The 54130-nt window shown below is 27.1% G+C and overlaps 3 pseudogenes; all 3 read right to left on the bottom strand.

Moving 5' to 3' along the window:
* LOC110648148 (uncharacterized) overlaps window positions 1-1819 on the bottom strand; it is a 1957-nt pseudogene extending 138 nt beyond the window's left edge.
* Window positions 1820-16229: 14410 nt separating this feature from the next.
* LOC131178618 (putative disease resistance protein At1g50180) lies at window positions 16230-19259 on the bottom strand (annotated as a pseudogene).
* A 12694-nt stretch (window positions 19260-31953) lies between these two features.
* Window positions 31954-35104, bottom strand: LOC110647296 (putative disease resistance protein At1g50180; annotated as a pseudogene).
* Between the last annotated feature and the right edge of the window lie 19026 nt (window positions 35105-54130).

The following is a 54130-nucleotide window of genomic DNA, read 5'->3' as shown; positions in this document are numbered from 1 at the left end:
GGTAGGCCATGCTGAATCCATGCATCTCACTGTAAGTGGTTAAAAACACAACAATTTCATAGCATTGCTTATCTCTAGCACATGGATTTCTTTCTTCCACTCCTAAATCCACTTCATTTTAAAGTGCCCATACTGAACCCTTTTTCGGATAAATTCTATAAACTTCTCTTGCTGCCCTTTCACAATCAACAATGTGTGAAAAGATATCCAGGGAGTTAATGGTTGTCTTCCTAGAAACCTTAAATCTCCCACAAGATACATGAAATCCTGTTTTCTCCCAACAAATCAATCTTTCATCCCCGTTACATTGAAGATCCCCATTCATAGCATTGCTTATCTCTAGCACAAGGATTTCTTTCTTCCACTCCTAAATCCACTTCATTATAAAGTGCCCATACTGAACCCTTTTTCGGATAAATTCTATAAACTTCTCTTGCTGCCCTTTCACAATCAACAATGTGTGAAAAGATATCCAGGGAGTTAATGGTTGTCTTCCTAGAAACCTTAAATCTCCCACAAGATACATGAAATCCCGTTTTCTCCCAAGAAATCAATCTTTCATCCCCGTTACATTGAAGATCCAACAAACTCAACACCACCTCAAAAGGATTCACAGAAACAACTTTGTCAATCAAGCCATAATTCCTTGGCATTTTGTCATCATCATATGTAGCATTGTAGCCCACACTTGCCCTTTCTTAAAACTCCTCTCCACTCTATCTCTATTAAAGTCATAGAAATCAGAATCTTCCACTGTCATTATCTCAAAATCTCCACTTCTTAAACCCTTATGGTGCCCAATTTTCAAATTTATACTCTTCCCTAATGCAACACGCCTCTTAATTCCTACTCTCATCCGAGGTGCCTCCTTCTTCAAGTTCCATCTCTCCACCCTTCTTTGAAGCTGCACTTTTCTTATACTTTATATTCCTAAGCTTCTTCAAGACCCCAAGTTCTTCCTTCTCTTTCTCACTTCTCATCTTTCTTGCATCCTTCTGCTTCTGCTTCTCCTTCAATTTCTACTTCTCTTTAAAAGCTTTCTTCTTTGCTTCCAACTTCATCTCTGCTAGAGTCATCATTTCCTCTCCAACTTTCACCCTTTTTGGCTTTGATCGCACCAAGACTTCATCAACAGTACTAGTTTTCCTCTTCAAACCTCCAGTCCTCAATCTCCCACCAACCCATTCCACAGAACCACGCTCTTTCACCTTCAAGTTCACATTCCTCATTGTCTGACCCTCCATTTGACCAACGCCTAATTTATTCGTCAAACCTACGCTACCTTTCTTCTCACTGCTCCTGATATTTCCCATTGACCTCAACTCCTCAATCCTTCCACCATCACTCAGTTTTATCCTTGAAGCAACACTACCCATTTTTTGCTTAGACCCCAAGTCTCTGAATCCCTCAGCACTAACCACTTTTCTCCTCAACCTTTCACTCCTAACTCTAACGCTAGCCACCCCATTGTCCTCCTTATCCCCTTCTTCCACCTCCACAGCCTCAAAACTCTTCTTACAACTAGGACACACCAAATTGTGCCCCAAATACCTTCTCTCAAACTGATGCAAAAGCCTACACCTCGAACAAGCAGTCCAAAATGTCTCCACCAAAGTGCTGTCATTAATCCTCTCCTCCTGAGGCTTAATCCTCAACCTCATATCATATTTTTCCTCCTAATCTTGTCAGACAAAACCCTAAACCCCTCACCCACAAGCTTAAATGCCTCTTCACATCCTAAATAAGGGTTTTTATCAGGATGAAAGATTAAAGGCAACTTCTTGAATTGCTTCTTAATTGTGTTAATATGAGAGAAAGGCTCTACCTGGAGGATCTTGTACCAGTCCGTGATGTCAGAGTAGGTCTTGGAGGCCACACTGAGGATTTTGAACGCTGTAAGCATTGATGAGAGACCTTCTATGTTTGGAGAAAGACGGTGGGCTTTCTTGGCGTTTTTAAGAGCAGATTTGATATTGGAGTTGGTGTACTTCGTCTCGGCTATAGTTTTGAGAACAAGGGCTTCTTCCTTTAGGTCTGGCTCCACATCCATTGCTCCTAACGGAAGGAAGAAGAAGGAAATGGAGATCAAGGAGAGAGAGACTTGATAGTCCTTATTACATATAAATTAGTACGACAAGTTGATTTTTTTTTTATTTACACTTTATTGTATGAAATTTGATCCTATATATATTAATGATAGGTCAATTAATTTCATTTTTTTTTTAATTTCAAATAATTTAATTTTTAAAAAATTATTTTATTAATAAAATAAAATTTTAAGAATTAAATTATTTTAAATTTAAAAAAGTTTACAAAGTTAATAATTAATTTAAATGAACTAATCCATTAATAAAATCAATTTTAAAAACTAAATTGTTATGAATAAACTAATGATTTTTAAAATATTTGAAAGATTAATTTATAATTTACTTTAGAAATGTTTACATAAATCTAATTAATACATATACATATATATGAATTTTTAAAAAATATATATATAAAGTAAAATTTATTTATTTATTTATATTTTAGATTTATAGTGGGTTAAGTTTAAATATTTTTTTCATAATTTTATATGATAAAACATATATGAAAATTTTGAATATATGGTGGAAATATATAATTTTATTTTATATTTTAAAGAGAAATTCTCATTTATATCTAATATACTATATACCTAAAATATAAATATACGAGACTTATATATTTTTTTTATAAAAATTACTCGATATTCGAAACTCACTGGCTCCACTAATCTGGATTCGCATCGGATAAATTCACAAAGAGAGTTAAAGTGCTCTCTCCAAAATTTTAAAGATGCTATATATTCAAGACTCGAATCCAAAATCACTGATTAAGAAAAGAAGAGACTTTTATCATCCCATCTCACTCATTAAAAATTAAAATTCATATATTTAATAAATAAATTCCATCATATATTTTATATTTTTATTTATAATAAATCAATTTTAATAAAAAAAATTCTATTTTATATCACAGCATTGAAATTTAGAAAAACTTAGAAGATACTTTTGAAATGGATTGGATTGGGTTTGTCTAGTCCAGCATGAATTTTATGAGTCGGATCGGAAATGCAAATGATTTTTAGAACCGACTGGGGCCTCAAAGTTCATTCATACATGTTCAAACCAAAACTAAACCAGACAACGTTCTTCAAACATCAACCGAGATTGATTTTGGGCTGGACCAATAGGCTCGATTTACTTATTGGAGCCCAATGCATTATTTAGGTCTAACCTATTAACCTAAGTCTTTTATTATGCTACTTAACGATTTTTTAAGAAGTCAAATGGCTTATTTTTATAGTCTATTTTTTAAGATTCAACTAGACAGGTAAAATGAAATTTTAATTTGTATTAAAATTTTGAATAATTATATATTTATGAAAATCAAATTAAATCTTCATTTATTAATTGATTATTAATTATTTTTTACTAAATATATTTTTTATAAGAAAGTAATAATATAGTATCTTATAATTTTAATAGCAACTGATTTAATTTTATATTTAGTAAATGATATAAAGATATATACTATTTAATTTTTAATTTCAAAAGAAGTTATTAATAGGTTTTTTCATTATTATTAAATTATCTTAATTTATTTAATTTATTGCGTGTTGAGAAAGTGAAATGGCTAATTTTTTAAGAAGCCAAATAATTTATTCTTTCTTTAGAAGAGCATACAAATAGAATCAATGGTATGTGTATAAAAAAGGATAAGACAATTCCTTTTTTAGGCTTCGTTTGTTGTAACGTATTCAGTAATTACACACTCTGATTAGTTAATATGGAGATTTTGGTTAATAAATATATGAATTATAATAGTAATTTTGAGGATTACATACTATTATAGGATATTGCTTATAATAGTAAAATTTAAATTTTTGGAATGAGGTAAGAAATTAGCATTTCAAGACAAGATAATACATAAAAAAAAAAATCCAAATTACTTATTTAGATGCCTATAAATTGGAATTTCATAATTGAGCAAAGAATACAATATACAATTGAGAGAGAAGCAGCAGTAGCAGTAGTGCTGGAAGAAAAGATGATGAAGTCGAAAACTCTTCTCTTTATTTCTTGTCTCATGCTATTAGCTCTATCCTGCCTCGCTCAAGGTAAATTCTCATCTTCATGATTTATCTTTATATATATAATGAAGCAATTAGGAATTAAATTAAATAAACCTATTATTATTAATTTTTTTTTTTTTTTTATGTAGAGAATCCCACTTGGTGCCCTGCGAAGGAGGTGGTGGATGGGACCTGTGATTTATTCACAGGAGCGTATTTGTGCTCCCTTCATTATTTAGAGAAGTATGGATTAGAAAGTAGGCCAAAGAATTGCAATTGCAGCCCTTCAGGATCTAACCAAAGATTGTGCTCTTGCGAAATTGTTTGTAAATTTACTCATCATTGACTGCTTCTAAATTTGATATGCATGGATGTTTCATCAACTTGTATTGCTGAAGCTTTGGAAATTGTTAGCAATAAAATATTACTAAGAAGAGTTTTATTATTACAAGCTATAAGTTACTATTTATCCATCAATAAATTTTTATTTAGATTTAATTTATCACTGATACAGTGCCACCCTAAAATATTTGAGTTCTAATTCAATATAAATATAATTATTCCACTATATTAGGATTATGAATCTCACTCTTATTATATTTTCTTCAAAATAAGAATCGATTTCAAATACTAAATTGTACCATAAATAGGAGTATAGGAGTTCAAACCTCCTATTCTTTTCAGTCAATTTTACATTTTACTCAATATTTACACTAATTAGCAGGAAAAATCGGCAAACAACATCAATCATAGATCTGAAAAATAAACATGTGTGATACATATATTTAATAGATAAATCTTATCATGCAAGGAACAATGTAATTATTAAAAGTATTTTACTTTTTATATTATTTATTATATTAGATTTTAATATAATAAAATAATTTGATTAATTATAAATATTCTGATTAGGAAACATAATATTATTTATAAAAAAAAACTCAATTTTCATCATAGATAAAAACATATGATTGGATATAAACTAAATGAAAAAAAAAACAATGGTAATAAAAAAAAAGGGCTAATTGTATTAAATTTAATATTTCTTCATAATTTAATGTAATTTATTTTTTTTAATACTAAACAAAAATTTTCCATTTCAATGGTTATTTCGATTTCAATTAAATATTATTAAATCAATTAAATATTATTAAGATAATATTATTAAATTAAGTGTTATCTAATATCAATAATTTAATTTGTAATTTAAAAAATAATAAATTAAATGAAATTTCAAATTCAGTTATGTTTTAACTAATAAAACTAATTTCCATTTAACAAAAATTCAAATATTTATATTTTTTAAATTCTATTATTATAAATGTAGTGTTTAAATTTAATTATATTATGTTTCCAAAAAAATCATAAAAAATTGATTTCAGCTTTAATTATTTATTTAATATGATTCTCGATTCAATAAACTATATTGACACAATAAAATATATTTAGTAGACACGGTTTGGTTCTTCAAAGAATGAGAACCATGAACACTACTATTTTCAATACTAAAAAGAATAATAATAAGAAAATATTAATAACGTAATAATATAAATATAAATATAATTAATTAATATATTATTAATATTACCTCTTTATTTATTATTATTGCAAGAGATAATATCTTATGAATGGTATAATGCTAACTCTGTAATAACAATTTTTAAAAACTCACACTTATAATAATATAGATATACTTAAGAATAAATTAATTAAATTTAAATTTAATTGTCCTTAATAATTTTTTCTTGTTAGCATTGTTATTTAATTAAAATTAAAAAATTCATTTTAAGTTGTTGATTTAACAAATTTTAAAACTAATAATAATCTTTGACGATTTATATTACAAATTTTAAAACTAATAATAATCTTTGATGATTTATATTATTCTTATTTTTACTTTTATAAATTATAATTATTCAAATATTTAATTTTAATTAACATTCAAAAATTTTATAAACATTAATATATTATTTCATTAAAATAAAAAAAAAATCTTAGATATAACTTAACTTAAAAAATAATATGCAACTAATAAAATATTTTTAAATATATATAATAAATATTTAAATTAAATATAATTTTCAAAAAATAAATACTAATAAAAATATTTTAATATTATAATATACGATTAAATTATATATATTTATTTTTTTTTTATTTTTATTTTTTTATATAATATATTTTAATTAAATAAAAATAATAAAAATATAATATAATTAATTTTAAAAAAAAAAAAAATCTAATGCTTGGCCTCATAACTAATTATAATTTGAAGGTGATAAAGATACATGAGTATATAATATACAATTATCGAGAAAGAATCAATATCAATATTAAAATAGATTTAAAAATGATGCTAGTTTTTAGCGTTAAATTAGTGATTAATAATTGAATTAATGATATAGATGATAATAAATAAAATCGTATATGCTGATTTGATGTAATATATAATCAGAATATAAAAATAGAATCATTATCAATAGAGGAAAAGAAGATGAGACATTTCCTCTTTTAACCATAATTCAAAATGTTTCCTCTTTTAGCCATAATTCAAAATGTTAACATATCTATCTTATGAGATTTATAATTTCATTCAAAATTTTAAGATAGAATCATTTAAGATATAATTAGCATAATCATTCAAAATGTAATTAGCATAAATTATAAAAGTATTGTGGCCTAATTAAAAATTAGATAAATTATATAGACAATATCTCAACTTAAAGATATATGTAACAGCGATGTATATAAATTTTAATTTGTAATATAAAATCTCTTGATTTTTAATTTAAGTAACATATAATCTTTGTAACATTCAGTAGTAGTCGGTAGCAATTATAAAGAATGTTGATAGCAAGGTAAATTATAAATTAGTTTATTTTTTTAAATTCAATTACATGCAAATCATTCATATTAAAATTATAAAGAATGTATTAATGAGTTTCACCTCTGATATTAAAATCGTTTTCAGAACTCTGAGATTTCCAATTCGAGTTTTAATTGGAGTAATTGTATCAAAAAAATTATAGAGATTTTGGTTAAGGAATCTATGGCTTATAATAGTAGGATTAAGGATTGATTATTAATGAGAGGATAAGTATGATTTAAAGTTTTTAAATTAGATAAGAAGAATTAGCATTTCAGCACAATTTAAATTAATTTTCTTTAAATATAAAATTAGAAAAATAGAAACTCAACTCTGGGTCCGCGATATGAGTAATACGTTTTAATTACTGAATTAAAGTAGGCTAGACTCTGCTATAAATTAGTTATATAGATTCTCATAAATTGAAATTACATATTTGTGCAAAGAACACAATAGTGGAAGAAAAGATGAAGCAGCCAAAAACTTTCTTTTTATTTCTTGTCTCACGCTCTTGGCTCTCTCCTACCTCGCTCAAGGTAAATATGATTTATCATTACAATGAAGCAAGGAATTAAATTAAATCAATTTATTTATTTATTATTGATATGTAGGGGAGATCAAGTGGTGCCCTAAGAAGGACAAATTCCTAGGTGGGTCTTGTGGAGACAAGGGCAGCTATCAATGCTTGCTTGATTTCTTAGGGAAGTATGGAGCAAGCAGTATGCCAAAGAATTGCATATGCAGCCCTTCAGGATTTAACCAAAGACTGCACTTGCCAAATTGTTTGTCAAGAACAAGTGCCTTGAAACATAGCAGTATAATTAGCTCCATATGGATGTTTCATCAACTAGTATTGTTGAGCACTGGAAATGTTAATAATAAAACTTTATTGAGAAGGATGGGATTATTAGCTAAAAAGACTCAAGCCAATGGCTTTTAAATAATATTTCTAATTTTTATTTATTTATCTCTTCCTCTCTTTCTTTAAATTTATTTTAACATTTTTCTTGTCTAAACTCGATCTGAACACAAAATACATAATGTATATTGAGATTCACATATTAAACACATGGAGTATACATGTTTGTCTCTTAATCCATAATTCAAAAATAGCTATTTACTTGTGCAAACAATTTAAATTTTTATTTAATCTAAATTAAATAAATTTTAATTTATTAAATTAATTTTTTCATATATGATAAAAATTTTAATTTTTATATTTTTTATATCATTGCATACTGATTTAGTAATATTTAGTACAAAACAAAATAATCAATTAAATAAAAATTTCAATGGTTATTTCGATTTCAATTAAATATTATTAAATCAATTATATATTATTAAGATAATATTATTAAATTAAGTGTTATCTAATATCAATAATTTAATTTGTAATTAAAAAAATAAATTAAATGAAATTTCAAATTCAGTTATTTTTTAACTAATAAAACTAATTTCCATTTAACAAAAATTCAAATATTTATATTTTTTAAATTCCTTTTAAGTTGTTGATTTAACAAATTTTAAAACTAATAATAATGTTTGACGATTTATATTACAAATTTTAAAACTAATAATAATCTTTGATGATTTATATTATTCTTATTTTTACTTTTATAAATTATAATTATTCAAATATTTAATTTTAATTAATATTTAAAAAATTTATAAACATTAATATATTATTTCATTAAAATAAAAAAAAATCTTAGATATAAATTAACTTAAAAAATAATATGCAACTAATAAAATATTTTTAAATATTTAATTGTAAATATGAATTTCAAAAATTAAATACTAATAAAATATTTTAGTTAATATTATAATACGATTAAATTATATTTATTTATTTTTATTTTAAAGAATTTTAAATTTATATAAATTTTATAATTAATTTAAATAATAAAAATATAATTATAATTAATTTTAAAAATAAAGAGTAATCTTTGGCCTCATAACTAATTATAATTTGAAGGTGCAAAGATACATTAGTGATAGTTATAATATTTATGTACAAGAATCGAGAACGGGTCAATATTAAAATAGATTTAATGATGCTAAAAATTTAAACTTTTGTTAGTTTTTGACGTTAAATTAGTGATTAATAATTGAATGAATGATATAGATGATAATAAATAAAATCGTATATGCTGATTTGATGTAATATATAATCAGAATATAAAAATAGAATCATTATCAATAAAGGAAAAGAAGATCAGACATTTCCTCTTTTAACCATAATTCAAAATGTTTCCTCTTTTAGCCATAATTCAAAATGTTAACATATCTATCTTATGAGATTTATAATTTCATTCAAAATTTTAAGATAGAATCATTTAAGATATAATTAGCATAATCAGTCAAAATGTAATTAGCATAAATTATAAAAGTATTATGACCTAATTAAAAATTAAATAAATTATATAGACGATATCTCAACTTAAAGATATATGTAACAGCGATGCATATAAATTTTAATTTGTAATATAAAATTCCTTGATTTTTAATTTAAGTAACATATAATCTTTGTAACATTCAGTAGTCAGTAGCAATTATAGAGAATGTTGATAGCAAGGTAAATTATAAATTAGTTTATTTTTTTAAATTCAATTACATGCAAATCATTCATATTAAAATTATAAAGAATGTATTAATGTGTTTTACCTCTGATATTAAAATCATTTTTAGAACTCTGAGATTTCCAATTCGAGTTTTAATTGGAGTAATTGTATCAAAAAAATTATAGAGATTTTGGTTAATAAATCTATGGCTTATAATGGTAGGATTGAGGATTGATTATTAATGAGAGGATAAGTATGATTTAAAGTTTTTAAATTAGTTAAGAAGAATTAGCATTTCAGCACAATTTAAATTATTTTTCTTTAAATAGAAAATTAGAAAAATGGAAACTCAAATCTGTCTGGATCCGCGATATGAGTAATACGTTTTAATTATTGAATTAAATTAGGGTAGACTCTGCTATAAATTAGTTATATAGATTCCCATAAATTGAAATTTCATATTTGTGCAAAGAACACAATAGTGAAAGAAAAGATGATGAAGCCAAAAACTCTTCTTTTTATTTCTTGTCTCATGCTCTTGGCTATGTCCTGCCTCGCTCAAGGTAAATATGATTTATCATTATAATGAAGCAAGGAATTAAATTAAATAAAATTATTTATTTATTTATTATTGATATGTAGCAGAGATCAAGTGGTGCCCTAAGAAGGACAAATTCCTAGGTGGGTCTTGTGGAGACAAGGGCAGCTATCAATGCTTGCTTGATTTCTTAGGGAAGTATGGAGCAAGCAGTATGCCAAAGAATTGCATATGCAGCCCTTCAGGATTGAACCAAAGGCTGTGCACTTGCCAAATTGTTTGTCAAGAACAAGTGCCTTGAAACAGAGCAGTGTAATTAGCTCCATATGGATGTTTCATCAACTAGTATTGTTGAGCTCTGGAAATGTTAACAATAAAACTTTATTGAGAAGGATGGTATTATTAGCTAAAAAGACTCAAGCCAATGGCTTTTAAATAATATTTCTTATTTTAATTTATTTATCCCTTCCTCTCTTTCTTTAAATTTATTCTAACATTTTTATCGTCTAATCTCAATATGAATGCAATTGAGATTCACCTATTAAACACATGGATTGCACATATTTGTCTCTTAATTCATAATGAAGTCTATAGAAGAAATTTTCTTTATTATATTTCAGGAATAAATTACAAGATGATTATATTTGATTTTCATTTTTTAAAAAATTATTATTTTTAATTAAAAAAATTAAATTATTTCATTTTAAACATGAAAATTAGCTAGAAAATAATTAATCGAATTAACTTCTTTTAAAATTATATCTAAATAAAGTCTTATATTCAAGGGCTAATCAGAAGAAACATAAATAAAAGCGAGAGTCATTAGTTCATTAGGCACCTTCTCAATACAAACCATGTCACTAGCAGGAAAAATCTACAAACAGCATCAATCATAGATCTGAAAAACAAACATGTGTGATACATATATTTAATAGATGAATTATATCATGCGAAAAATAATATAATTATTAAAAGTATTTTACTTTTTATATTATTTATAATATTAGATTTTAATATAATAAAATAATTGAATTAATTATAAATATTCTGATTAGGAAACATAATATTATTTAAAAAAAAATTCAATTTTCATTATAGATAAAAACATATGATTGAATATAAACTCAATGAAAAAAAAAACAATGGTAATGAAAAAAAAAGGGCTAATTGTATTAAATTTAATATTTCTTCATAATTTAATGTAATTTATTTTTTTTAATACTAAACAAAATTTTTCCATTTCTTTAGTTTCATACTAACTATAATATGAAGGTGCAAAGATATGTCAGTGATAGTTATACTATTTGTGTACAAGAACTGATATTAAAATAGGTCGCTAAAAAATTAAATTTTTTTTTACAAATTTTAGTTTTTAATTGCTGATGAATATGAATTATAATAAATAAAATCATATATACTGATATGATGTAATATAGAGTCAGAATATAAAAATAGAATCATTATCTATATGGGAAAAAAAAAAAACTTTCCTCTTTTAACCATAATTCAAAAATAGCTATTTACTTGTGCTAATAATTTAAATTTTTATTTAATCTAAATTAAATTAATTTTAATTGATTAAATTAATTTTTTCATATATGATAAAAATTTTAATTTTTATATTTTGTATATCATTGCATACTGATTTAGTAATATTTAGTACAAAACAAAATAATCAATTAAATTAAAATTTCAATGGTTATTTCGATTTCAATTAAATATTATTAAATCAATTATATATTATTAAGATAATATTATTAAATTAAGTGTTATCTAATATCAATAATTTAATTTGTAATTAAAAAAATAATAAATTAAATGAAATTTCAAATTCAGTTATGTTTTAACTAATAAAACTAATTTCCATTTAACAAAAATTCAAATATTTATATTTTTTAAATTCTATATATTTTATATTTTTAAATAAAAATATTTTTTTTAATTATATTAAGTATTAATTAATTGTAGATACAATTTTCAAATTTTGGTTATTAATTTTTTAGTCATTAGCTTTATATATATATATATATATATATATATATATATATATATATATATATATATATATATATATATAATTGAAATGTCAAACATGCAAATAAAATTCCACAAAAATTATCTTATCACAATGCCTTTAAACTAATTTGAGACACAAGATTATATTGTAAAGAAGTGTCATGAAAGGATTATCACAATGCCTTTATCAACTATCTATTAGCAAAATATCCAAGATAATTCCTTGAAATGACAAAGGTTTAGAGTTATTAGAAATTGCTTATATCACAGTTGAAGAGCCTTCTTCAATTATGACCTGATTGAAGTCTCTTGTTTTGGTTAAGACAATCGCCTTTTGAGTTAAGACTTTTAATCTATGATTTTACTACTAAAAAATACTTTCTTTATATTAATATAAAATTAAAAAAAATTAAAATTAAAATTTAAACTTAGATAACTTTATCTAATAAAACTTTTGTTATCAAAATATGCATCACATGTTATTATTCTCGTTACAAAAATTCGTGATTTATTTTTTATATATTTTTTATTAATTTTTTATATAGTATATAAAATTATCATAGTATTATAAATATTATATTTAATAATTTAAATTAAAATATTAATTTTAATATCATTTAATTAATTATATAAATAAAAATATTTATCAATTTAAAAATTACTTTTTTATCCGTTCATACTTATGTGTTATATTATTAATATATAATAGTAACTTAATTATAAATTTAAATGTAATATAATAAAAAATATATAATAATAGGTTTTAAAAATATAAATAGGTGTAAATTTTTAAAAATTAAAATAAATTAATAATAAATGTAAATTAATTTAATAAATTTAATTCCTTTGAATTCTATTTTTTTATTTTTTTAAATAAAATTTGATTTGCATATATTTTATTTCAATTTTTGAAATTTGTATAACGAAATTAATATCTAAATTAATGTAAAAGAAAATTATTTGTAAAATTAGAAAATAGAATAATTTTTGAGATGAATTTTTATTAGTTTGGTGCATTATCATTATAAAATTTTTATTTTTATTATATTGATATTTTGAAATTTTATATTGTAATATTATTTAATATAAAACTAATAATAATCTTTGATGATTTAATAAAAGTTTCTAATTTTAAATTAAAAATTATAACAAAATTTATGTAAAAGAATTTTTAGAAAATAAATTTTATAAAAAAATCTAAATTTATATTATTGATATTTATAAGAATATTTTTATTAGTTCAAAAAATTAGTCTATTATTTGTACGTATAATATAATATAGTGCATTTAGTCTATTATTATAAATGTAGTGTTTAAATTTAATTATATTATGTTTCCAAAAAATCATAAAAAATTGATTTCAGCTTTAATTATTTATTTAATATGATTCTCGATTCAATAAACTATGTTAACACAACAAAATATATTTAGTGGATACGATTTGGTTCTTCAAAGAATGAGAACCATGAACACTACTATTTTCAATACTAAAAAGAGTAACAATAAGAAAATATTAATAATGTAATAATATAAATATAAATATAATTAATTAATATATTATTAATATTATCTCTTTATTTATTATTATTGTAAGAGATAATATTTTATAAGTGGTATAATACTAGCTCTATAATAACAACTTTTAAAAAATCACACTTGTAATAACATAGATATACATAAGGATAAATTAATTAAATTTAAATTTAATTGTCCTTAATAATTTTTAATTAAAATTAAAAAAAATTCCTTTTAAGTTGTTGATTTAACAAAATTTAAAACTAATAATAATCTTTGACGATTTATATTACAAATTTTAAAACTAATAATAATCTTTGATGATTTATATTATTCTTATTTTTACTTTTATAAATTATAATTATTCAAATATTTAATTTTAATTAATATTTAAAAAATTTATAAACATTAATATATTATTTCATTAAAATAAAAAAAATCTTAGATATAAATTAACTTAAAAAATAATATGCAACTAATAAAATATTTTTAAATATATATAATAAATATTTAATTGTAAATATGAATTTCAAAAATTAAATACTAATAAAATATTTTAGTTAATATTATAATATGATTAAATTATATTTATTTATTTATTTTTATTTTAAAGAATTTTAAATTTATATAAGTTTTATAACTAATTTAAATAATAAAAATATAATTATAATTAATTTTAAAAATAAAGAGTAATATTTGGCCTCATAACTAATTATAATTTGAAGGTGCAAAGATACATTAGTGATAGTTATAATATTTATGTACAAGAATCGAGAACGGGTCAATATTAAAATAGATTTAATGATGCTAAAAATTTAAACTTTTGTTAGTTTTTGACGTTAAATTAGTGATTAATAATTGAATGAATTATATAGATTATAATAAATAAAATCGTATATGCTAATTTGATGTAATATATAATCATAATATAAAAATAGAATCATTATCAATAGAGGAAAAGAAGATGAGACATTTCCTCTTTTAACCATAATTCAAAATGTTTCCTCTTTTAACCATAATTCAAAATGTTAACATATCTATCTTATGAGATTTATAATTTCATTCAAAATTTTAAGATAGAATCATTTAAGATATAATTAGCATAATCATTCAAAATGTAATTAGCATAAATTATAAAAGTATTATGGCCTAATTAAAAATTAAATAAATTATATAGACGATATCTCAACTTAAAGATATATGTAACAGCGATGCATATAAATTTTAATTTGTAATATAAAATCCCTTGATTTTTAATTTAAGTAACATATAATCTTTGTAACATTCAGTAGTCAGTAGCAATTATAGAGAATGTTGATAGCAAGGTAAATTATAAATTAGTTTATTTTTTTAAATTCAATTACATGCAAATCATTCATATTAAAATTATAAAGAATGTATTAATGTGTTTTACCTCTGATATTAAAATCATTTTTAGAACTCTGAGATTTCCAATTCGAGTTTTAATTGGAGTAATTGTATCAAAAAAATTATAGAGATTTTGGTTAATAAATCTATGGCTTATAATAGTAGGATTGAGGATTGATTATTAATGAGAGGATAAGTATGATTTAAAGTTTTTAAATTAGGTAAGAAGAATTAGCATTTCAGCACAATTTAAATTATTTTTCTTTAAATAGAAAATTAGAAAAATGGAAACTCAAATCTGTCTGGGTCCGCGATATGAGTAATACATTTTAATTACTGAATTAAATTAGGCTAGACTCTGCTATAAATTAGTTATATAGATTCCCATAAATTGGAATTGCATATTTGTGCAAAGAACACAATAGTAGAAGAAAAGATGATGAAGCCAAAAACTCTTCTTTTTATTTCTTGTCTCATGCTCTTGGCTCTGTCCTGTCTCGCTCAAGGTAAATATAATTTATCATTATAATGAATCAAGGAATTAAATTAAATAAAATTATTTATTTATTTATTATTGATACGTAGCAGAGATCAAGTGGTGCCCTAAGAAGGACAAATTCCTAGGTGGGTCTTGTGGAGACAAGGGCAGCTATCAATGCTTGCTTGATTTCTTAGGGAAGTATGGAGCAAGCAGTATGCCAAAGAATTGCATATGCAGCCCTTCAGGATTGAACCAAAGGCTGTGCACTTGCCAAATTGTTTGTCAAGAACAAGTGCCTTGAAACAGAGCAGTGTAATTAGCTCCATATGGATGTTTCATCAACTAGTATTGTTGAGCTCTGGAAATGTTAACAATAAAACTTTATTGAGAAGGATGGTATTATTAGCTAAAAAGACTCAAGCCAACGCCTTTTAAATAATACTTCTTATTTTTATTTATTTATCTCTTCCTTCCTTTCTTTAAATTTATTCTAACATTTTTATTGTCTAAACTCAATATGAAGTCTCTTAATTCATAATGAAGTCTAGAGAAGAATTTTTCTTTATTATATTTCAGGAATAAATTGCAAGATGATCATATTTGATTTCTATTTTTTAAAAAATTATTATTTTTAATTAAAAAAATTAAATTATTTCATTTTAAACATGAAAATTAGCTAAAAAAGAATTAATCGAATTAACTTCTTTTAAAATTCTATCTAAATAAAGTCTTGTATTCAAGGGCTAATAAGAAGAAACATCAATAAAAGTGAGGGCCATTAGTAGCTCATTAGGCACCTTCTCGATACAAACCATGTCACTAGCAGAATGTAAAGCATTAGCCAGAGAATTGGCTTGATGAGGAGCAGTGGAAAGAAAAGAATTAGACAGAAATGCAATCAGAGTTCCCAAATGTGAGCGATCAGGACCCTTCTTGATGATTGCAGAAAGGACAACCAGACAATCGCATTCGACTCAGTTCCAGAAGAGTAAAATAAAGATCACGGCAGAGGTGTAAGCCAAAGAGGATAGAGGAAGCTTAACCAATGCAACAGGGAGGTTTGCTTGAGACCACCCATAGATGAACCCATTGGAGGAGTCCATTTGTGAATATCTTATTCTACATGCTTATGACAATGGATGGTATATGCTCAACTTTATACCAATGACTTCCACTATCTTGTTCAATCCTAGCTTCAAATTCATCTGGCATACCCTCTATGGCCATTTCTCTAAGAGTGGTAACATACTGCAATCCTTCAGGAATCATCTTCAGATTTTCACAATTATGGATGATCAAACGTCTAAGACCTGGCATGGCTTCTACCTCAATCCTCCACTCCTCTAATTTTTCCAGTTCTCGGACTTCCAAGCAATGGAGCTTAGGAAATCCACCTGATGAGCAGACCATTTCCTTTCCACAAAAGGAATTCGACAGCAACCTAAGCATCTTAAGATTAGGTAGTTTCTCCATTGTCACAAATGAGTCCTGCTCAAGCTGTGACATTTCCAGGGATAGTTTAGTGAGATTAGGCTGGATCTCTCCAGGGTCAGGAAGCTTCATCATAGCGCCTGAAAGATGCAGCTTATAAATGTTGGGTAAATCAAATATCAACCTCAAAATTTTATCCGAAATAGGATCAGGTCCTTCTAATGCAGAGTCTCTAAACTGCGTAGTTTGACTAGAGCAGTGGACAATGCCTCAGTTTGAGAAACAAGGTATCCCTCAATGCCCAATTTCCTAAGGTTAGTCAACTTTCCAAGGAAATTAGTAACCCAACCATTACCATAAATTGAGACAGTTGATAATGTTCTGAGATTCATTGCTGAAACATGAACTGGCAAACGCCCTGTTATTGCAGTCCTGTGAAAATAGAGGTGTCGTAAACTTTCAATCCCCCATATCTCATGTGGAATTCTGCTAATCTTTGTAGCCCTAATGTCAAGAGTTTGTAGCTTACTTAAGTTGTTTATGGAGAATGAGAACCTCTTCAACCCAGTATTCCTCAATCCCAAGTGTCACAAATGAATGAGCTCCCTGGTTTCTTTTGGTAATATATGTACAGCAGCACCCTGGAGATCAAGCACTCGAAGCAATTTGTGGTAGTCACTAATGTATGTCCATTGACATCTCCAAAGGGATTCAGGAGACCTTGTGAAGCGTAGAAAAGAACGAAGGTGAGGATTTGGGTGCCTTAAGCTCATGTACATATGAAGACTGGTGTGGACTGCGATTCGACGAGCTTTAATCATTGAATGGAAAGTATCACCATCAAGGATTTCAAGAAACTTACATTCTTTAGCCTCAGACATTGCAAGGTCTCGCAGAAGATCATGAATGCGGCAAGTCTTAATCCTACCATCATACCTCCTCTCCACTACTTGAACCATGCTCCTGTCGATCAACTCTTCCAAGAAATCTTCTGCAACATCTTCCATAGCTTCGTCTCCCCTTTGCTGAACAAATCCTTCAGCTATCCAAAATAGTATTAGTTTTGCAGCAGGAATTTCGGAGTCTTCAGGAAAAAGACCAAAGTAAAGGAAACATGGTTTCAGGTAGTATGGCAGGTCATTGTAACTCAGAGCCAAAATTTCTAACTGTTGCTTAGGATCATGAGTCAGCTGCCAATTTACGCTTTGCAGCACCCTCGACCAAACACTTGTGGTTTTCTCTTTTCTAGATAAAAGCCCTCCTAGAATGACAATTGCAAGGGGCAAGCCTCCGCACTTGGCAACTATCTGCTTTCCTAATCTCTCCAGTTCTGGAGGACAAGCAAATGAGTCATTTTCCACCAGCACTGGGAAGGCTTTCTTTGTAAACAGTTGCCAACTCTCAGCATCACTCAAAAAATGAAGTTCATGCAGAGGGCTCATCGGATCAGCATGCACAGCCACTTCCTTAATGCGGGTTGTAAACAACAGTTTACTTCCATTCATGACATCTGGAAAGATGGCTTTCAAGTCATCCCAAACTTCAATTTTCCATATGTCATCCAAAACAATCAAATACCTTTTCTTGCTCAACACCTTGTAAAGTTTCTGCTCTAGATCATCTTTATTCACTGCAGCTAATCCGTCTTTGTCAATGCTCAAAACCCTTCTTCCAAGCTCATGCAAAAGCTCTCTTGCTCTGTAATCTTGAGAAACATAAACCCATGCGCAGAGATCAAAATGTCTCTTAACATCACTACAATTATACACTTTCTTGGCTAAAGTAGTCTTTCCCAAGCCCCCCATCCCAACAATAGAAATTACTCTCCTCCTCAATGTCCCTGGATCTAGTAATCTTGCTACCAACATGTTAATGTCTTCATCGAAGCCAACAACATCATGATCATCAATACGGGGAGAGGATCGTCTTCGCTCTCGCAATTTCTCACACACAGAAATAGTCTTATCCCCTCCAATGTTTTCAATCCCATAAGTTGCTCTACTAATGGATATCTCAGAAATCCTCCTCTTGGTCCTTTCTATATCCTCAGCAAGTTGACACCTAGCTGCCAAATCGCTGAAGCAGTATTTGAACCTTCCAATGAACCCCCTTAATCCAGATCTTCTTCTTTGGCATGCTAGCTTGAGGACAAAAGTGTCAATGATGTCCTCAACATCAAAGGCAACATCTCTTATGTCCCCAACCCAGTTCTTGATCCTCTCATCTCCCTTTTGCTTGACATCTGCATCCTTTAAGAAGCATTGCATTCGAGTCAACTCCCTCTCAATTGACTCAACTTGGCCCTGCACATCGTAGAAGGATGCTACTTCTTCAATGAGCAGATCGCCAAGCTTTTGTACAACAAATGAAACCACAGCTTCTGCCATAAGCTTCAGGAATTAATTCTCAGTGTAGTGTCTGAAATCTTATGGAAATATTGGGAGACAACAAGTTTCTTGTTTCAGGTCCTTGGAAATGCATCCATATCAAAGTAAGGGTAATTTCTTTTAATTTTGAGAGGTATTTCATTTCTATCCTTTAATTTTAATTTATTATAAAAAAAACCCTTTACTTTAGTTTTATTTCTCAAAACTCCTCCCAACCTAACCTACAATAACAAGTTTACGAATTAAAAGGACTGAAATTATCTTTGTACACTTCTTCTTCCTTCTCCTTTTCCTTCTCTTTCCCCTCTCAGAACCAATCTAATGATTATTAATTAATAAAATTATTTTATTTTTTATATAATTTTTTTATTATATTTATTAAAATTATATTTTAATTTTTATTTTTTTATAAAATAGCTCCACAATATTCTGAATTTCACATAATCTAGCCAGCATGATAGATTTTGAAGTGGAGGCAATTAGAAAAATTAAAATAAGGATGTGGAAAATCTAGAGAGAAACAGTGGTCACATTTTGCACATGATTGTTGAACTAGAGTTAACTAGTTGTTTTCCTCGAGTGAATTATTTATTTTTTTATTTTAATAACATAATTTAATATATATTTTTATAATTTATATTTTTCATAATCATATTATAAAATTTTATTAATGATATTTCAAGCATTAATAAATAAATATGTTGATTAGTAAATTACTTTTTATTTTTTTAAATTAGTTAACATATACCAATAAAATATAAACAAAATAAAAAAATTGCATATGCCATGATAGTTTTTGAAGTACTATTATTAAATTTTTTACATTTTAAATATAAAAATTTTTTAAAAAATAAAATTTTAAATTTCATAAATAATTTTTTATTAAATAATTATTTATATATTTTAAAAATAATTCATCTTCTTTCCGGTATGATCGAAAATTTAATTATAAAAGAATTAATTTTTAGAAATATATAATATGTTGATTATAATTTTATATTTTTTTTATAAAAATTACTCGATATTCGAAACTCACTGGCTCCACTAATCTGGATTCGCATCGGATAAATTCACAAAGGGAGTTAAAGTGCTCTCTCCAAAATTTTAAAGATGCTATATATTCAAGACTCGAATCCAAAATCACTGATTAAGAAAAGAAGAGACTTTTATCGTCTCATCTCACTCATTAAAAATTAAAATTCATATATTTAATAAATAAATTTCATCATATATTTTATATTTTTTTTATTAATAAATCAATTTTAATAAAAAAAAATTCTATTTTATATCACAGCATTGAAATTTAGAAAAACTTAGAAGATACTTTTGAAATGGATTGGATTGGGTTTGTCTGGTCCAGCATGAATTTTTATGAGTCGGATCGGAAATGCAAATGATTTTTAGAACCGACTGGGGCCTCAAAGTTCATTCATACATGTTCAAACCAAAACTAAACCAGACAACGTTCTTCAAACATCAACCGAGATTGATTTTGGGCTGGACCAATAGGCTCGATTTACTTATTGGAGCCCAATGCATTATTTAGGTCTAACCTATTAACCTAAGTCTTTTATTATGCTACTTAACATTTTTTAAGAAGTCAAATGGCTTATTTTTATAGTCTATTTTTTAAGATTCAACTAGACAGGTAAAATGAAATTTTAATTTGTATTAAAATTTTGAATAATTATATATTTATGAAAATCAAATTAAATCTTCATTTATTAATTGATTATTAATTATTTTTTACTAAATATAATTTTTATAAGAAAGTAATAATATAGTATCTTATAATTTTAATAGCAACTGATTTAATTTTATATTTAGTAAATGATATAAAGATATATACTATTTAATTTTTAATTTCAAAAGAAGTTATTAATAGGTTTTTTCATTATTATTAAATTATCTTAATTTATTTAGTTTATTGCGTGTTGAGAAAGTGAAATGGCTAATTTTTTAAGAAGCCAAATAATTTATTCTTTCTTTAGAAGAGCATACATATAGAATCAATGGTGTGTGTATAAAAAAGGATAAGACAATTCCTTTTTTAGGCTTCGTTTGTTGTAACGTATTCAGTAATTACACACTCTGATTAGTTAATATGGAGATTTTGGTTAATAAATATATGAATTATAATAGTAATTTTGAGGATTACATACTATTATAGGATATTGCTTATAATAGTAAAATTTAAATTTTTGAAATGAGGTAAGAAATTAGCATTTCAAGACGAGATAATACATAAAAAAAAAATCCAAATTACTTATTTAGATGCCTATAAATTGGAATTGCATAATTAAGCAAAGAATATAATATACAATTGAGAGAGAAGTAGTAGTAGTGGAAGAAAAGATGATGAAGCCAAAAACTCTTCTCTTTATTTCTTGTCTCATGCTACTGGATCTGTCTTGCCTCGCTCAAGGTAAATTCTCATCTTCATGATTTACCATTATATATATAATGAAGCAATTAGGAATTAAATTAAATAAACCTATTTTATTATTATTATTATTATTATTTTTTATGTAGAGAATCCCACTTGGTGCCCTGCGAAGGAGGTGGTGGATGGGGCCTGTGATTTATTCACAGGAGCGTATTTGTGCTCCCTTCATTATTTAGAGAAGTATGGATTAGAAAGTAGGCCAAAGAATTGCAATTGCAGCCCTTCAGGATCTAACCAAAGATTGTGCTCTTGCGAAATTGTTTGTAAATTTACTCATCATTGACTGCTTCTAAATTTGATATGCATGGATGTTTCATCAACTTGTATTGCTGAAGCTTTGGAAATTGTTAGCAATAAAATATTAAAAGAAGAGTTGTATATCAAGAAATTCTTATTTAGATTTAATTTATCACTGATACAGTGCCACCCTAAAATATTTGAGTTCTAATTCAATATAAATATAATTATTCCACTATATTAGGATTACGAATCTCACTCTTATTATATTTTCTTCAAAATAAGAATCGATTTCAAATACTAAATTGTACAATAAATAGGAGTATAGGAGTTCAAACCTCCTATTATTTTTAGTCAATTTTACATTTTACTCAATATTTACACTAATTAGCAGGAAAAATCGACAAACAACATCAATCATAGATCTGAAAAATAAACATGTGTGATACATATATTTAATAGATGAATCTTATCATGCAAGGAACAATGTAATTATTAAAAGTATTTTACTTTTTATATTATTTATTATATTAGATTTTAATATAATAAAATAATTTGATTAATTATAAATATTCTGATTAGGAAACATAATATTATTTAAAAAAAAAAACTCAATTTTCATCATAGATAAAAACATATGATTGGATATAAACTAAATGAAAAAAAAAACAATGGTAATAAAAAAAAAGGGCTAATTGTATTAAATTTAATATTTCTTCATAATTTAATGTAATTTATTTTTTTTAATACTAAACAAAAATTTTCCATTTCAATGGTTATTTCGATTTCAATTAAATATTATTAAATCAATTAAATATTATTAAGATAATATTATTAAATTAAGTGTTATCTAATATCAATAATTTAATTTGTAATTTAAAAAATAATAAATTAAATGAAATTTCAAATTCAGTTATGTTTTAACTAATAAAACTAATTTCCATTTAACAAAAATTCAAATATTTATATTTTTTAAATTCTATTATTATAAATGTAGTGTTTAAATTTAATTATATTATGTTTCCAAAAAAATCATAAAAAATTGATTTCAGCTTTAATTATTTATTTAATATGATTCTCGATTCAATAAACTATATTGACACAATAAAATATATTTAGTAGACACGGTTTGGTTCTTCAAAGAATGAGAACCATGAACACTACTATTTTCAATACTAAAAAGAATAATAATAAGAAAATATTAATAACGTAATAATATAAATATAAATATAATTAATTAATATATTATTAATATTACCTCTTTATTTATTATTATTGCAAGAGATAATATCTTATGAATGGTATAATGCTAACTTTGTAATAACAATTTTTAAAAACTCACACTTATAATGATATAGATATACTTAAGAATAAATTAATTAAATTTAAATTTAATTGTCCTTAATAATTTTTTCTTGTTAGCATTGTTATTTAATTAAAATTAAAAAATTCATTTTAAGTTGTTGATTTAACAAATTTTAAAACTAATAATAATCTTTGACGATTTATATTACAAAATTTAAAACTAATAATAATCTTTGATGATTTATATTATTCTTATTTTTACTTTTATAAATTATAATTATTCAAATATTTAATTTTAATTAACATTCAAAAATTTTATAAACATTAATATATTATTTCATTAAAATAAAAAAAAATCTTAGATATAAATTAACTTAAAAAATAATATGCAACTAATAAAATATTTTTAAATATATATAATAAATATTTAATTGTAAATATGAATTTCAAAAATTAAATACTAATAAAATATTTTAGTTAATATTATAATACCATTAAATTATATTTATTTATTTTTATTTTAAAGAATTTTAAATTTATATAAATTTTATAATTAATTTAAACAATAAAAATATAATTTTAATTAATTTTAAAAATAAAGAGTAATCTTTGGCCTGGCCAACTAATTATAATTTGAAGGTGCAAAGATACATTAGTGATAGTTATAATATTTATGTACAAGAATCAAGAACGGGTCAATATTAAAATAGATTTAATGATGCTAAAAATTTAAACTTTTGCTAGTTTTTAGCGTTAAATTAGTGATTAATAATTGAATTAATGATATAGATGATAATAAATAAAATCGTATATGCTGATTTGATGTAATATATAATCAGAATATAAAAATAGAATCATTATCAATAGAGGAAAAGAAGATGAGACATTTCCTCTTTTAACCATAATTCAAAATGTTTCCTCTTTTAACCATAATTCAAAATGTTAACATATCTATCTTATGAGATTTATAATTTCATTCAAAATTTTAAGCATTTAAGATATAATTAGCATAATCAGTCAAAATGTAATTAGATAAATTATAAAAGTATTATGACCTAATTAAAAATTAAATAAATTATATAGACGATATCTCAACTTAAAGATATATGTAACAGCGATGCATATAAATTTTAATTTGTAATATAAAATCCCTTGATTTTTAATTTAAGTAACATATAATCTTTGTAACATTCAGTAGTCGGTAGCAATTATAAAAAATGTTGATAGCAAGGTAAATTATAAATTAGTTTATTTTTTTAAATTCAATTACATGCAAATCATTCATATTAAAATTATAAAGAATGTATTAATGAGTTTTACCTCTGATATTAAAATCGTTTTCAGAACTCTGAGATTTCCAATTCGAGTTTTCATTGGAGTAATTGTATCAAAAAAATTATAGAGATTTTGGTTAAGAAATCTATGGCTTATAATAGTAGGATTGAGGATTGATTATTAATGAGAGGATAAGTATGATTTAAAGTTTTTAAATTAGGTAAGAAGAATTAGCATTTCAACACAATTTAAATTAATTTTCTTTAAATAGAAAATTAGAAAAATGGAAACTCAAATCTGGGTCTACGATATGAGTAATACATTTTAATTACTGAATTAAATTAGGCTAGACTCTGCTATAAATTAGTTATATAGATTTCCATAGATTGGAATTGCATATTTGTGCAAAGACCAGAATAGTGAAAGAAAAGATGATGAAGCCAAAAACTCTTCTTTTTATTTATTGTCTCATGCTCTTGGCTCTGTCCTGCCTCGCTCAAGGTAAATATGATTTATCATTACAATGAAGCAAGGAATTAAATTAAATAAAATTATTTATTTATTTATTATTGATATGTAGCAGAGATCAAGTGGTGCCCTAAGCAGGACAAATTCCTAGGTGGGTCTTGTGGAGACAAGGGCAGCTATCAATGCTTGCTTGATTTCTTAGGGAAGTATGGAGCAAGCAGTATGCCAAAGAATTGCATATGCAGCCCTTCAGGATCTAACCAAAGGCTGTGCACTTGCCAAATTGTTTGTCAAGAACAAGTGCCTTGAAACAGAGCAGTGTAATTAGCTCCATATGGATGTTTCATCAACTAGTATTGTTGAGCTCTGGAAATGTTAACAATAAAACTTTATTGAGAAGGATGGTATTATTAGCTAAAAAGACTCAAGCCAATGCCTTTTAAATAATACTTCTTATTTTTATTTATTTATCTCTTCCTCTCTTTCTTTAAATTTATTCTAATATTTTTATTGTCTAAACTCAATATGAACCCAATTGGAATTCACGTATTAAACACGTGGATTGCATATGTTTGTCTCTTAATTCATAATGAAGTCTAGAGAAGAATTTTTCTTTATTATATTTCAGAAATAAATTGTAAGATGATCATATTTGATTTCTATTTTTTTAAAAATTATTTTTTTTAATTAAAAAAATTAAATTATTTCATTTTAAAAATGAAATTAGCTAAAAAAGAATTAATCGAATTAACTTCTTTTAAAATTCTATCTAAATAAAGTATTGTATTCAAGGGCTAATCAGAAGAAACGTCAATAAAAGCGAGGGCCATTAGTTCATTAGGCACCGTCTCAATACAAACCATGTCACTAGCAGGAAAAATCCGCAAACAGCATCAATCATAGATCTAAAAAACAAACATGTGTGATACATATATTTAATAGATGAATTATATCATGCGAAAAATAATGTAATTATTAACAGTATTTTACTTTTTATATTATTTATAATATTAGATTTTAATATAATAAAATAATTGAATTAATTATAAATATTCTGTTTAGGAAACATAATATTATTTGAAAAAAAAAACTAAATTTTCATTATAGATAAAAACATATGATTGGATATAAACTAAATGAAAAAAAAAACAATGGTAATGATAAAAAAAAAGGGCTAATTGTATTAAATTTAATATTTCTCCATAATTTAATGTAATTTATTATTTTTAATACTAAACAAAATTTTTCCATTTCTTTAGTCTCATAACTAACTATAATATGAAGGTGCAAAGATATGTTAGTGATAGTTATACTATTTGTGTACAAGAACTGATATTAAAATAGGTCGCTAAAAAATTAAATTTTTTTTACAAATTTTAGTTTTTAATTGCTGATGAATATGAATTATAATAAATAAAATCATATATACTGATATGATGTAATATAGAGTCAGAATATAAAAATAGAATCATTATCTATATGAAAAAAAAAAACCTTTCCTCTTTTAACCATAATTTAAAAATAGTTATTTACTTGCGCTAATAATTTAAATTTTTATTTAATATAAATTAAACAAATTTTAATTGATTAAATTAATTTTTTCATATATGATAAAAATTTTAATTTTTATATTTTGTATATCATTGCATGCTGATTTAGTAATATTTAGTACAAAACAAAATAATCAATTAAATTAAAATTTCAATGGTTATTTCGATTTCAATTAAATATTATTAAATCAATTATATATTATTAAGATAATATTATTAAATTAAATGTTATCTAATATTAATAATTTAATTTGTAATTAAAAAAATAAATTAAATGAAATTTCAAATTCAGTTATGTTTTAACTAATAAAACTAATTTCCATTTAACAAAAATTCAAATATTTATATTTTTTAAATTCTATATATTTTTTTTAATTATATTAAGTATTAAATATTAAAATAGATCTAATGATGCTAAAAATTTAAACTTTTGTTAGTTTTTGGTGTTAAATTAGTGATTAATAATTGAATGAATGATATAAACTATAATAAATAAAATCATACATTCTGATTTGATGTAATATATAATCTGAATATAAAAATAGAATCATTATCAATAGAGGAAAAGAAGACGAGGCATTTCCTCTTTTAACCATAATTCAAAATGTTAACATATCTATCTTATGAGATTTATAATTTCATTCAAAATTTTAAGATAGAATCATTCAAGATATAATTAGCATAATCAGTCAAAATGTAATTAGCATAAATTATAAAAGTATTATGGCCTAATTAAAAATTAGATAAATTATATAGATGATATTTCAACTTAAAGATATATGTAACAAGGAGATATAAATTTTAATTTGTAATATAAAACTCATTGATTTTTAATTTAAATAACATACAATATTTGTAACATTCAGTAGTCGGTTTTTAGATTATTTATGCTGGCATGCCATTTATCAAATTAAAAAATTTATACATTTTCATGAATTATTAACTTTGGGTAAACGAGTTTTGAGTTATTTAAATATCGATATGTGTAATTTAGATAATTCAAACTGTGAATAGAGAAGAAATGATTAAAATTTTCCTAATAAGCGTCAAATTAATAAATAACATATAGTTTTATAATTTAACAAGTATTATGTCAGTAAAAATAACTTAGAAATAGGCTGCTGAAAATTATAAGCTATTTTATATTATTTAAATTAAAAATTATAAGGTTTTATATTACAAATTAAAGTTTAAGTACTTAATTATTGCATACTCTAAAGTTAAGATACTATCTATATAATATACCTATAAAAAATTATATTAACATATATTATGAGATTCATAATTCCATAATTTATTTATTTATTCCAGTAACAATATTATAATATATGGTAATGCAAAATCCATGGCATTCTATTTCTTCATTTGGATGGTTTTGGCTAGGAAGGGAGAAAAGTTTTTTTTTTTTTTTTCTTTTTTATTTCCATTGTTTGTGCTCAATAATGTTCAAAAATCTCCTTCATTTCCATAGAAAATCACACGTTCACACCCAATTTATAAGGAATAAATTCATACAATCACTATGAAGAATCAATTATAAGGAATGTTGGCAGCGAGGTAAATTGTAAATTAGTTTATTTTTTTAAATTCAATTACATGCAAATCATTCATATTAAAATTATAAAGAATGTATTAATGAGTTTTATCTCTGATATTAAAGTCGTTTTTAGAGCTCTAGGATTTTCAATTCGAGTTTTAATTGGAGTAATTGTATCAAAAAAATTATAGAGATTTTGGTTAAGGAATCTATGGCTTATAATAGTAGGATTAAGGATTGATTATTAATGAGAGGATAAGTATGATTTAAAGTTTTTAAATTAGATAAGAAGAATTAGCATTTCAGCACAATTTAAATTAATTTTCTTTAAATAGAAAATTAGAAAAATAGAAACTCAAATCTGGGTCCGCGATATGAGTAATACGTTTTAATTACTGAATTAAATTAGGGTAGACTCTGCTATAAATTAGTTATATAGATTCTCATAAATTGAAATTGCATATTTGTGCAAAGAACACAATAGTGGAAGAAAAGATGATGAAGCCAAAAACTCTTATTTTTATTTATTGTCTCACGCTCTTGGTTCTGTTCTGCCTCGCTCAAGGTAAATATGATTTATCGTTACAATGAAGCAAGTAATTAAATTAAATCAAATTATTTATTTATTTATTTATTATTGATATGTAGGGGAGATCAAGTGGTGCCCTAAGAAGGACAAATTCCTAGGTGGGTCTTGTGGAGACAAGGGCAGCTATCAATGCTTGCTTGATTTCTTAGGGAAGTATGGAGCAAGCAGTATGCCAAAGAATTGCATATGCAGCCCTTCAGGATTTAACCAAAGACTGTGCACTTGCCAAATTGTTTGTCAAGAACAAGTGCCTTGAAACATAGCAGTATAATTAGCTCCATATGGATGTTTCATCAACTAGTATTGTTGAGCACTGGAAATGTTAATAATAAAACTTTATTGAGAAGGATGGGATTATTAGCTAAAAAGACTCAAGCCAATGCCTTTTAAATAATACTTCTTATTTTTATTTATTTATCTCTTCCTCTCTTTCTTTAAATTTATTCTAACATTTTTATTGTCTAAACTCAATATGAACCCAATTGGGATTCACTTATTAAACACGTGAATTACACATATTTGTCTCTTAATTCATAATGAAGTCTAGAGAAGAATTTTTCTTTATTATATTTCAGGAATAAATTGCAAGATGATCATATTTGATTTCTATTTTTTAAAAAATTATTATTTTTAATTAAAAAAATTAAATTATTTTATTTTAAAAATGAAAATTAGATAAAAAAGAATTAATCGAGTTAACTTCTTTTAAAATTCTATCTAAATAAAGTCTTTTATTCAAGGGCTAATAAGAAGAAACATCAAACCATGTCACTGGGAAAAATCTGCAAACAGCATCAATCATAAATCTGAAAAATAAACATGTGTGATACATATATTTAATAGATGAATTATATCATGCGAAGAACAATGTGATTATTAAAAGTATTTTACTTTTTATATTATTTATAATATTAGATTTTAATATAATAAAATAATTGAATTAATTATAAATATTCTGATTAGGAAACATAATATTATTTTTAAAAAAAACTCAATTTTCATTATAGATAAAAACATATGATTGAATATAAACTAAATGAAAAAAAATGGTAATGAAAAAAAGGGCTAATTGTATTAAATTTAATATTTCTTCATAATTTAATGTAATTTATTTTTTTTTAATTCTAAACAAAAACTTTCCATTTCTTTAATCTCATAACTAACTATAATATGAAGGAGGAAAGATATGTTGGTGATAGTTATAGTATTTGTGTACAAGAACTGATATTAAAATAGGTGGCTAAAAAATTAAATTTTTTTTTACAAATTTTAGTTTTTAATTGCTGATGAATATGAATTATAATAAATAAAATCGTATATAGTGATATGATGTAATATAGAGTTAGAATATAAAAATAGTTATTTACTTGCGCTAATAATTTAAATTTTTATTTAATTTAAATTAAAAATTTTTAATTGATTAAATTAATTTTTTCATACATGATAAAAATTTTAATTTTTATATTTTGTATATTATTGCATACTGATTTAGTAATATTTAGTACAAAACAAAATAATCAATTAAATTAAAATTTCAATGGTTATTTCGATTTCAATTAAATATTATTAAGATAATTATTAAATTAAGTGTTATCTAATATCAATAATTTAATTTGCAATTAAAAAAAATAAATTAAATGAAATTTCAAATTCAGTTATGTTTTAACTAATAAAACTAATTTCCATTTAACAAAAATTCAAATATTTATATTTTTTAAATTCTATATATTTTATATTTTTAAATAAAAATATTTTTTTAATTATATTAAGTATTAATTAATTGTAGATACAATTTTCAAATTTTGGTTATTAATTTTTTAGTCATTAGCTTTATATATATATATATATATATATATATATGAAACGTCAAACATGCAAATAAAATTCCACAAAAATTATATTTATATTTTTTAAATTCCTTTTAAGTTGTTGATTTAACAAATTTTAAAACTAATAATAATCTTTGACGATTTTGATTATAAGGAATGTTGGCAGCGAGGTAAATTGTAAATTAGTTTATTTTTTTAAATTCAATTACATGCAAATCATTCATATTAAAATTATAAAGAATGTATTAATGAGTTTTACCTCTGATATTAAAGTCGTTTTTAGAGCCCTAGGATTTTCAATTCGAGTTTTAATTGGAGTAATTGTATCAAAAAAAATTATAGAGATTTTTGTTAAGAAATCTATGGCTTATAATAGTAGGATTGAGGATTGATTATTAATGAGAGGATAAGTATGATTTAAAGTTTTTAAATTAGGTAAGTAGAATTAGCATTTCAGCACAATTTAAATTATTTTTCTTTAAATAGAAAATTAGAAAAATGAAAACTCAAATCTGAGTCCGCGATATGAGTAATACGTTTTAATTACTGAATTAAATTATGCTAGAATCTGCTATAAATTAGTTATATAGATTTTCATAAATTGGAATTGCATATTTGTGCAAAGAACACAATAGTGGAAGAAAAGATGATGAAGCCAAAAACTCTTATTTTTATTTCTTGTCTCACGCTCTTGGTTCTGTTCTGCCTCGCTCAAGGTAAATATGATTTATCGTTACAATGAAGTAAGGAATTAAATTAAATCAAATTATTTATTTATTTATTTATTATTGATATGTAGGGGAGATCAAGTGGTGCCCTAAGAAGGACAAATTCCTAGGTGGGTCTTGTGGAGACAAGGGCAGCTATCAATGCTTGCTTGATTTCTTAGGGAAGTATGGAGCAAGCAGTATGCCAAAGAATTGCATATGCAGCCCTTCAGGATTTAACCAAAGACTGTGCACTTGCCAAATTGTTTGTCAAGAACAAGTGCCTTGAAACAGAGCAGTATAATTAGCTCCATATGGATGTTTCATCAACTAGTATTGTTGAGCTCTGGAAAATGTTAATAATAAAACTTTTTCGAGAAGGGTGGATTATTAGCTAAAAAGACTCAAGCCAATGTCTTTTAAATAATATTTCTTATTTTTATTTATTTATCTCTTCCTCTCTTTCTTTAAATTTATTCTAATATTTTTATTGTCTAAATTCAATATGAAGTCTCTTAATTCATAATGAAGTCTAGAGAAGAATTTTTCTTTATTATATTTCAGGAATAAATTGCAAGATGATCATATTTGATTTCTATTTTTTTAAAAATTATTATTTTTAATTAAAAAAAATAAATTATTTCATTTTAAACATAAAAATTAGCTAAAAAAGAATTAATCAAATTAACTTCTTTTAAAATTCTATCTAAATAAAGTCTTGTATTCAAGGGCTAATAAGAAGAAACATCAATAAAAGTGAGGGCCATTAGTTCATTAGGCACTTTCTCAATACAAACCATGTCACTAGCAGAATGTAAAGCATTAGCCAGAGAATTGGCTTGATGAGGAGCAGTGGAAAGAAAAGAATTAGACAAGAAATGCAATCAGAGTTCCCAAATGTGAGCGATCAGGACCCTTGTTGATGATTGCAGAAAGGACAGCCAGACAATCGCTTTCGACTCAGTTCCAGAAGAGTAAAATAAAGATCACGGCAGAGGTGTAAGCCAAAGAGGATAGAGAAAGCTTAACCAATGCAACAGGGAGGTTTGCTTGAGACCACCCATAGATGAACCCATTGGAGGAGTCCATTTGTGAATATCTTATTCTACATGCTTATGACAATGGATGGTATATGCTCAACTTTATACGAATCACTTCCACTATCTTGTTCAATCCTAGCTTCAAATTCATCTGGCATACCCTCTATGGCCATTTCTCTAAGAGTGGTAACATACTGCAATCCTTCAGGAATCATCTTCAGATTTTCACAATTATGGATGATCAAACGTCTAAGACCTGGCATGGCTTCTACCTCAGTCCTCCACTCCTCTAATTTTTCCAGTTCTCGGACTTCCAAGCAACGGAGCTTAGGAAATCCACCTGATGAGCAGACCATTTCCTTTCCACAAAAGGAATTCGACAGCAACCTAAGCATCTTAAGATTAGGTAGTCTCTCCATTGTCACAAATGAGTCCTGCTCAAGCTGTGACATTTCCAGGGATAGTTTAGTGAGATTAGGCCGGATCTCTCCAAGGACAGGAAGCTCTTCAGACCGCCTGAAAGATGCAGCTTATAAATGTTGGGTAAATTAAATATCAACCTCAAAATTGTATCCGAAATAGGATCAGGTCCTTCTAAATGCAGAGTCTCTAAACTGCGTAGTTTGACTAGAGCAGTGGACAATGCCTCAGTTTGAGAAACAAGGTAACCCTCAATGTCCAATTTCCTAAGGTTAGTCAGCTTTCCAAGGAAATTAGTAACCCAACCATTACCATAAATTGAGACAGTTGATAATGTTCTGAGATTCATTGCAGAAACATGAACTGGCAAACGCCCTGTTATTGCAGTCCTGTGAAAATAGAGGTGTCGTAAACTTTCAATCTCCCATATCTCATATGGAATTCTGCTAATCTTTGTAGCCCTAATGTCAAGAGTTTGTCGCTTACTCAAGTTGTTTATGGAGAATGAGAACCTCTTCAACCCAGTATTCCTCAATCCCAAGTGTCGCAAATGAATGAGCTCCCTGGTTTCTTTTGGTAATATATGTACAGCAGCACCATGGAGATCAAGCACTCGAAGCAATTTGTGGTAGTCACTAATGTACGTCCATTGACATCTCCAAAGGGATTCAGGAGACCTTGTGAAGCGTAGCAAAGAACGAAGGTGAGGATTTGGGTGCCTTAAGCTCATGTACATATGAAGACTGGTGTGGACTGCGATTCGACGAGCTCTAATCATTGAATGGAAAGTATCACCATCAAGGATTTCAAGAAACTTACATTCTTTAGCCTCAGACATTGCAAGGTCTCGCAGAAGATCATGAATGCGGCAAGTCTTAATCCTACCGTCATACCTCCTCTCCACTACTTGAACCATGCTCCTGTCGATCAACTCTTCCAAGAAATCCTCTGCAACATCTTCCATAGCTTCGTCTCCCCTTTGCTGAACAAATCCTTCAGCTATCCAAAATAGTATTAGTTTTGCAGCAGGAATTTCGGAGTCTTCAGGAAAAAGACCAAAGTAAAGGAAACATGGTTTCAGGTAGTATGGCAGGTCCTTGTAACTCAGAGCCAAAATTTCTAACAGTTGCTTGGGATCATGAGTCAGCTGCCAATTTACGCTTTGCAGCACCCTCGACCAAACACTTGTGGTTTTCTCTTTTCTAGATAAAAGCCCCCCTAGAATGACAATTGCAAGGGGCAAGCCTCCGCACATGGCAACTATCTGCTTTCCTAATCTCTCCAGTTCTGGAGGACAAGCAAATGAATCATTTTCCACCAGCACTGGGAAGGCTGTCTTTGTAAAGAGCTGCCAACTCTCAGCATCACTCAAAAAATGAAGTTCATGCAGAGGGCTCATCGGATCAGCATGCACAGCCACTTCCTTAATGCGGGTAGTAAACAACAGTTTACTTCCATTCATGACATCTGGAAAGATGGCTTTCAAGTCATCCCAAACTTCAATTTTCCATATGTCAATCCAAAACAATCAAATACCTCTTCTTGCTCAACGCCTTGTAAAGTTTCTCCTCTAGATCATCTTTATTCATTGCAGCTAATCCGTCTTTGTCAATGCTCAAAACCCTTCTTCCAAGCTCATGCAAAAGCTCTCTTGCTCTGTAATCTTGAGAAACATAAACCCATACGCAGAGATCAAAATGTCTCTTAACATCACTACAATTATACACTTTCTTGGCTAAAGTAGTCTTTCCCAAGCCCCCCATCCCAACAATAGAAATTACTCTCCTCCTCAATGTCCCTGGATCTAGTAATCTTGCTACCAACATGTTAATGTCTTCATCGAAGCCAACAACATCATGATCATCAATACGGGGAGAGGATCGTCTTCGCTCTCGCAATTTCTCACACACAGTAATAGTCTTATCCCCTCCAGTGTTTTCAATCCCATAAGTTGCTCTACTAATGGATATCTCAGAAATCCTCCTCTTGGTGCTTTCTATATCCTCAGCAAGTTGACGCCTAGCTGCCAAATCGCTGAAGCAGTATTTGAACCTTCCAATGAACCCCCTTAATCCAGATCGTGCTAGCTTGAGGACAAAAGTGTCAATGATGTCCTCAACATCAAAGGCAACATCTCTTATGTCCCCAACCCAGTTCTTGATCCTCTCATCTCCCTTTTGCTTGACATCTGCATCCTTTAAGAAGCATTGCATTCGAGTCAACTCCCTCTCAATTGACTCAACTTGGCCCTGCACATCGTAGAAGGATGCTACTTCTTCAATGAGCAGATCGCCAAGCTTTTGTACAACAAATGAAACCACAGCTTCTGCCATATATCAAATCAAGCTTCAGGAACTAATTCTCAGTATGATGTCTGAAATCTTATGGAAATATTGGGAGACAACAAGTTTCTTGTTTTAGGTCCTTGGAAATGAATCCATATCAAAGTAGTGGTAATTTCTTTTAATTTTGATAGGCACGTCACTTTTGTCCTTCAATTTCAATTTATTATAAAAAAAACCCTTAACTTTAGTTTTATTTCTCAAAACTCCTCCCAATCTAACCTACAGCAACAAGTTTACGAATTAAAAGGACTGAAATAATCTTTGTACCCTTCTTCTTCCTTCTCTTTTTCCTTCTCTTTCCCCTCTCAGAACCAATCTGATGATTATTAATTAATAAAGTTATTTTATTTTTTATATAATTTTTTATTATATTTATTAAATTTATATTTTAATTTTTATTTTTTTATAAAATAGCTCCACAATATTCTGAATTTCACATAATCTAGCCAGCATGATAGACTTTGAAGTGGAGGCAATTAGAAAAATTAAAATAAGGATGTGGAAAATCTAGAGAGAAACAGTGGTCACATTTTGCACATGATTGTTGAACTAGAGTTAACTAGTTGTTTTCCTCGCGTGAATTATTTATTTTTTATTTTAATAACATAATTTAATATGTATTTTTATAATTTATATTTTCATAATTATATTATAAAATTTTATTAATGATATTTCAAGCATTAATAAATAAATATGTTGATTAATAAATTACCTTTTAATTTTTTAAATTAGTTAACATATATCAATAAAATATAAACAAAATTAAAAAAATGCACATGTCACGTGATAGTTTTTGAAGTAGTATTATTAAATTTTTTACATTTTAAATATAAAAATATTTTTAAAAAATAAATTTTTAAATTTCATAAATAATTTTTTATTAAATACTTATTTATATATTTTAAAAATAATTCATCTTCTTTCCAGTATGATCCAAAATTTAATTAAAAAATAATTAATTTTTAGAAATATATAATATGGTGAGTATAATTTTATAATTTTTGAAATTATAAATTTAAAAATTTTAAAACTCTTAAAAAAATTAAATAATTATTATTTTTAAAGCTAGATAATATTTTAATAATTAAATTTTAAAAATATTTAAAATTTTATATTTAATATAGCAAATTAATTTTTTGTATAAAAATTATAAAAATAAAAAATAGACTCATATTATTGAAGGGCTCCCCTTTCTTGGAATTCCACTGATTTTGGAGGTCTATGTCGGTAACTGAAATGTTATCTTCTAGAAGGGGATTTTCCAGATCCACTCAGCAACCGGATATTCTGAATTTGCAGTCGGTGCCGCACCACTCATCAAATGGTGATACATTGGGGGACAAAATTAATAAATTTTTTAGAAAAATACAAAAAAAAAAGTGATTTTGTAGTTGACACTTGATGTATTTTAATTTTTATTAATTTAATTTTTTATTAATAAATATAATTTTAATTATTAATTATTATTAAAAAATATTAATACGATAAATATATAGTGTTAATCACGTAAATATCATATATCACCACATTAATATTATATTAATATTATATTTATCATGTCTAATTGTGTTAAAGTACGAAATCATATAATATTTTTTATATTTTTCTTTAATTTATCTTATTTAGAAATTTTTTATTATAAAAGGGTTTTTCTGAAAAAAAAATAATAATAAATTAAAATTTATGGATCAAAATAAATTAATTTTCAAAATTAAGAATGGATAATAAAAATTACCCTAAAGTCAACCAGGCCTGTAATTCCATCTTTAGGTGCCAAGAAATTTCTTTTAAGATTTTTTTTCTCTTCTTAGCACTTTCATTGTAACACCCCAAAATTTTATTATTTATGAGTATTTTTGGTGTTTTAATTTTATTTGAATTTTAGGAATTTTTTTGAGATTTTTCGGATTTTAAAAATCGGGTTCGATTTTCCGAAAATATAAAGTTTGATGATTTTTAAAAATTAATTTAAAGACCACGTGGCAAACCTAAAAATATATTTGGAGTCTACGTATTTTTCTGAGTTTTACGAATTTTTTGGACCTCGTTTTGGTCCGAGGCGATAAAAATTCAAAATTTTGTATTCGAATCGAACGGTCGAATCGAACGGACCGGATCGGACCGGTCGAATCGGACCTTTTCCTTCTTCCTTTTTCTTTCCACGCGCGCGTCCCTCTCCCCTTCTCTCTCTTCTCTCTCCTCCCCTCCCCTGCCCGCGGCCGCCTCCCTGCTCCTCCCCGCGGCTATCCCAGCCATCGGCCCGTTGCCAGAGCCAGGAAAACGCGCGATTCCCTGCCCTGGCGCGCTGACTTCCACACCAAATCCGGCCGATCCGGCCACCAATTGGACCGGTCTTGTGTCCAAAATCATCTACTCGGCGGAGCTTTCCATAGACACCAGAACGCCAAATCCATCGAGCGGATTGTCCGATTTTAGCTGGGAAGATTTTAGCCCATTTCGACTTTTGGGCTAGATATCTCAAAACCGTGAATCCACGAGGAAACCGAGACCACCAGACGCTCCATTCGTCGAGAGCTTCAACGACATAAATTTCAATTTTTCCGACAGCTTTTGGTGGGTCCCACGGAACTTCGCGGCAGGTATTTTCGAGCATTAAATGAGCTTAGAAAATTCTGAAAAATTTATGTACTAACCCCGTGTTATGGGCTTCGTGTAGGTATTCTCGATTCACGGAAATTCGATTGATCGGTGCGCAAATTTGGGCGACAGATCCGCTGGGAAAAGTCTCGAATTGGGCGAGGTTTTGGCTAGCCCCATTGTCGGGCGTCGGCGCGTCCCGAAGTCGGAATCGGCAAAGGTAAACCCGAACCTAGTTTTTACGTAATTTTCTAGTGCTTAAATAGGATTAAAAATCCATAAAATATTCGTGGTAGCTTAGAAAATTATGATTCTTTTGCAATAGCTTAGTAATATTGCTAAGGACCATGAGGCAAAGTTTTATAATTTTTAGAGCTTGTTTGGGCGTTTTGCAAAAATGATCAATAATAAGGACGAAATTGAAATTTTGCGTATTGTGATGAATGACGATTTGATGGGCCCGGGAGGGGTGTGTGATATGATTTAACTGTTGATGTATGGATTGTGAGTATAGAAGTGCGTTTTTAGCCCTTTTGCAGGTTGGGTAGGCCCTAGGTATAGGGGAGACTCTGCCGGATTTTCGGCACGACTTTGGACGTACTTGATATTTTTCTTTGTTTGTATTGAGTCAAATTTATTAAATAGATGTAATGTAATTGTCAATGTGAGCATGACCTTCTTCCTCCTCACCGCCACAGTAATTTGTCGTCAAGTTTGTGAGTAGAATATTAATTTTAATTGTAATTTCGATATTATTATATGTTCAGCATGCCCATGCATCACTTATATGCAGATATGTATGTAGTTAAACTCTAGGCACGAATTATGTTGCATTCATAATCATTAAGGTGCCATGAGTGTTGTTGTGGTAATTTGGAGCAGCGGTGTGCGTCGTTGGCGTGCGTGTGATGGTGTGGACTATGGATAGGACGGGGTAGTCACGGCTTGAGTTCTTCACGGGACCCGCTCCTTCGAGGGGTAGTCACGGCTTGAGTTCTTCACTGGGACCCTCGATTTGGTTTATTGCGAAAGTCCCGCTTGAGTTCTTCACGCACCGAGTTGGATTTAAGAGAGTCAGATAGGGATCACTCCCAATATATTATGATTGATGCTACAGGGTGTGTGAGTGCTCCAAATTACCTTTTTGATGCTATGATGTGAATTTATTGCTGATGTTGCATTTCATTCCACAGGTTGCATGAGTTTTAGATAGTTATAGAGATTATGGTTAAAATTGATATTTTACTCTCTGAGTCGAACGCTCACTCCTGTTCAAAAATTTTTACAGGCCGCAGGAGGATATTTTATTCTGGGTTAACCTGCTTTTATACTTCGCAGGTTGTTTATCGATATTTGTGTAATTTTATTTACTCCTAGAATTTCCGCATGTGTTAGCAGTAATTATTTGAATTTGGTCTGTAATATTATTATCATATTGGACCTGTAAACTTAATATTTTAAGTCTGTTTTGATGGATTGGATGAGGGAGCTGAGCTCCCATTTATTATTATGTTGATGAGTATGTGGAGGGTGAGCTGAGCTCCCCAATGGATTGTTTATTGTGTTTACAGGTCGGGTGAGTCAAAAACTCCCCGTTGGTAAGTCCATTTTATGGCCGGACTCTGTCCGTTTGTTTTCTTGAAATTGGGCCCAAATGGGCCTCAGCATTGGGTAAATGAACAGTTAGGCTTACTACGGGCCTCGGGGGCTTTAGGCTGGCCCAGGTCCTAGTGCCGGTCCGGCCCATAGGTTGGGTCGTGACATTCATTATCAAAAGAAAAAAAGGAAGCACGTTTGGATTAATTGTTAAAATAATTTGAAGAAAAAACTATTTATTAATATGATAAGAATTTAAAATTATTTATAAAAATAAGGAAAATTAAGTTTTTTAAAAGGAATTTAAAAAATAAAAGGCTATTCTAAAAATAATTTTAATTATCCATTGCCCATCCTAGAATTTGTAGCAAGGGAACATGCATTGCCATGCAAATCTCTCTCTCTATATATATAAAGTAGGTAAAGTTTTTTTTAGTGTTGCTATTTATATAGATTAATTATTTGTAGTGTCACTATATATTGCCAAGCGATACTTAATATGATAAAAATTATTTTTAGTGTTGTCATATGACGCTTAATATATAAAAATTATCCTTTATAATTATAGTAATTATTATATGTTATGCTAAGTATTTAATTTAATTTTATTTTTTAATTATTTTTTTATTGCTATTATTATTTCAATTTTCATGGCTAAATAATTGAAAATTTTTTATTATTATATTTTTATAAATTTTTTATTTAATATTTTAAAATTTCATTTTATTACAAAATTTTAAAATTATATGTCTTAAAATAATAAAAATAATTTAAAATTATATTACAGAAACTTAAAAGCTTTGCTCTCTTTCCTTTTTTTTATATATTAACAAATTTAATATTATTTTAATATTATTTTATTTTATTTATCCACTTTAATATGCTCCTATATATATATATATATGAAAAACGGGAAATTTATATTAATATCATTAAATTTTTCTATTTTTATTAATTAATTATTTAATTAAATTATTATTAAATTATTAATTCCTCAATTATGTCTATATAAATTACATTATTTTTCAATATTATAGTAAATAATAATTATTATTAAGTATATATTTTAGATTACTAGTGACTTCTTCTTAAGGTGAGCACTATTCAGTTTGAACCAAATAAACTAAATTGAACTGCTTTATTTCACTAATTCTGTTTAGTTTTTAAGATAATTCAGTTCAATTTGATTTTACATTTTAAGAATTTCAGTTTGATTTATTTTTGAAGAGAAAAAAATCGATTGAATTGAATTAAACTGAATTACTTTATTTATTTTTAAATTGATTTATTTTTATAAAAAATTTATGAATTATATGTTATTATATATATATTATTTAATTTTATTTATTAATAACTATTAGATTCAAATTAAGATCAAAATCAAACTAATTAACTTAAAAATTAAATTTAAATTAAAAAATCTATCAAAACTCAAAAATTAATCAATTCAAATCTAATCAAACTAAAATAAAATAATTTAATTTAATTTAAATTTTTTATTTATTTTAATTTAATTTAATTTTTAAAATATAATAACCAGTTAAATTTATTTTAATAATTAAATTTAATTCAATTCAATTTCAATCAATTACTAAGCTTGCATTTCCTCCTTTGTGAGGGAAGAAAAATGAAAGAAATTTTTGTGGCGTTTGGACAGAGAAAAAGGGCGCGATATCAATGTCGAGGGGGGAATTGCAGAGGGGAGTGTGCAGCGTGGAGAGATTTTCAGCCGTCGGATTACATTTGGATCGTACGGAGAATAGAGTGTAATCGTGGAGATATATGAGCCATGACGAATTGAGTGTATCAAAGGAGGATGGAATAGAAGCGTGGAGCAATGTGTCCGGTTAGATCAGGTACTTATGGGATGGCTTTGAAGTTAGAGGATAAATACAATGAAGTGATACCATGTCACGTGCCGGTTGCCGTTTCTAATTTTCCATTTTATTATTTTTTTTATATATTATATAATATCATCATAATATATTAATTTAAATATTCAATTAATTTAATTTTATATTATTAAATTTTAAAACAGAAAAAATATAATAAATTTATATTTAAATAAAAAGCCAATTTAACCAATAAATATTTAACACTTTTAAATTCTATTAAATTTATTTTGAATAAAATATTGAAACAAATTTTATTGAACTTCAATATAATAAGTTATTTTTCAAAAATATTGTCCGAAACTTTTTTCTTTAATTATAATTTAATTTTTAAAATTTAGTAAATTTTATAATTTGATTCTTGTATTTTTAAAATTAAATAATTTAATTTATAAAATTTAATAAATTTTATAATTTAGTATTGACTGTTAATTATAATTTCAGTTGACTCCCTTGAGGATGGGATTTTTTGGCCGACTCAATTGTGGATTCCCCTCCTCGCCGTGGGTTTGGTTGTGTATATAGTGTTTGTTTTGTGAAGTTTGTTGTAGATTTGTTGATGCGTCTGCTTTTCTTCCAAGTTTAGAAGTTCTCCGTTGCTCATTGAGAGGAATCTCCATTGCAACGACGTTGGTCATTTCCGTGTACTTTGTTAGAAGCTGTCCCTAAAGGCTTTATGAGACTGAGATCACCAGTGAGCTCCGGTTTGGATTGATGATGGATTACTCTTCCTACTTAGTCTCGCCTGGTGTAGCATGAAGAATGGCGGTGTTGCTTCAATTTGGGTGGCTTGATCTTCCTTGTTTGCCTATGGTTCCTAAGTGGGATGGGTTTTCTATTAAAAAAATTATTTAAATTATAATAAATAAATATAAATTTGTATAAATGTAATAACTATAATATTTATTCTTATATATATTTTTAATATGTTATATAATAAATTAATAATTATATATTTATTTTAATAATAAATAAATAATATTATATATACTCTAATAAGCTACCAACTATAGGTAATCACTTTTCCCTCCCGTCAATTGCGCCCCAACTCTCTCTCTCTCTCTCATCCTCCTGCCACCAGCAACCAATCCGGCTCCTCCCTCCACATCAATGTTGATAATGAACACCGAATGCGCTCTCCATCCCATTTCTTTACTGTTTCACAAATTTTATCAAAAATTCGATAGAGTGCCTGCTATAAATTGAAAAAAAAAATCTTCTAAACCTGTAAAAAAGGCACTCCCAATAATTTTCCAAATCCACAACTCTAAATAATCATCATTTCTCAACACATTCTCATCCATTTCTCAACAATTCCAATCATTCAATTCACATAATGTTTATACTCAAATTATAAGCAAATACTCAAATTTTATTTATGAACACAAATTTACAGATAATTATATTAATACGAAATTACATTATATAAGTTACAACTATACATGATAAAATAAAAGATTAATTATACAGTTTACAAAAATTTCAAAATATAAAAATATAATCTAGTGTCCTACCAATGCACTGTAGCTATGAGGTGACACAAGACATTCGAAGATCTGATCCTCACCCGGACTGAGGTCTACTGGGATCACGCTCTGTATCTCCAGTACCTACGCATGGCAAAAGCAATGTGCTAAGCAATACTGCTTAGTGGTGTCAATAATAAAATAAAAAGAGCAAAAAAATTAAACATGCAGTGTATATTATATATTTGATTATACTGATTTATTATTTTTTTATTTTTATTTGTTATTTTTTATTTTTTTTATTTTTATTATTATTTTTTATTAATTATTTGCTCAAGTAACCATGATGCCAATGCATTGTAGCTATGAGGAGACAACAACACATTGATCCTCAGATCACGCTCTGTATCTCCAGTACCTACGCATGGCAAAAGCAACACGCTAAGCAATACTGCTTAGTGGTGTCAATAATAAAATAAAAAGAGCAAAAAAATTAAACATGCAGTGTATATGTTGATTTCTCATACGGACAAGTTTTTGAAAATTATTTGTAGTATTATTTATTTGGTATTTTTTATATTAATTATTGATTAAAATTTATCAATATTTATTTTTGGTTGCCCAAGTAACCTATACCAGTTGACTGGACTGTATAACAGGTAAACTAGCATTGAGTACCAAGTACCTCGTGCTGTCACACTATCAATCACAAATTGTCTCCCGATATGTAACAGAATAGCTAATAAGCTGTAATAAATATTAGGCGCAAAGCCAAGTATCACAATAGTGTCAGAATGGCTAAAAGCCATAAAATCACAGAATGGCCATTTAAGCCATGAATCACAGAATGACATGATGCCATATGCAATATTGCTAACAGAACCCTATTGGTATGACAACCTATCCAAACCAATCACACTAGGCCTACTAGGGCATTTTACACTTTTAGTTATGCAATTCTTTAAAATTGACATTTAATTGTTACTATTCATTCTATTAGTCAACTAAAATGTTGACTTTTTCATAGACAATAGGTATATTAGTTCTAATATCACTAACATACCACATTTTGTAATATAAAATTGTTGGCATTGGTTGCCAATACCATTGTAAAGCTTAGTGTTATTTACAATTTTTTAGATTTCAAGCACTAAGTTTATTGTTCCATTAGTCATTTGTATAGTAGGAATTTGATAAAATTCTTTTCATGAAAGTTGTTCCTTTATGTGTCTTCTTTAATTTTCTTTTTGAAGTTTTCTAGCTCAAGTTATGCAAATTAGAACAAGGTTGGCCGAATTGGTAGCTGCCCAGAATCCCATTCTACCAGATTTGGTAGTTTAATTTTGGCTAACAATTTCATTTGGTTAAGTCTAGAATTAGAGTTTGTGTTCTACATGAAAATTGTTCTAAATTGTCTAAGCTTTTCATTGATATAAACTTCAGGTTAATTGGACCTTTCTACACTGAGTTATGACTAAATGAATGAACATTATTCATTTAGTCATTTTGCCCAGGCAGAATGTATACCACCTGGATTAGGTTAATTTTTAGACCACTTAGTTTGATTTTCTAGGATACGTTCCCTTATTAAAGTTGTTGCATTTTGTGTCTAGTTTAACCTCTAATTGGCCTTGTACCAATTAGAGTTACCTAGCTTGAGTTGTAACCCCAAGAGTACACTGGACTTAAAGGGTCCAGAATGCACACTTAGGGTAGCCTAATCTTTTCCTTAACTAATGGCACAATTCACTCAAATTCTTGTCCAAACGACATCAATTGGTCATTAATTGTCCAATTAAACATCAAGAGAGCATCAATTCAAGCAAACCCTAATTTGCTCAAAACCCTAATTTTCCTAAATTTTGAATTCTTGCATTTCTACTACTAAATCAAGTTCTAACCATGTCATTCATATCAAGGGTTGCCTAAATATCCAATTTAATCAAAGGAAATAAGCAAAACCCTACCCTTCACATGGCTGCTAAAAATGGTAGTAGCCCATCCTTAAGTATTTTCTTTCAAATTTTCAAGTTTCTAACTCAATTCATACATCCAACGTCAATCGTAAAGGGAAAACGGAAGAAAGTAGCACTAACCTTGAATGGAGTCACTTCTAAGCTTGTTAAACCTCACTTTTTCTTCTTCTAATTGCTGCTCAAGTCTTGCTCTAGTGGTAGGGATAAATTTTTGTGAAGCTAGGAAGGGGTTTTGAGGTGGTTTGGTGGGTAGAATCAAGCTTAATCAAAGCTTTAATGGAGGTCTCTCTCTCTCTCTCTCTCTCTCTCTCTCTCTCTCTCTCTCTCTCTCTCTCTCTTGGTTAGGCATTTTGGGGAAGATGGCTGCTGAAATTGTTTTATTTTTATCTTATTTTTATGTCATTTTTGTCCCTTATAATTGGTCTGTCAAATGGTGATTGGGTGGAGCTTTTCAAATGACATCATTATGATATCATAATTTGCATTTTGTTTCATTTTCTTTTCTTTTCTTTTCTACTCATTTTCAATTAATTTTTTTAGTAATATTTATTCATATTTTATGTCATAATAATTATTTATTTAGTTTGATAAGTTGGCCAAAAATCATCTCTAAAGACGAAATAACCAATATGCCCTTCATTTTGCTTAACAGACTAAAATTGTATGTAAAGATCTAAAAATTTTTCTAAGCATTTTCTTGGTATTCTAATGCCATCGAAACCTCAATGACTCTTTCTGGAGTTCCAAAAATTATTTCATGAATTTTTCCTCTGATTTAGAGCTTCTAATTGTGAAGACAGCAAGTTCGCGTTAATGTCACCCATCGCTAGGGCACCATCTCATTTAACTTCATTGTAATTTATTTATAAAATTTTTCCTAAATTTTTCTTACCATTATTTGAGTTATTTATGACTTGTCACTCTAGTCTAGATATAGTTCTAGACATTCTAGCTATTCGGACCGATATCGGTCATCAAAACAGTAGAATGTATGGAATGGCTACAGTGAAGGTGTTACACTTTGAAAGTGGGGTTAAACTTAATTATTATGAATGGACTGGACAAGGTGAACCGCACTGTTCTTCATCATCTAGGATTGAGGTAACAACTCAAAATGCAGAATGGGTCCAGGGTGACAACAATTTGTACCAACATATGGTGTTTGATGCTGCTTGTCCCCAATTTCAATATACAGCTTCGGACACACCTCCCAATATTGAACAAAATTCCTAATCCAAATGCACAAAATTTTTATGACATAAAAAATGCAGCCGCAGAGGAATCTTATGGAATAGAGGTAATAGTTCTAGAACTTGTTGGTGTATATACATATATAGATGATTAATTATTATGTAATTAGAGAAAATTGTTAATGGAAAATATGGATTGTTATGTGATGATTTGTTATGTTTTTGTTGATATCTGACAGGAGAAATGTCTGAAATACAGTGGAAATTTTGTACCATTTTATATTAATTTCATAATAAATTTCAATAATTTCTTATAAACATGAAATATCATGCATGCAAACTATTATCTATAACAAATTAAATGATTAAATTGTTTGTGATAACCTGTAATCATTTGTTCAGGGGAAAAAACTAGGTTGAAGGCCAACTTCAAGTGATTTGTTTGTACACGCTCACACTCGCAAGCGTGACAGAGTTTTCTGTAGAGCCGAGATCCAGGCAGATACTTGTACGTTTACACTATTAAATATTTACAACAATTTTTTTTTTTTAATTATATGATATCATGAGTTAATTACAATTGAATTCCATTTTTTTTTTATATCCAGGACATTATTATGGTTAGGAGGGAGGAGCTTTCACAAACTTCATCCGACAACATCAATAAGAACCAACTTGATTTAGACGTTGATAAGAAAAGATGAAAGGTGTGTGGTCTTGGATCTAAAACATCTGCTTTACAACATTGAGTGCATTGACTTATAGAATCAGATTGAGGTTGAGAGGTAGGCTACAATGTAATGTCTGAGTCAAATGTAATTGGAGATGAATCGATTCAAAAACTATATAATGAGGGAGATGGTCAAATTACTCAAAAGGGCTACCAACTCCTCCAACACCTCCACAAGATTGACGTATGAGATACCTTATGTGATTGAATTTGATATTATTATCATATGGATATTATATTTTACTTCAAATACTTGTTATTATTATTATTATTGTTATTATTATTATTATTATATGGATACTCTATTATTATTATTATTTATTTTTTATGTGATTTTATTTTTCTATAAAATCAATAAAAATTATTTAAAATTTTAAAAAATATAAATATAATTAAAATTATTACTGATCAATGCTTATCAAAATTATTACCAACTAATTTTTTTTGGTTGGAGGGGTTATTAATAAAATAAAAATAAAATATTGATCAAATCATTTTTATGATATTAATAAAATTTTAATATTTCACAAATTGCTAATTACCTATGAAAAAGATGTCCATTGTACGTATAATTCATTCATGAAAAAACAAATAATAATTATATTATAACTTTTCGAGAAAAAAATCAATCAGAAAAATTACTGACAACTGAAAAAATAATAGATAATATTTACTTATAATTTAAATATTTGTATTTGTGTCAGATCGGCCTATTAAGAGGTGAAGCATTTTTATCTTTATTCAGAGGATAGAACACTCTTTGCTTAAGAAATCAAAGTGCCGAATCACTAATACTAAACACTTTTTAGTTCATGAACAAAAATTTATAATTCTTTAAAAGAAGCAAATATTCATATAAATTCTCAGCAATTTCAACCAAAATAAGGATGAATCAGGAAAAATAAATCTCAATCGACAAAGATGTTTAGAGAAAAAAAAAATCTTGATGAGCATTACCATAAACAGATGAGCATGAAGATCACCGAAGATCAAAAGCTTTATCAAACCATAAATGGATGACGTTTCGGCTTTATGCATGAGAGCCACATGATCCTCATGCAAAATTTTTATATGAAATTTTGCATATTGGCCAAAACCAAATGAGGGCCTCTTAAGTAATTTTCTCATATTTTATATTTTTAATTAATATTAGTAATGTTTTTAACATTTTTGAATATATTCAACAATATGTTATTTTATCAAAATTAAATAATTTGTTAGTATAATTTAAATTTAATAATTATTAATTATTGAAATTAAGTTGTTTATGAAGATAATATAGTTAAATCCATGTGTTGAAATATATTTAAGAAATTAAATTTTATTATTTATTTCAAAATTCATAATTAAAATTAACCATATTTTAAATTTTCATTGCTAAAATTAGTCAATATTATATTTTTAAATAAAATTATTATTGTTAGATTTCAATATTATGTTATTTGTGTTTTCTAAATGTGTAAAAAAAATAATATTTTTCTAAATAAATCTGCATTTAAAATGAAATTATTTTTTATAATAAAAATTAATTTTTCATATTACTTAAAAACTAATTTTTCATATTACTTGATCTAACTGAATGGAAATTGGTTCAAATTAATTATTATTTCGCTTTAGTTTCATATTTTCTATTGTATGTGACTTATTAAAAAAAAAATAAAATATCAATGGATATGAGTATTTGCAAATGAACAAATAGTTAATGATTAAAATAAAATTAAATCTTAAAAAATTATTAAATTGAAGAAAATAAAAATGTAAAATCTTTAGCTGAGGGAATCAGATTCCCTAATTTAAGGGAAAGGAAATGAAACAACTGAGTTTTCAAACAATTACAAATGGAATTAAACCCATTCATTTTCATTTGTGAGTTTTTTTTTTCCCCTAATCAAACGGTGTCTTAATTTTTTTTTTTTTACTACAAATGTATTTGCATTAACAAAGCACATACTACAAACTTACAAAGAAAGGATAAATTTTGACAACCGTCTCTGAACTTATCTAGTATAATATTATAGTCCTTCAACTTAAAAATGTAACATAAAACCCCTTCAATTTTTAAATTTTGCATAGTAAAATCCCTTTAACCTCTAATTGTCGATTTTTCAGTTAGACGCTTACCTGAACAGTTCTAGTATAGAGCTTAATTAATATTTCTCTTTTCTCTCTCAAGTTATGTGTAAATTGAATCATTTTTCTCACTGTAAATAGAATGATTTTTCAGGTGCGCAAAGAATAATTTTATGATTTGAATAAGAGAGGAGAGAGAAATATTGATTAAGAGCCATGCAGGAGTTGTTCACATCAGTTTTCAATTGAAAAATCAGTAATTAAAAGTTAGAGTGATTTTATTGTGTAACAGTTGAAAGTTTAAGGGGTTTTATGTTACGTTTTAAAGTTTAAGGACTGTACTGTTACAACCATATAAATTCAGGGATAGTTATTGAAATTTACCCTTGGTATGGCGTAGAAACATGAACAAATACCAACAGGAGGACCAAGTTAAACTTAGTATACCCCAACCCAAACTAGAAACTACTCAACCCAACTCCTACACCTAGAAACCCTAAGCATATGAGAGAAAACTCAGTCACCCCTTCATCACATCGTCGCCAACATGAGGAAGGAGACCAAGCCACCTAACCATAAGTGCACTACACCTCTCTTAGCGCCAAGCAAGACCACCGATTGAGAAGAAAGAGGCACCTTCGTCCCATATAACATAAAGGATCAAAAAAGCTCCAACCCTATTGGCAACAAACCTCTTGTCTTCACCAAAACAGAGCCATTATCAACAAGCGAAAGAGTGATGCGGTAGAGCTCATTGGCCTCTCACAGTCTTGGGGAACACCTTTACCCAAAAAGGAAAGGCTCTAGCCTTGGAGATACTGTCATTCTTGACATGCATGAACCTTTCCTTGCCATGTAGCAGCAACTTCTATAGGAATGACAATGTAACACCCCCATTTGCATAGCCTGGTATATTTCACTGTTCCGGTGACCGGTGTCGGTCCGGATAATTAAGGGGATTATAACCACATCTAAGATAACTAAATAAGCCATAAACACAAGTCTTCTTCAAAAAAAAAAAACGTCACTCTCTCCCACCTCCATGTTTGTCCACCATTGATAAGTTATTCAAGCTTGAATAACTTGAATCCTTCCCATAAATTTAAACCTTGAACCCTAGAAAACTTCTAAATTACCATAGAAAGGAAGAATAGAGGAAAGAAAAAGGGAGAAATTGGAACAAAGATTGAAGATCAAAGATTTCACCTAAGGTTAGTATGCTAAACTTCTTATTTTCCATTTAAATGCATATGTGATGTTGTAATGAGCTTGTAAATAACCTTAAAATGAAATAAAAATTGGAAGAGGACTAAACTGAAATTTTGTCCAGCTTGGAGGGAGGGTGATTTTGTATGGTTTGAGGGTTTTGAATAAGTGTAGGAACCTTACTTAGTTGATTGATTAGCATTAAAACCATTAGATGTAATTAATTGCATGAAATGTAGTTAATTGCATGAAATGTATGAGTTAGGGTTTGAATGCTAGGGTTGGTGAACCAAATTTTGGAGAAATGCATAAATGATATCTTTAACCAATTGTGGACTGAAAAATGGTCAATAATGACCAAGGGAAATGTATGGGAATTGTTAGAATGGAAGACAAATTCGTAGGTCAATTGGTCATGCTGCTGGCAGCAAGACCAAACCTACTTTGAAGGACCAAAACGGGAATTTTACAAGCCCAATTGATATGCCACCAATTGGGGATGAAAATAGACATAAAAGGGCACAATTTTCATTAAGTAACCATGGCCAAAAACTGACCAAAACTTGGTGAACCAATTGACCAAAGTGAAATGAGAGCAGGCTGCCACTGCACCAAACTAACCAAATGAACAGTAATTGTTCATTTGGTCATAATTCGAGCTAGACAGGTCAAATTGACCTGAAATTTTACCAACAATTAGATAAGATATAGATCTAAAACTTTCATGAAGAACATCACCCCAAATTATGCCATTAACCTGGTCAAATTATTGAGCAAAGTTGAGTTATTGAACCTGCAACTCTGTAGAATTGCCATTGAGCAGTAAAGTTCCAATGGCTATAACTCTTTCTAGAAAACTCGGATTTAGGCGATTCTTGAGTCGATGGAAACCTAAGACATAGTAGAACATTTCATATGAAGAAAGTTAGATCAAATTATGAACTTAACTTGATCAAATTACTAAACAAAGTTGGATAAAAAATCTGCCAGAACCAGAATACCAGTATGAATTATATTTTGGCCATAACTTGAGCTACAAAACTCCGATTGAGGTGATCCAAAAATGAGAATACACTTAAGACAATAAGGAACATTTTCTATGAAGGAAGTTTTATCAAATTCCAACAGTAGATCGACCAATGGAACAGTGCAACTTCGGAACACCAAAACCGAAAATTGGCAATTTTGCCAAAATGACCTAAGCTTTGAGAAAATGACCAAAACCAACAAGTTTAATGACCAAAATGTGGTATGTGGGTGAAGTTGGAGTTCCCATACCTATTAAGCCTTAAAAAGTCAACTATTTGACTTGAATAGTGCAGTGAATAGTAACCCGAAACACAAAATTTAAAGAACGTCGAATTTAGCACGTTAGTGCTAGGTAAATGTGAAGCTAAATTTATTTTGGATTTATGTTAAGTTCTAGTACTGAAACATTATAAAATTGTGTGTTTCAGTTGAAAAGAATATCGGGAAGGAACCCGAGGAACCGAGTGGAGGCTAAGGGACGACTCGTTTGAGGTTTGTGCACAACTAACTCTTTTGTTATTTTTCAATTCCAAATTGATTTGAAATAAATTTATTGTATGATTTATGATTTTTGTTGTGTTGAGAATTTTAACTTATTGAATGTAATTGTATAATTTGAATATAAATTTTCTTATGCATTTAAGGATTTATTGCATTGTTTTGAGGATTGTAAATTTTAAGTTTGATGTGTTGCCAACCTTGAGCAAGAATTTATGATGATTTATAAACACTTTGTAAATAGAAATTGTTTTGAATATGATTTGAAACCACAGTTGACATGACAAAATATGTTGTGAATTCTCATTAGCTTGTCTAGTGAGATAACTCCTCCACTTGATGGGCGAGTTTCTTCCTCTCTGGCTTGCCAGTTGGGGAATGATGTGAATGAGTACTCATATATACTAGCTAGTCTTTGTTTCTCCCTTTTAGCCTCGGTTATTGGGAGAATGTGAAATGTCGTGGTGTAAAACACGGCATCTATTCGAATTTTGGGTCATGGATTCGACTGTGTGTATTGTTGGCAACGCCCTTTAAACTATGCATGATTTGAAATAAATAATTTGTCAGTGATTCAAAAATTTTTGTATTGTTTCGGAATTTAAAAGAAATGTAAATAAATAGTTACTATTTGATGAAAATGTTATTCAAATGAATAATTTGCATGAATGAAAATGTTGATTTCTGAAGGTCATGGATTTTGAAGAATTTAGAAATTTTAAAATTCTATTTGTTATGAATTGTCAAATATAAATTGTATTAAGTTTTAAATTATTAGTTTGTGCACCACTAAGTTCACCACTCAGCGATAGCTTTGTATGCTGTCGCAGATATAAAGACTAGAGGAGCAGCAGATTGAGCTGCTGAGGACAGGGGAGTTACCTGCTAGAAGTTATCGGGTATAATTTATACCCTGACTGTAAATATTTATTTTGATGTATGTATTGCACGTAATTGTATGGACTTGTAAAATCGGTCTTGAGCAGTTTGTACAAAGTTTGTATAAAGTTGTAATAAATTTAGTTTGGATTTTCTTAATGTAAATTTCTAGTATGATGAATATAAATTATTTTGTCTCTAATGAAATATGAGTACAACTATTTTATTTAATTTAAATGAAATGTATTACTAGTATGCTGAGGATTATTGAATTTTGAACTTGAGAAATTTATTGAAATGATTATGAAATTGATTGAGTTTGATTGTGAAATTGAAGCAGTTGTTGAGAAAAAATTTTAGAAGTGCTTTTTTACAGGTATTTGAAGAACTGGTTTCTCAAAATACAGAGGGAACTCTGTCAAAATTTTTATAAAATTTGCGGAAAACTAAAATGGGCTAAAATTTCCAACTAGATTTAATTTACCTAAATGTTTTAAGTACTTATTTGAAAATGCTCACCACTTGTCAAAAAAAATAGAAAATTGTTTTAAAATCCCTTGTAGGGTACTTAATGAGTTATCGGTAGGTGAAGTTCGGTAGTTCATTAGGTATTCTACGGGATCATGTTATACCTTACAGAGGAGTAAGGTGTGACAGACAATGGGGCAAGATCACTCCCCCGTTCCCATCCCACAACAATTTCTTTTGTATGAATTTTTAAATTTTATTTTTAATATTTACTGAATTCTAATTAATTTAAAAAATAAAATTATCATTTTATTAGAAAAGTATAATAACTTAATTTGATTGGCATTGTTTTTAATGATATTTTAAGTAAGTGAAAGAGACAAGAGTGTGAAGGAGAGATACAGAGACATAGAGTCAAAGAGAGAAGACAAGTTAGTGGAGATTCAATAGCTTAGTAATAAAGAGAATGGGAAAGAAGAGATCACATTATCACTTTAATTTATAAATTGATAACATCAAGTATGAATGATTTTAATTATTATATATATAACTAAAACAAACAATCTTTTTTACTGTTCCTAAAGAACAGTAAAAGGACAATTTTATCATTTTCATTTTTATTTTGAATAAATTTAATAATCCTAAAATTATAACATACTAAAGAGCAGTATATATATATATATATTCAAATTATTCACCTTTTCAAATTTTGATTTCAATTTTAATTGTTTTTAAATTATTTAATTATTATTAAAAATAATTTTATTTATAATAAAGTGAATTACATTTTATTTTACCTATTTTGATTCTTTATTTTTAATATGTTAATTTTTTAAAATATTTTTTTTTGTTAAAAGCAAAAACTTTCTTTTCAAATTTTCAATAATATATTTTGAAATCTTTTGAAATGCTAACTTATTATTATTTTTTCCTTTTTTAATTAGTTGAATCTTTTAAACTAAATAAATGAGTCCCCTTCAAGTCATTTGGATATTTTATTTATTAATTGTTTTCAAATTTTATTAATTTATTTTAATTTTTAAAGCACATAAATTCAAATTAATTATTCTTTTTCCTTTTTTTGTTATAACCATTTTAATTTTTTTATTATTTTATTTCATTATTAAATTTAGATTAGTTATTATTATCGGTAATTTTATTTTATGATATAATGACTTTCACTTTATATATTAACATTATATAAATGAAACATCAGAATTCCATATTATATTGTTAATCTATTTTACTAATATTACTTACAACACATTTTTCTTTTTATAAATCACTATTTTAAAACAGTAATATAATTATTATTATATAAAAAATATTAAAAAAATAATATCTATAAAGTTTTTCATAATATTTATTTAGAATTGTTCAGTATATTAAATATACGGTTGAGCATTTAGCTTGAATCAAACCGAACCAAATCATTAAAACTGAATTAACCGAATTATCATATTTTAGAAATCGAACCAAACTAAAATGAATAAAAAATAAATTGCAACAATGTCACACATTACCC

The sequence above is a fragment of the Hevea brasiliensis genome, chromosome 3, assembly GCF_030052815.1.
Source record: "Hevea brasiliensis isolate MT/VB/25A 57/8 chromosome 3, ASM3005281v1, whole genome shotgun sequence".
NCBI lineage: Eukaryota > Viridiplantae > Streptophyta > Magnoliopsida > Malpighiales > Euphorbiaceae > Hevea > Hevea brasiliensis.
The sequence above is the reverse complement of the archived record's forward strand: the minus strand, read 5'-3'. Positions and strand labels throughout refer to the sequence as shown.